The 71,472-nt window shown below is 49.1% G+C and overlaps 1 protein-coding gene and 1 non-coding gene across 2 annotated transcripts; both read right to left on the bottom strand.

Moving 5' to 3' along the window:
- Nucleotides 1-429: 429 nt before the first annotated feature.
- PTGIS (prostaglandin I2 synthase) lies at nt 430-46,925 on the bottom strand. The gene is made up of 10 exons (XM_065922155.1): nt 46,695-46,925; nt 37,303-37,426; nt 35,238-35,416; nt 32,318-32,461; nt 27,131-27,282; nt 17,403-17,584; nt 8,811-8,979; nt 7,681-7,862; nt 6,344-6,495; nt 430-3,733 (listed from the first exon to the last, which is right to left on the bottom strand). Exons 1-10 carry the CDS (start codon nt 46,766-46,768, stop codon nt 3,589-3,591), a joined length of 1,503 nt encoding a protein of 500 aa, XP_065778227.1. The 5' UTR covers nt 46,769-46,925; the 3' UTR covers nt 430-3,588.
- Nucleotides 14,480-14,552, bottom strand: TRNAE-CUC (transfer RNA glutamic acid (anticodon CUC)). Its single transcript has one exon. It is a non-coding gene; the product is annotated as a tRNA-Glu (tRNA).
- Nucleotides 46,926-71,472: the final 24,547 nt, after the last annotated feature.

Raw genomic sequence — 71,472 nt, forward strand, 5'->3', positions numbered from 1 at the left:
CTTTCTCTGCTTGCTTTACTTTGGATGGTGAGCCTCTTCCCCAAGGTCCTCTATGGACACCTGGTCCCTCCACCCTCAGGGGGACTGTTGATAGATTCTGAGCCTGGTCTCAGGAGGCAGGGAGCCTGTGATTGAATCCCGCCCAGGTCTACTACTTATTAACCGCGTGATCCCGAGCAGCCACTTCACTCTCTGCTCCTGTTTCCTCCTCTAAAATGGAGATGGTAATGTCTCTTGGTGGGAGGCTGGGGTGTGACTTGATTCTGTCCATGAAAGGCCGTATCCCAGAGCCAGGCACCCAGGTGCTCCATTCCCTTCCCAGGCGCCAACCTCGCCTCTCTGGACACTCGACTCTCAATCTGACTCCCAGTCAGAGGCAGTCCCACAAACAAGGATGGTCTGATGTATTTCACACAATATCATGTAAAAATAGAATTCTTTATTAAAACAGCAAGGTGGAACAATCGCTGCTACTCACGAAACACCGTCTTTAAAACAACAACAAAAAACATTCAGATTAACGTCGTTGGGCCAGAAGATTCAACTCCCAGGGCCGGTTTCTCCATCTGGGGAATGGGCAGGCGGGAGGTCCCCCGCTCACTGTGGGCGGGAAGCACCGGCGGGAGATGATCTGGGGTGGCCCTCACACTGGGCGTGAGGCACCCCCGTGGGGTGGGCACCTTACCCCTCTTCCTGTCCCCTTCACCCCGTGACTGCCGAGGACCAAGTCTCAGGGTGCTGCTGGCGTGGCCTTAACGCCGCTCAAACACTTGTCTGTTCCTTTCCATAACTCAGAAGGCACAGCTCAGGCTCTGGGCCTTGGTGACACCACACAGGGGACCCCTCCCCAGCAGATTTATGTTTCACCGTCACTTTCTATTTTTGGCAGCAAGAGATACATGTTGTCAGTTACCGGCAGAGGGAAAAAAGCTCCTTTTTTAAACAAATTTAAGTTTTAAAAAAGGAGACCACTTAAAGGAAATAAACTGGTAAACAACCATACAAAATACAGCAAAAAATAATAATCATGATGGTGGTACAGAAACACTCCGTTAGGTCAACGTCCGGGTATTTCTGACCTCAGTATTTTTAGAAGAAAGGAAAAAAAGAAAAAAGATGAAAACAAAGGTGGGTTCAAAGCACTTCCTCCCAAGCTGTACTTCAATATCTCCAATACCAGCTGGGGCTGCCTGGTGGGAGAATTGTCTCTTCCTAAAGATTGTGGCTTCCAGGTGGTGTCCCCTTTAAAGGAAACAGGCTCTCTTTTGAATATGGGTGAGAATCTAGTCTCAGCGACAAAGCAGCCCTAATGTGGAAGGGGATAATCAGAGGGCTTTTCCTGAGCACATCAGGGTGGAAGCCACGCGCCAGAGATCTTCCCGGAGCTATTTCTGCCGGCCTCCTTCCTTCCCCTCCAAGTCAGGATGAGGCAGTTGAGGGTTGCCATGGAAACCGGCTCCTCCTCCCTCAGGAGGCTGCCAGCTCCTATTTCCTGCAGAGTTAAGAAGCAGGCGGCAGCGGGGGTCACCCAGGCGTGAAGATGGGTTTCCCTGGGGATATCCTGCCTCCTGCCAATCACAAAGACTGTCTTGGAATCCTGGGGCCGCCTGGGGGCTAGGGGGCCAGGGAAGCCCCCAAGCCCCGGTGCCTCCCTGAGAAGAGACTGGACCCCAGAACATTCAGGGATCTCAGGTCTTCTCTTATCCCTCCAGCTGAAGCTACAGAGACCTACTTATGTGTGTATGCGTGTCTCCATCCACCCATGGGTGCCTCGGGATCTGTCTGTGGTCTGATGCCAAACAGAACTGCCCCTCCACCACACCTCTGAGCTCAAGGAGCACAGAGCTGCCCATCTAGCATTTGCTGCTGGGAGAGTAAGTCTATCTGTGAAATTCTACTAGCTTGTAAGCTGTGTGACCCTGGGCAGGTCACTTCACCTCTCTGAAGCCCATTTCCTCATCTATAAAGAGCGTGTAACCATCCTCTCTTCCCAGAGATGCCATCAAAATAGAAACTGTTCCTGTCACAGGCATTTAGAGGGTCTTCAATAAACAGGACCTAATATTAACAAGAATACTTATCATCCTAATAACGGCTTAGGCAATTTTTCTCTTTGATCTGTCTTTTTTGTTTTCTTCCCTAAATGCAAAGGCAAGTTTTCATCACTGATCTGTTTGATCAAAGGGTGGCGCACCCAGGATAGAAAGGACCGTTGGTCTGAGAAACAATCCACCGCCTCCTACAATACCACCTCTAAGAGTAGGAACAAGGTTCTCAAACTTCGGTGCCTTCGGGGGACAGGAGGTACTGTGAATGGAAAAGCAGACCAAGCAGAAATGCTGGTGACCCAGAGCGCATGGGCTTCAGCGGAGGGAGACCACTGCTATTCAGCTCTGGCTAATGGTGGCCCTCGGGAACACGGACCCAGTGTGGACAGATCTTTCACGTTTTCAAGAGAAGTTGGACATTTTCAATCAACTCTTCCAAAGATGCCAAGGTAACACTACCGTATTTTCTATAAATGTGGGCCAAACGAAACAGGCCTGCAATCTGGATGGGGCCCAGAGCTGGAGCTCCTGAGTTAGAATGGAGAAAATCAAGGTCTCCTCTTGTTTGGCTCCACCAGCCCCAGGAGTCCTGGCTGCTTGCTTTCACAGGGGCCACCCCGTCTGGGCTGTGTCCTGCTAATTCCCTGCCTGAGTCCCAGCACTGGGAGAGCCCATTCCATGTGGAACCCGGAACTCTTAACGCTGAGAAGCCTGCTCCTCGGAGCCTAGCATCCAGAGGCCGCCCCCAGCCCGCACCATGGAAGCTCCAGCCTCGGGAAACCCTCCTGCGTTTTCTCAAAGATCGGTGTGAACAGAGAGATGGGGGAGGTATCTAGTGAAGAGGGCACCCAGGAAAGCGGATATGCTAAAAGAGACTCTTTGGCTTTTAGGTAGTTTAATAACAGTTCAGGGACAGAGTTTATATCAATAGATGTACTGCTAGACCCTGAATGGCCTTTTTACGGCCAGCGTCTGCTTTGACTTGTTATAGCCTGGACCACACCCAGGGCATTGGATGGCGGTCCCTTAGGGGTTGGTGACAGAGCAGTGAGGAGGTCTCTTAGTCTGACCTGTCTGCTGCAGCTTTAGGTGGCGCAGTATAAAGAATTCGTCTGCCAATGCTAGCAACGCAAGAGATGCAGGTTCGGTCCCTGGGTTGGGAAGATCCCCTGGAGCAGGAAATGGCAACCCACTCCAGTATTCTTGCCTGGAACATTTCCATGGACAGAGGAGCCTGGCAAAGAGTCAGACATGACTGAATGACTGAGCACATACACCCGTAGCTTTAACAGATTTCATAAAGGTGGGAGGAGCTGGGAGCAGAAAGTCTCACGTTGGAACTTTGCCGCAGATAATCTGTGCAGCTCTTGGTGTCTTTTCTTCACTCTTCTCCCCACCCCCCGGCCCACCCCCAGGCACAGTCTTCTGAAGAACAGCAGGGAAGGGGTAATGCTGGCACTGTTGGATGTTCAAAGCCCGGCACCCAGGCTGAACGCAGGCATGGGAAGTTGGGTGATGGGGTAGGCTGGGCGTGTGGTGCTCATGGCCGGATGCGGTAACGGATGGGCACGTCTTGTTCTGGCTGCATCAGCCCGAAGCCGTACCTGCTGAGGTCAAACTCGGGGATGTCCACGTCCGGGGTGATCAGCTCCAGGTCAAAGTGCGTCAGCACAAGGAACACGAATCTAGGGAGAGATGGTGTCGGAGGTGTGAAGGGGGAAAAGGGGGCGTCCGTACAGAGTCAGGCAGGAAAGCAAGGGCTTCCTCCTGGTCTGACCCCAGCTCTCACTCTGGAAAAACTGGGAAAGGAGGGTGAGCGAGCAGAGCACAAAGGCCACACGCTTCCGAGTCCTGGCTGACAGGCTGTGGGCAGGAGTGACAATTCCAACGAAAGCATTTCAGAGCCAGTGCCCCGCTCTCCAGCTCTCTCGGCTGCCCGGGCTTCACATTGAGATGATGGAGCTGGAAGGTGGGAAGAACCTGGCCCCCAAGTCCCTGCATGGAGGGGAAGAGCACCCCCGAAAACCCACAGCTGACGTTGTGTGAGTGGGAACCACACCTGTACAAGCCTGGGGGTCCACTTGGGGGTCACCTGCCAGAGCAGCAAAACTGAGCTTCTCCTGGTTAATATGGACACGGACCCTTCTTGGTTCTTCCCACCATCCTCACCCCAGGCCCCAGCAAACTCCTGGAACCCCGACTGCCTGCCCTGGTCTGGGCTGCTGCTAAACCACAGCCGCCCTGGTGAGATCAGAAGCGGGCACCCCTCCTCCTGACAGCCGTGGGGACGCAGGGAGAGCAGGACGCACGGCAGACACGGCCGTCGCCTGGAACGCTATCCTGACAGGTACGCGGACCGTGTGACGATGCAATCAGTGGGCCCGTGAGAGGGGTGGTAGCCCACCCCCCGCAGTGTGAACTGGTTCCGCCAGCCGACCTTACCACCGCCTCTGTTAGTTAAGGTCAGCCTGATCCTCTCCTCCTCTGGGCCCTACCATCACCGCCTCCCACCGCCCCCTGGGCACCCAATGCTGGCACAACACACGGCAGGGAAGACCCTTTCATCTGACTAAATGAGTGAAAAAGAGGGAAGATGAGGACAGAGCAGTGTCAGCACTCTGGGCAGGGGAGCTGGGCGCTGACTTGGGCTCTGCCTCTTAAGGGCGTGTGACTCCTGTCGGGTTTCCTTCCCACTCTGGGCCTCAGTTTCCCCATCTGGTCAAAGGGGTGAGCTGTGTTCCTTCCAGCTCTGAAGCTGTAGAGTGGTAGAGGGTGAGTTTATACCATTGTGTTGGGGGATCTATACCCACACCCGGATTTGGAGCCTGGCACCTTCATTTACCAGGTTTCTGACCGTGAGGAATGCTTTGACCTGTACAGTCAGTTATCATGATGATGAACAGACAAAAGTAACCGATTAGCTAAACTTATTGAACTCAATGTGCCAGACACTTTGCTAAGCATTTCCTATCCATTATCTCTTTCATCTGTCCAAAAACTTTCTGGAGTAGGAACTACAGTCAGTTCTGCTGTAACACTTGTTTTGAACACGAGAATTCGCTTCAGTGCAATTTATCCATCAGGGTGCGAATGAAGCGTAACACAAATTTCACATCTGCCTGTGGTCACTTCATCCGCAAGAAACACTAAGAGAATGAAAAACTGCACCCAGCTGAATGAAGCTGAGCAGGAATCCACAAAACGCACACACCTAAACTCTGTCCCCCAGAGACCTCAGGACACCAGGTGGGTGAAGAGTCACACCATTCCCATCAGGCGTCCAACCTCAGATAACCGCCTCCCAGGCTTCAGTGTGACTCACAGCTCCATCCAATGTCCACTTCCATGGCAAATGTCAGGTCATGGCCAAAGTAAAGCACCGTATTTATTGTACCACTTAGGTGCTTCTATTTATTCCATTTAACATGTGTAAACCTGTGGTAGGGCCCTAAAGTAAATCCTAAAGAAAATCAACCCTGAATATTCACTGGAAGACTGGTGCTGAAGCTCCAATACTTTGGCCACCTGATGTGAAGAACTGACTCATTGGAAAAGACCCAGTTGCTGGGAAAGATTGAAGGCGGGAGGAGAAGGGGATGACAGAGGATGAGATGGTTGGATGGCATCAACGACTTGATGGACATGAGTTTGAGTAAGCTCGGGGAGTTGGAAATGAACAGGGAAGCCTGGTGTGCTGCAGTCCCTGGGGTGGCAAAGAGGCCACACAACTGAGCGACTGAACGACAAACAATAAACCTGTGCTGCCGTATTTTCCAGGACGCATTGTCTTTTTGTGTCACTGACGAGGTTTCTGAGTGCTGGGCCCCGGCCCTATCTCCACCACAGCCCTGTGGTTTTTATTGTGTGGTTTCCCGCAGCACAGGGATTTTCAAGAATGCACTGGAAGTTTTAGAGTGGAACCAATGGTAAATGATCTCCACTTTACTGCTGTGAAAACTGGGGCCAAAGGTTAATGGAATGTGCCCATTCACTAGCATAATGCCTGCCCATGAAAGTGGTAATAGTAGTAATTACAACAATAACCTGTATTAAAAGCCTACAATGAGCCAGGCAGTGGCTGAAGTGCCTAGAAAGGTCCCACTTACTCGTCCTGACACCCCTGGGGATGTAAGATGATCAGTACCCCTATTTTACAGGTGCGGAGACAGAGGCAGAGGTGGCCCAGCTCAACAGAAGGTGGATGTCATCCCCTGGTTTGTTATCTGAGGGGAAAGCGCATGGGGTCCAGGGAAGAGAATTTACGGGGCCCAGGGCCCCGCGTGCCCGGCACTCACTGTTTGATGCTGTTGATGGCGTAGCCCCTCCCCAGGCACTGGTTGTGCCCCGCTCCCCACGGCAGGCTGTAGTTCTTCAGTCGCTTCCCATCTTTGTAGAAGTCTTTCTTCTCTGATCCATCAGGGTTCAGGAATCGGTTGTATTTAAACACCTGAAACAGGAAGAAGGTCCCTTTCTGACTCCATCCCCAAAATAGGGAAGTATGGAGACAAATGTCTGAAGGTGTTTATCACAGTCTTGTTGATAAGAAAGAAGCAGTGGAAACAATGTAAAACTCAACTGGTGGGAACTGGTTAAAAATGATGGCAGCTAATGATAAGGTTGAGCTTGGTCTGTGTGTGCTGACATTGGAAAGAACTTTTAAGACGGGCTGTTGGGTGAAAAAGAAAGTGTCATAATATTGTTTGATTCCATGAATATATAAACACATACTTATTCACAAGAGTGTGAGCGTGTTGTGTGTCTGTAAAATGACATAAATATCTAAAGGACACACTCCCAACCACAGTTAGGCAACCCTGAGGAGCTGGAGAGGAAGGGGAATGAAGACAGATTTTTATTTGTAAATGTATATATGTCTATATTTCTGTCTTAAAGTATATATTATTTCACATATAAAACAATTTAAAATAAATGAAATTAAAATTATTTTTACAAAAGAGAATGCCAGTTTCCTCTGGTTACAGTGTAGAGTGGTAACATGAAGAGTGTATTTGAGCATAGGGCTTTTTGTACAGAGTAGGTGGAAGGACAGGTGACTGGACCAGTGGACAGACAGATGGGAGAGTGAGTTGATGACTGCTGCATGCATGGGTGGATGCATGGATGGATGGTGGATGGATGTATACATGGAAGGAGGGATGCAGGGATGGATGGATGGTGGATGCAAGCAGGGATGGAAGGATAGGTGGTGGGTGCATGCATGCACGCATGCACAGTACAGAACAGGGCACACAGTAAACATCCGCAACTGTTAGAAATCGTGAAAGTCTGCCACATTTTGAAATCTAGGGAGAAGGAAAAGCGTTGAGAAGCTAACATTATAAGATGCTAAAAATAGGAAAAATTGCTCAGCTGGCCCTTGCACAGTGCTTGGTGTGTGTGTACCAGGTGCCGTGAAGATCTTTCTTAACACAATCACATGTAATCTTCCTGACAACCTCATGCCAGTAGGTGCTATCAGGAGGTCCACTTCACAGGTGAGGAAACACACACAGAGCTGACAGTAACCTGGGCAAGGATCCGCGGCAAATAAAGAGCCCGACGGGCTGCCGCTGAGACTGGGCAGAACGTGAATCCACTCATTTCCCCCCACGACCCCTGGTACGCCTTTTACCTCCGGGTCTGTGTAGATCTCCGGGTCCTTCTGGGGACTCAGGAAGGGAAAGAGGAGGAGGCGGTCCCCACGTCGCAGGCTGAACTCCCGCCCATCCGCCATGGGCAAGGCCAGGTCGGCCACGACCTCGCGGGTGATGAAGGGCGCAGCAGTTAGCCTGAGGCTCTCACTCAGCACGCTGTCTGCAAGGGGCAGGTTCAAGGCGGGGGCGGTCAGCAGCGTCCCCCCCCCCCCCCCACTGAAATGCCACCCCCGGCCCTCAGCTGACAGTGGCAGGTGCGGAGACTGACAGGCGGTGCATGGTTCTCCCGCCACCCCAAAGCCAGGCCAGAACCGGTCGCGAGATGAGAGGCGTTTGCTGCAGAGACCTTGGACATGAAAGTCTGGGTCTGAGCCTAAAGAAGCTGCCCGGGAAGCTGGGAGCCAGGCAGGTATCTGACAGGGCAGGGGAGACTGCGGGCTCGGGCTGTGTCCGCCTGCCCCACAGACGTCCTCCTTCTGGAAACAGTTCCCTGTTTTCTTCCGGGGTCACCCCGCTACCCCCTCAGGGGTTGTGCTGCGCGTTCCACACCCAACACCTGGGATGCGCGCGACTGGCTAATCAGAGCAGCCCAACCCTCCGGGCCTCGTGATTGGCTCCGGATGGGCACGTGACCTGAAGAGAGCCAATGAGAGCCACTCCTGGAGTTTCGGATGGGAACGTGGCAGAGACGCACACCTTCCCTGGGCAGGCAGCCCGGCGCCACTGGCGGCCATCTTGCCAGCTCGAGACTGGAGTGGAAAATGGAGCTGAGGACGGAGACAGATTGAGACCTGAGGGTGTCGTTAAACCACCTGGATCTACCTGGGTCTGGAGCTAGTTCCTCTAGACTTTTTAGTTACCTGCCCCCCTTTTCTGCTTCAGCATTTAAGTTAGGTTTTCTGCCACCTGGAACCAAAAGCCTCTTAACTAGACCATGAGACTCAGGTAGTGAAGACCGGGCTGTGGAGACACCAGGTCTGTCAAGATAGGAGGCCCAGGGGGGCCTTAGGTCAGAGGAACTGATGGGAACCCATGATGGGGAGCAAGGGGTTTGGGGGGTGCCCATGACACCGAGGTCTTTGGGGTTCTCTTGGAGGGTCTGTCTCACCCAGCACAGGCATGCTGTCCAAAACTTTCTGTGGGAGGGTGGTCATCTGCGAAATGGGCTGCTCTGCTCCCAAGAGGACAGACTCAAGCTCTCCACGGACGGCGGCCAGGGCCTCGGGGTTCTTGAGGAGAAAGAGCAGGAGCCAGAAGGCAGCAGGACCCATGTTCCCCTGCAATGAGAAGAAGTCCCAGAGGGCAAAGCTGGGGTAAGAGTTGATTGGTCTGTGCCGTGGACACAGCCCTGGCCCAGGTACAGGGGTTGGGAAGCCTGGGTTCCCACCCCACCCCGCCTCACCCCCCACATGACTCACGTCTACCTTCAGCTCAGGACATGGCTCAAACATGTCGTGCGGCTTGGGCATAGCCCCGTGCCTACTTCAAGGCCGTTCTTGGCATCCCTGACCTTGAGCAAAATGACCGCACTGAGGTCACACAGGTCATCTCCGCAGCTAATCAGTGAACTATGCACAGTGATTTGAGTGGATCTCCATAGCTAACCAGACCACCTGACCTGCCTCCTGAGAAATCTGTATGCAGGTCAAGAAGCAACAGTTAGAACTGGACAGGGAACAACGACTGGTTCCACATTGGGAAAGGAGTACATCAAGGCTGTATATTGTCACCCTATGCAGAGTACATCATGAGAAACTTTGGACTGGATGAAGCACAAGCTGGAATCAAGACTGCCAGGAGAAATATCAATAACCTCAGATAGGCAGATGACACCACCCTTATGGCAGAAAAGGAAGAAAAACTAAAGAGCCTCTTGATGAAAGTGAAAGAGGAGAGCGAAAAAGTAGCTTAAAACTCAACTTTCAAAAAACTAAGATCATGGCATCCAGTCCTATCACTTCATGGCAAATAGATGGGGAAACAATGGAAACAGTGACAGACTTTATTTTGGGGGGTTCCAAAATCTCTGCAGATGGTGACTGCAGCCATGCTTGCTGGAAGATGCTTGCAGCATCTTTATGTTTTGGTTTTTTGCTGGCAAGGCATGTGGGATCTTAGCTTCCTGACCAGGGATCAAACCCATACCCCCTGCACTGGAAGGCGAAATCTTAACTTAAAAGATGCTTGCTCCCTGGAGGAAAAGCTGTGACCAACGTAGACAGCATATTAAAAAGCAGAAACATTACTTTGCTGACAAAGGTCCATCTAGTCCAAGCTATGGTTTTTCCAGTAGTCATGTATGGATATGAGAGTTGGACTATAAAGAAAGCCAAGCATGGAAGAATTGATGCTTTTGAACTATGGTGTTGGAGAAGACTCTTGAGAGTCCCTTGGACTGCAAGGAGATCCAACCAGTCCATCCTAAAGGAAATTAGTACTGAATATTCATTGGAAGGACTGATGCTGAAGCTGGAACTCCACTACTTTGGCCACCTGATGTGAAGAACGGACTCACTGGAAAAGACCCTGATGCTGGAAAAGACTGAAGGCAGGAGAAGGGGACAACAGAAGATCAGATGGTTGGATGGCGTCATTGACTCGATGGACATGAGTTTGAGCAAGCTCTGGGAGTTAGTGATGGACAAGGAGGCCTGGCGTGCTGCAGTCCATGGGGTCGCAAAGAGTCAGGCATGACTGAGTGACTGAAGAGAACTGAACTGAATCAGTGAAAATGTTGATAATAAGAACACAATGTATCAATTAAGATTTCTGTTGGGACTTCCCTGGCAGGCCAGCAGTTAAGATTTCGCCTTCCAGTGCAGGGGGTATGGGTTTGATTCCTGGTCAGGAAGCTAAGATCCCACATGCTTTGCCAGCAAAAAACCAAAACATAAAACAGAAGCAATATTGTAATAAATTCAAGAAAAGACTTTAAAAACAAAGCTTATTGTTAAATCTGAGGATGGATGCATCCTTAGCCCCAGTTCCCCATGCTTCTTAACATCCATGCCTCTTATCATGTGACTCTATACTTCCTTCCATTAAAGGGGTAGGATGTATTTCCTGATCCCATGGACTTGGGCTCAGCCGTGTGATGTGTTTTGGCTGATAGAGTGAGGCAGAACTGACTGAACACAGGCCTTAAAAGACCTTATGTATTTCCACTTGCCTGGTGAGCCACCTGATCCCAAGAGGAGGCCATGGAGCAGAGCTGAGCTGTCCAGTTGAGCCCAGTCTAGACCAGCTGACTCCTAGCAGCCCCACAGACCGGTGAGTTAAATAAACACTCATCAGGGTATGCCACTGAGTTTTTGTGGTCAGTTGTCATGTAACAATAGGGAACTACTACAATATCTGAATGTTTGCTTTCAAATATTTGAGTATCGTATGTGGATATAGCAAAGCAGCAATAACCAATGGTGATCATGAAAGCTATTTGTTTCCTGAACAAAAATTATGTAAAACTTCTCAGGAGTTAGGTAATTAGGAAAATGGATAAAAACTTTTTGCTCCAAGACTGCATCCTTGGCTGAGTAACACTCAGGTATTCAGCATGTGGCTAAATATGTATGGGGTACCCTTAAATGAACTCTAGACATGGCTGGAATACAAATTAGCCTTCATTTGGGAGGAAGATTTTCATCTACCATAAATGACTCTCCTATCCAATCTTCATAATGGAATATTAAGTAGTCATCAAATGTCATGTTTACCCAGCGATTCTATTACAGACACAGCTGCACATGGACAAAAGGACATTTGCACAAGGATATTTATCACAGCGCTGAAGTAACAGCAAAAGACTGGAGGCAACCTCAACATCTAGCAACAGGAGATCAGTGAGATCAACGATGACCCAGCCATAGGATGATGATACCAGAAGTGGTTAAAAAGGAACTGACTTCATTTAAATGTGTGTCTGGAGCCAAGATGCACCGAAGCAAGCTGCAGGATGGGGGCTCAGTGTGCGACCACTTGTATGTGTATTTGAAGAGGGATATGTACATATGAAGAGCACAGGCCGGCTCTGGAAAGAGACTCTAGAACCTGGCCGCTCAGGTTGCTTCTGGGACAGAAGCTGGGAGGGGCATCAGTGACAGTGGAACGGATTTTCTTTCTCTTTAGCTGCCGTGAATTCGGAGGTGCCAGGTTCCCTCGTCCAGCAGGCACCGGTATCACCCCTCCTTTAACTGAAAAGGAAATCTAAGCATGTCCAAGTCCTGCCCGCTGCCCAGCATATATTGGGGGCTCAATGATATTTGTTGAATAAATTATTTGTGGCCCTTTGGACTGGGGACCTCCAAGGAAGCCTGGATGGGGGCTGGCAGAGCCCTGGACCAGGACCAAGACCAGGCAGAATTGGGTTCAAATCCTGGCTGCCCACTCCCTATGACTGTACAAGCCCCACCCCTCTCTGGGTTTCAGAACCCCCCTCTTGGTAAAATGGCAGTAAAAACACGCTCACTTCTGGGGTGGCCACAAGGAGTATAAAGGACTCCCTCCTCCGGCTGAGCTCAGAAATGGTCTCTCCCTCTCCCTGGTCCCTCCCTCAGGTTGAGAACCCACGGGGGCCCTGGACCCTCAATGAGGTTTCCTCCAGCACCTCAGGTCCAGCTGAGACAAGCAAGGTCACTTGATGTCCTTCACTTGAACAGCCGGTGGAATGTAGGCGATAAATAATTCAGCTCTGGGTTAACTCAGTGCCAAGGTCCTTTTATCTCATCCAGATGGTCAGATGGGGGCCACCGCTCATTAATTACAAAGCAGGACCGGGAAAGGAGGCTGCTCAGTCAACTCCTTCAGGAGGAGGCTGCGGTGAGTTAGGGAGGTGACGAAGACTGCCGTCCACCCAGCTGCACAGAGGTGTGAGTGTGCGTGCGTCAGTGTGTGTCTGATCACACAACCTTGAGATCTTTAGACCACTACCCTGGCAGCTGAGTGTTCTCCCGTGGAGCCTTGCCTCAGCTCACCCAGGAGGACACTTCTGGTCTCATCTCATTCGCGCCCGCAGCAAAGTCCACCTTCCAGCAGCCTCCGGGCTCCGGGCTACCTTCTCTGTGAACGTCACCCGGGAGCTGACCTCCAGGGGGCGCTCCCGGGGGCCAGACCCGGTGCGCGGCCACTCACGCGCGCCACCTTGTGGCTTCCCCACCTCACTGTCCGTCAACAGGAGCGGGGTTGGCCTGCAGCCTGCCTGCGCCGCATCACTCCACAGCCCATTTTCCTTTGGAGAACCGTCTCCACTTCACTAGAAGTCTGTGTGGACTGTCTGGGGCTGAACAACCCCCCTCCAGACCTCAGTGTGGTCATAGGAGTCGGCCTGGTCCAGTCAGTCAGTCAGTGATGGACTCAGAGGGGACGGGTGACCTGAGTTGGGCCAGTGGGTACCAGACTTAGGATCTGCGCTAGAATTCAAGAGAGAAGCCCTCTGCCACCGGGAGGAGGGGCTGCCAGGAGCTGCCGGTGGCCCTTCCTACCGCCCCCGGGGCAAGTCCATCTGAGGCTCAAGAGAGCGCAGAGCTGAGGGCTGGGGGAGAGCACAGATAACATTTCTTTTCATTTTGGGGGGGATTAATTTTTTTTTTTTTTTCTAAGGGAATAAAAGAATGCATGCAAAGTTGGTCCTGGACTGGACCCTGGAAGAGAAAAGGGAAAAACTGGGGAGATCTGAACGAAGTACGGACTTTCAGTGACGAGTTAGCAGTGCTGACTGCTTAGTTTCCCCGCATGCGCTGTGGTTCTGTGAGAGGTTAACATTGGGGGAAGCTGGGGGAAGGGTATTCGGGAACTCTGTTCTATCTTTGCAACTCCTGTAACCTAAAATTATCTCAAAATCAAACTACCAAAGGGGGAAAACCCAATTCTGTGCACAGCTATCATTCTTATTTCCCTGACCTCCGCTTTTCAGATGGTGACAGTGAAGCGACCTGTTGAAGCTGGTCAGTGGGCAGAGCTGGGGTTCCGGCCGAGTCTGTGTGACTGACCTGAAACACCGCTTCTGCTTTTCATCCTCACAGCGCAGCGCCTCCATGATCGTGATCTCCCGTTGGCCGAGCATCTGCAGACCTCCTCTCTGGTCTCCCTGCCTCCACTTCCCGCCTACCACAGTCTGTTCTCAGCAACGTAGCCAGAATGACCCCCCTAAAGCAGAAGGCAGGCCATGTCCCTCCTCTGCTCAGAGCCTTTAAAGGGTTCCCACTTCAGAGGAGAAGCCAGAAGTCCTCCCCGCGGCCTGCAGGGCCCTCCTTAGTCTGGCGTCTACCACCTCCCTGCCGTGTCACCCTCGTCCCCACCTCAGGGCCTTTGCACTCACTGTCTTCCCTTCCCATCCTACACATCTACATGGCTCACGTCCCCACTGCCTTTGAGTTTCTGTTCAGATGCCACCTTCCTGGTGAGGCTTTCCTGGACCACTCAGAAAAGCAGCCCCTCTTCACTCCCTGTCCCTGCTTTATGCATAGAACTCATTCTCTGTAATAAATTAACATGCTTATCAATTGTCTTCTCTCACCAGAATGTCAGCTCCTTAAGGGCAGGGATCTTAGTTCTGCTCACTGCTCTATTCCCACCGTCTAGAATGGTGTCTGGCACATGGGTGGCTGCACACTAAATACTTCTTGAATTTTTTTAAATGACTTTTTAAAAATTGTGTTAATCTATCTGTGTGTTTATTTGACTGCACCAAGTCTTCACTCCGGCATGCAGGATCCTTAGCTCTGGCACGAGGGATCTTTGAGTTGCAGTAAGGAGCTCCTAGTTGCAGCACGTGGGATCTAGTTTCCTGACCAGGGATCGAACCTGGGCCCCCAGCACTGAGAGTGCAGAGTCCTAGCCACTGGACCACCAGGGAAGTCCCTTGAATATGGTTATTGAGCTCTGGTTATCAGCCAAGCACAGTTACCGGACTTCACCTGGATCACTGCCTTTCACCCTCCCCACAACGCCTTGAGGAAGGTCCTGCTGTCTCTGTTTTACAGAGGAGTAAACCGAGCTAGTAAAACCGAGATAGTAAAGTGTCTGCCTGCAACACGGGAGACCTGGGTTAGATCCCTGGGTCAGGAAGATCCCCCCTGGAGAAGGAAATGGCAACCCGCTCCAGTACTCTTGCCTGGAAAATTCCATGGATGGAGGAGCCCAGTGGGCACAGCCCATGGGGTCACAAAGAGTCGGATACAACTGAGCGACTTCACTTTTTCACTCTCTAAGCCGAGGCACCAAGAAATTAAGGGTCTGACTTTCCAGGGAGTGGCAGAGATTCAGGATCCAAGTTCAGGGAGGCTGGCACAGAGTCTGTGCCCCAAACTCCTGAGCTACCCAGTCTCTTGGCCCTGCTCTCAAGACTCAAGATCTCAAAGGGTCTTCCACCAGCCCGAATTGTGGACAGTGCCAACGACTCAACCTTAGAGGACATCCCGACCCCAACTCCTGCCTAGTTCTCCTGGCGCCGCCAGAGGCTGCTCCCCAGAGTTGCTGCCACTCAAGCCCCCAGGCCAGCATCCAGTTCCGCTGACAGAGGCCATTTCCAGAAGGGATTCTGGGGACAGTTTGGAGCTCCAAGTCACTGCCCATAAATATGTTATTAGACACTAACGGGGCCCCAACTACTGATTAAACCCACCCCCATCCCTTGCCAGCCTCTGCCTGCAAGAACATTTTATGGTTCTGAGAGGAAATTAAAAATAAGTCATAAGTCGATGGAAGAGGAATTACCCAGAAATGTCAGCCTGTGCAACCGCCCGTCACTGCCGAGGTGAGGCCAAGAGAAGGAGGGGCTCTGGGCTGCAGGGAGGGGGGAGCCAGGCCTGGAGATGCACTGTCCTCACTGCTTTCTCTCGCTGCCAGCGACATCCGGGCCATCACCAGCTCCACTGGCACTGCCTTCCCTTTGCTTCCAAAATCTATCTAGTTCTTCCTTTTCTCCGTGGCCACCACTGGTCCTGCCACCATTGTCTGCTCACCATGTCCCCGCTTCTCAGATCCTGTCCCTCCTCTGCTCAGAACCCTGCCAGGGCTCCCACTTCACCCAGAAAAAAAATCTCGTCTTTACTGAGTAGGACCCAAGGGCCTCCATGATCTCTGCCCTCAGTCCCACACCCCCCCTGCCCCCCACTCTGCTTTGGCTGCACTCAACTCCTCGCTGCTGCTCAAACACCTGGCATGATCCAACCCCAGGGCCTTTGCACATGCTGTTTCCACTTCCTGGAATATTCTATCCCCATACCCTCCCCAAGTCCCCAAATCTAGCTCTTTCTTATCATCCAGGGTTCAGCTCAGTCACCTCTTCCCAAGAGAGGCCACCCTGGTCGAATAGACCCCCGGGACCTATCTAGTCATGACTCTGTTTTATATCCTGCGTGTCAGCACCTAAAATCACCCTGCGTGTTTCCTTGATGTCTCCCCGGCCCTACTCCTGGCTAAAATATGAGCAACACGGAGTAGTGTCTTTGAGGTCCATGGTGAGTACTCAGTGGGATGTTTATTTTTCTTGAGCAAGTAATTTATTTTCAGAATCCCCAATGCAAACATAATACATTGAATAATGAAGCAAAATTATCTCAGGTCATTGTAAATAGGATTCAGTCAAGTTTGGCTTCAATCAAAATAGATTTTAGGTCTGTCTGGTTTTTTGTTTTCTTTCATTTTCTTTAATTAAAATCTTTTTATTGGAGTATAGTTGCTTTACAATGTTGTGTTAGTTTCTGGATGATAAGCAAAGTGAATTAACTATATGTACATAGATATATATCCCCTTTTTTTTAGGTATCCTTCCCAGTTAGATCAACTCAGAGCGGGGAATAGAGCTCCTGGAACTTCTACACGGGTCTTCAAGATAACTGATTTGCACACTTCAGTAATCTCAAGGTCATGAAAAACAATGAAAGGCACCAAAACTGTTCCATACTATAGAAAACTAAGAAAGAAAAAAAGAAAGAAAACTAAGAAGGCATAATGACTAAATGCAGTCTGTGATCCTGCGTTCAGTGCTGGACCAAGATGAGATTATTAAAACAACTGGCAAAACTGGAATGTGGACTGTATATTAGATAATGGTCCTGTATCTGGGTTAATTGTCCTGAATCTGATCACTGGGCTGTGGAGATGGAAGAGAATATTCTTGCTCCTAGGAGATGCACAATGAAGAAATTAGGGGCAAAGAATCATGATGCCTGAAACTAATTTGCAAATGATTCAATAAGATAATCAGAGTAGGAGAGAGAGAAAGCAAATGTGGTCAAAATGTTTAAAACTGGGGAATCAAAAAAAAACAAAACAAACAAACAAAACTGGGGAATCTAACATTGTGAATCAACTATACTCCAATAAAAATACATAAAATTGAGGAATTAAGGTGAACTATATATGAGTTCATGAAGCTTCTCTGTAAGTTTGACATTTTTCCAAATTAAAAATGTGTATATTGAATGAAAGGTCCTGTTCATGAGACACTTTGACAGTTGAGAGAGTGAGGGAACGGGGGCAGACAGCTGGGTGTGTGTGCACAGATCCACACGCACACTCCCAGTGGCCCATACGCACACGTGTGCAGGCACACACACAGGCCCATGCAGGCCCATGCACATGGATTCACAGACACGTGGCCGTAGTATGCCTCACAGTACACACGTGTGTGTGCCCACACACACACACACACACACGCACGCACATGCACAGCCTCACATCCACACCCGCTGGCACCCACCTGTGTGGCCCAGAGCTGCAGCACCAGGGCGCGGGCCTGCATCTCCTCCGACACGCCCATCTCCTCCAGGTGCAGCAGGTAACTCTCCAGCCATTTGCTCCGGTGGGCCCGGCTGGCCAGCCTGGCTGGGGCCAACAGCTTCCACAGGCGACCTTTGACCTTGCCCACCTGGTCCTTATCCCCTGCGGGGATGGAGCACAGAGGATGGGGTGGTTACAGCTCCACCTCCAGCCCAGGGCCATCCTGCCCTGCCCTCCCCCCTGAGGCCAAGGGTCTTCGGGTGTCACCCCAGGGGGTGGTGGGGAGTTCCTTCAGGAGGAAGCACCCCGGTGCTGAAACGCGGGCCTGGTCGGGAGGAGGTGCTCCGCCAGCATCTGTTAAATGAACGGGTTTCTTCACAGTGCCGGGGAGGGGACAGGAAACAGGGGCCACGTGCTCCTTTCCCGGGGCCTCTGATCTCACGTGTGTGTGGGGACCCCGAGGGCACAGCGTTGGCCAGGAGAAACGACCGAGCGGACCGCCAAGAGGGGGCAGATGGGTCTGCGCTTCAAACTCAACACCTGCAGGAAAGGCAGGTCCAGTCACGAGGGCAGAGGGCCCGGCAGGGCCTGGCGGGGGGCCCCGGGGCGCACTCAGCTCCACCCCCAGCCCCTCGGGCCTGACGGACAAGGCACAGCCAGGAGCCCGGGATTCCGGCAGGAGCTGAACCCAGATGTTCACACGGAATCCTCTCATGTGTTTTAAAGTTAGCATCTCAGTAAGTCATTTTCAATTACCACGCAGGTCACAAAAGCTTCTCTGAGGGTCCGCTTTGGAACCCGGATCACCAGTTCACAAACACCATTAAATAAACGACGGTGTGTTTACATTCTGGAAAACTGTGCAGCGGCCCACACAGACAGACCACTGAAGGCATAAAGTCAGTGCTTACTACTCATATATTTTGTTAATGCTACACGACGATGCTGCATTGACATATGTGCAAATATAAAATTTGTTTTTTTCTCTCCCCAAAATCACCCTTTGGAAAAGAAGGATTTTCCAAATCACTCGGATTGCTACAAAATTCCAAAGTACTAGCAACTGTCTCACTGACTTTTTTGAGCCACAAAGCAGTGTTTCAGGAAGACCCGTCTACCCAGTGGCTCTAAACCAGGCTTCATGTGACAGAATGTAAAAGGCAGGCAAAACTTATTTAAGCATATTAATTATGTTTTCACATAATATACTCCATATGCTTCTCTTCCACCTCTAGACACTTTTTCAGGTGACACACTTCTCAATTTTAAGCAATGAGGCCAACTGTTCGTCTGAAATACATGATTTTCCTGTTATGTATATTTGCTATGTGTTACGTGTATTTTCGGGGCTTCCCTGGTGGCTTAGTGGTAAAGATGCCAAGGCAGGAGACACGGGTTTTATCCCAGGTCCAGGAAGATCCCACAGGCCACGGAGCAACTAAGCCTGTGTGAGCCGCAAGGACTGAGCCCATGAGCCTAGAGCCTACGCTCTGGAACAAGGAAAGCCACCACGACACGAAGCCCTTACGCCACAACTAGAGAGTAGCTCCCCACCGTGCTGCAACTAGAGAAAAACACTTGTAGCAATGAAGACCTACCACAGCTCTTTAAAAAAAAGGAGTCATAATAAAATAAATAAATAAAGGATCCAGGAAAAAGTCTTCAGAAAAATAAGCAAAAAATAAACTATATTGGCAATTGGTAAAACCAGCTTAACATTTTTAGAGCCCACAGAATAGTGCAGGACGCACAAAATCTTACACAAGATTTCGTTACAGCTACTCTCTTAGGAAAAAGCAGTGCCCACACCAGTGTGTTTACCATGCATTTGTGGGCAAAAGAGAAAAGAAAGAATAACATCATGTCCACTTGTATTCGCATGAAGGAACTCGGGAAGGATCCACGAGAAACTAGTAACAGCAGCCAACTGTGGGCGCGGTGGGGCAGGGGGACAGGGTGGAAGGAAGGATGACAAGGACGGATGGGAGACATCTCACTGTTACCATTTTGTATTTTCAACGTTTGAATCACGTGAAACGAAATCTGGCACCAACCCCAGCCCCGTAAAGAATTTCCAGCGAAAGACCATAGATTCATGGGTGGATAGATTCAAAAAGTACATTCCATGTTTCAATCAGATGATATGGGAGTGAAGAAAGAGGTTCTGGAAAACTGAGTTTGGTGACTCCACCTGCCACCCCGCGGATGGAGATGACACAGGTGTCCAGTCGGAGCCTGAATAAGCCACTTCCTGAGAGGTGAGCGTGAGAAGCAAGAGACATTTCTAAACGGTTAGTTTGTACAACCTGTGAGCCTAACCACCGCTGGTCAACAAGATCGATAAGATGCTGTTTCATTTCCGGTCCTAATTATTTCCACGTTTAGGTTGACTAAAAAGACAAACAAACCAAACCAAAACAAAACAAAACCCTTCCTTCTGGGAAAACCAGGGCTTGCTCTGTTTGGATCTGAGTATAACTGGGGTGTACTGTATTTAACACGTGTACCTGGAGGAGGGCCAAGACTAACTGTCCAGAAAGCAAGCCGCAAGTCACATATGCTGACTGAGCACATGAAATGTGGCCACTCAGAATCGGGATGTCCCGTGAGTCAAAAGCACATACCAGATTTCAAGTCTTGGCGACAGACACAAAATGTAAAATATCGCAGTAGTTTTATATTAACTACATGCTAAAATGCTAATCATTTAGATATATTGGGTTAAAGAAAAATATTATTAAAGTTGATTTCACCTCTTTCTTTTTTACATTTAACTTTATGTATTTATTTTACTTTTATGGGATTTTTTTCCCTGGCTGCACCCTGCAGCATGTGAAATCTTGGTTCCCCAACCAGGGATCAAACCTGTGCCCCCTGCAGTGGAAGCCTGGAGTCTTAAACACTGGAATGCTGTGGAATTCCTCTTCATTTTTTAAAATAATGTGTCTACTAGAAAATGTAAAGTTACCTATGTGGCCAGCATTCTATTTCTATAGGATGACACTGTTTTAGCAATTGTTCGGTTGCTCAGTCCTGTCCGACTGTCCGTGACCCCATGAACCGCAGCAGTACAACACTCAATTGATAGCAATGGTTACCTTGGAGATAGATGCAGAGGGAGTGAGGTCAAAACAGTATACGCCTTCTTTGCAATATTTTATTTTTTCACAAGAGGCAGGGGAGCCCACTTAAGAGCCCAAGCTCTGGAGCAGAGTGCCTGACCTTGAGTAAGGCATCTCACCTCTGAACATCTCGGTTTTCTCACCTATAAATTAGGGTCACAGTACTCACCACACAGGGTTGTAGAGGGACTGAATGCATTCACATATAAAGCCTGAAGAGTGATGCCTGGCCCAGGCCTAATAAACATTAGCTATATTATTAAACAAAGCTGAATGAATGTTAGTAAATTATTAGTCCAAGAGGAATGTAGTCATGTATTATTTCCATAATTAAGAAGTAATAAATTGTGAAATAGGGTGGAGAAGGAGGTGGGAGGGGGGATCGGGATGGGGAATACATGTAACTCCATGGCTGATTCATGTCAGTGTATGACAAAACCCACTGCAATGTTGTGAAGTAATTAGCCTCCAGCTAATAAAAATGAATGAAAAAAATAAATAAATTGTGAAATAAAGATCACCTGGTTTGCAGCCATAGCGACCCAGGTTGAGATCCCAGTTCTGCCCCTTCCTAGGGGGACAATTTTGGGTAATCATTCTGTATTTCTGAGACTCAGTTCCCCATCTGAAAAATGGGGGCAACCTGGCTCAGAGGACCATTAGGAGGACTCAAAAAGATCACACGCAGAGCATACTGTGTACTGGCAGGGGTTTGGCAAATTGCACTTGCTATATCCTGCCATTCTGATAAGATATTATTTATCAGCCCCCATGTAATGACTCAAAGCTGTGAATCAGAACTACCAGGCTCAAATGATTGGTAACTTGGTCGGAAGCAGGAGAAACAGGTTCAATCCCAGACTTCCCATGCTGTGTGGGCTTGGCTGAGGCCCTGTCCATCTCTGAGCCTCAGTCGCATTTTTATTCTCAAATATTTCTTTATTTGCTGCACCAGGTCTTAGCTGCAGCACTTGGGATCCTCGCTCTCCATTGAGGCATGCCAGATCTTTAGTTGTGGCAGGTGAACTCCTAGTTGTGGCATGTGGGGTCTAGTTCCCTGACCCCCTGCACTGGGCGTTCAGAGTAGCCACTGAACCACCAGAGAAGTCCCTCAGTCTCCGCATTTGTAAAGCAAGAGGTCTAGGTTTGGAAACACCTCTGTCCCCTGGAGACCCAAGAGTACAGTTCAGAAAGGCCCCCAGTGGAGACAAATTTTTAAAGTCTTGTGTTTCACCTTTAAAATGCATTTGGTTTTTGCATTAGGCTCTGTAATTCTTTAATATAAGAATGCTTCCCCCCCCAAACAATATTCAAATAAAACAGCCAATAATCCAGTGAAATGATTATTCCAAAAAGAAGCGGTTTGCTTAGCTCAGGGCTCTATTTAACTCCCTACTGCCTCGCCAACTCTCTCCTGTATGAGAAGCACCAAATTTGATTGTCTAAGGGTCCCCAAAAGCTCAATCTTCTTTTAAAATGTTTATATTTCTAAAACCAGAGAAGGAATAATGCATGAAAATAGTAAACAACAACAATATAATAAAGGAAAAAGAAACTCTAAGACAGTGGTCCCCAAACTTTTTGGCACCAGGGACCGGTTTCAATTTTCCAGGGAACACAGTTTTCCACAGGTAACACGGCAATGAATATCCATGGATTTGTAGACACACGGGAGCACCTCTGTGGGTTAACGCCAAGAAGCGGAAGTACAGGATCAAAGCTGTGAGTATTCTATGCTGATAGGTTCTACCAAATTGCTTTTCCAAAGTAGCTGCATAGCTTCACATGCCCCATAGCAAGCTCTGGGGGCCCTTCTGCACCCCAGCCTCCCGTCCTAAGTTGAGAAACCGCCCCCCACATTGCCACCTGCTGCCCATACTGAGAAATGCAGCCTTCCTACACCCAGCCCAGAGCTGCTCCAGGGATAAAAGGGAGGGTCCCTCTGCATCTACCCAGACTCCCCCAGGCATCTGTATGGAAGGAAAAGCAACAGAGAAACTGCTCTTCCCTGGAGAAGCGATCAGTGCTGGGCTGTATCAGTGCTCCGTGCACCAGGTTTTGCAATCAAACAGACCAAGCTTCTCTCTTGCTGCTCTGCCACCTACCAGCTATGTGTCTATGAAAAATGACTTCACTTCTCTGAGCCTCAGTTTCTTCACTGAAAAAAGCGTTTAATAATACCAACTTTCATCGGAAGGACTGATGCTGAAGCGCCAATACTTTGGCTACCTGATGCGAAGAGTCGACTCATTGGAAAAGACCCTGATGCTGGGAAAGACTGAGGGCAGGAGGAGAAGGGGGTGACAGAGGATGAGATGGTTGGATGGCATCACTGACTCAATGGACATGAGTTTGAGTGAGCTCCAGGAGATGGTGAAGGACAGGGAAGCTTGGCGTGCTGCAGTCCCTGGGGTTGCAAAGAACTGGACACAGCTTAACAACCGCACAACAACACTGACTCTCCAGCACTGATGTCAGGATTCCATAAGATAAGGAGCTGTCTCAAACAAGACACTAAGAATCATGAACAAGCAACGCACAAAGAGGAAACACAAATGGCCGGTAACACTAAAAGATGCTTTTTCATCACAGGATGAAATGCCCATAAAGCCAGACGCCCTTTTTTGCCCATCAGATTAGTAAGGATTTAAAGACTCATAACTGCATGCTCACAAGGTTGTGGGAAAAAGCAAATTAAAACGACCGATTACCCACTTCTGCCCGTTAGACTGGCAAACCATTGGAAAGACTGATAAAATCTGGTGAGGAATGAGCAGACGCCTTCCCTTTGGGTAGGCGTATGAACTGCTCCATGGTTTTGTAAAAGATACGGCAACAGCTAATAAAAATTTTAATGTGTATGCCCTTTAACCTGGCAAACCCACTTCCAGGAAACTGTTAGAGAAAAATAAAATCACCAGATTGTAGAAGAGATAACAAGTACAATGAAGTACTGTAACAGTCACACACACAAAAAGGAAACAATTATAAATATCCATTGGAGGGGGATAGCTGTCAAAATAGTGACCTGAAAGAGCCAGAAAGATGTCTGGATTTTTTATGTTGATTTTCACATCCTTCTGCTTTGTTATACATATATACATATATATACACACATACATATATATATGTGTACATATATATATTATTCTTGAGTTAGTTTTATAGATTTTTCTGGGGTTTTCTGTGTATAGTATGAGATTACTTGCAAATATGGATAGTTTTATTTCTTCTTTACTCATTATTATATCGGTAATTGATTTCTCTTATCTAATTGCATTGGCTAATGCCTCTAGAAGATATTTGAATTAACAAGGGAGCTTGTGCAGCTATGTTGTTAGATTAGATCATAAATATAATCCTTTTTTGTAAATACACACAGTGACACTTTAGACATATATACGTGTCTCCATTGTTTAAATAGAGCATCCCTACAAACACTGAAGGGAAATATCAGTATGTTAACACTGATTTCCATAGGAAGATGGGTTTGGAAAAGTATTATTACTTTTTCCTGTCTACATCTATCACAAGAACGTGTTTCTTTTTAAAAAACTATTTATTTATTTGGCTGTGGCAGGTCTTCACCGTGGCATACGGGACGTTCGATCTTTGCTAGGGCGTGAGGGATATTTAGTTGCAGCTGTGAACTCTTTAGCAGCGGCATGTGGGATCTAGTTCCCTAACCAGGTATCAAACCCGGTCCCCTTGCATTGGGAGCACAGAGTCTCAGCCACTAGACCACCAGGGAAGTTCCTATGTTTCTTTCTTCTCTATGTATATATAATTTTAAAATTTACTGATTTTATTTTCATGATATTGTTATTTTTGCCTTCACGGAGGCGTCGTTGCTCTGCATGGGCGTTCTCTAGCTGCGACGAGGGCTGTTCTCTGTTGTGGTGCTCGAGCTTCTCACCGAGGCGCCTTCTCTTGCTGTGGAGCACCAGCTCGAGGCGGGCGGCTGCAGCTCAGGGCTCAGGGGGTGCAGCTCGCGGGCTCTGGGGCGAGGGCTCAGTAGTCGTGGTACACAGGCTTAGTTGCTCCAAGGCCTGTGGAATCGTCCCAGGCCAGGCATTGAACCCTGTATCACCTGCATTGGCAGGCGGATTCTTATCCACTGGGCCACCAGGGACGTCCCCTATGTTTTTTGACTTTTTTTAACAAACAATATAATGTGTTAAAGTTTGATTTTTTAAAATATTAATGTATAAATAAAGGAAATGGGGTCATGAGCTGTTGTAAGCATTGAATGACACAATGTTTAGCCTGGTATCTGGCACAAAGAAACGGCTCAACAAATAACGTTTTTTCTTATTACCTCAGCCAATGCTAACAGCCACCTTCTAGGAAGATCCTACTGTTCTCTCCATTTTGCAGATGGGATCACTGAGGCTCAGAGAAAATACATCAGAGCCAGTGAACCACCTCAAGCCACCTGAGCCCAGAGTCTGTCTTAACCACTGCCTTCAACTGCCCCTCGAGAGAGAAGACCCAGAGCAAAAAAAAAGAAGTAACTAGCCCTAAATCACCAGCAAGGGAGCAGCAAAGTATTGATGCAGATCCAGGTCTTGCTGCAAGTTTCTGAGACCAGGACACAGTGTTTCTCAGCCTTCCCGTGGCTGAGTTGTCAGAAACTTGTCAAAAACGCAGTGTCCCAGTCTCCCTGGAGAAAGTGTTAGTCACCCAGTTCTCTCTGACTCTTTGCAACCCCATGGACTGTAGCCTGTCAGGCTCCTCTGTCCATGGAATTCTCCAGGCAAGAACATTGGAGTGGATTGCCATGCCCTTCTCCAAGGGATCTTCCCGACCCAGGGATCGAACCTGGGTCTCCTGCATTGCTCTGCCTACAAAGGTCCGTCTAGTCAAAGCTATGGTTTTTCCAGTAGTCATGTATGGATGTGAGAGTTGGATGATAAAGAAGGCTGAGCATTGAAGAACTGATGCTTTCGAACTGTGGTGTTGAAGAAGACTCTTGAGCGTCCCTTGGACTGCAAGGAGATCCAACCAACCAAACCTAAAGGAAATCAGTCCTGAATGTTCATTGGAAGGACTGGTGCTGAAACTGAAGCTCCAATACTTTGGCCACCTGATGCTGACACATTGGAAAAGATCCTGATGCTGGGAAAGATTGAAGGTAGGAGGAGAAGGGGACGACAGAGGATGAGATGGTTGGATGGCATCACCGACTCAATGGACATAAGTTTGAGCAAGCTCCGGGAGATGGTGAAGGACAGGGAGGCCTGGCGTGCTGTAGTCCATGGGGTCCCAAAGAGTCGGACATGACTGAGTGACTAAACAACTCCTACATTGCTGGCAAATTCTTTACCCTCTGAGCCACCAGGGAAGCTCATTCAAATCAAAAGGACTGGGATGGCTCTTGGAGACTTATTAACAATGGCCCCAGAGGACTCATCTCCCTGAGGAAGTCTGAGTCACAGTGGCCAGGGGAGAATGCATCCCAGGGGTTCCTATAGACCTGGTTCCCTGAATCCAGTAGGAAGCTTTCTACCGATATTGATTCCCCTCTGTAGCCACGAAAACGAAGGTGGTGGGTTTTTATAAACCCACGTGGGAGGTTCGAGATGTGGAGCTCAGTGAAAACTCTGGAGCAGAACAATTCCTCCAGAGTGCTACACTGATGTTGAAAAAGCACAGGGCTAAACACTTAGGGAAATGATGGCATTTGTGCTCAGAAAGATACATAGAAGAACATGCACAACCACAAACTGGAAACCACCCAGGTGCCCCAACCAGGAATGTTCAACAAATTGTGATTATTACTCCAGTGAAATACTGCAGAGCAACAAAAAAGAAACCCTAGACATATACAACAATCTCCATGAATCTTACAGACATAAAGTTGAGTGAAAAAAATCAGACATCCAAGTGCACATATTCTATGATTCTTTTTATAGGAGGTTCAAGAACAGGTAAAAGTAGCTGAGGTGGAAGAAATCCATATAGTGGCTAACGCTAGGGGTGGATATTGACTGGGAAAGGGCATGGAACGTTTAGATTTCTCTCTCAGCTGTGCATTTAGGACTGTGTGCTTTCTTGTATATAAAATACACCTCAATAAAGAAAAAAGAATTCTGTGTGTGTGTTTAGAGAAAACTCTCCACGCTAGTAATAAAGGTCACCTCTGTGGAGGGGAAGGGAAGTGGTGGACTGGGATGAGGAGAAGGTGGAGAAATCTTTTATTATTCCCTCTAAATTATTCTATTTGGCTTAAATTTCTTATAATCAGTATAAACTACTTGTAAGAACTTCTAAAGGAAAAAAAAGAAATTTTAAAGCAAACTAAATGTTAAACCTAGAAAAGAAACAGACACACACAAAAGGTCCCCAAGCCCCACTCCAGAGGTGCTGTATCAGAATTTCCAACAGGAACCCCAGCTCCAGTCCAAGCTCTGCCTCCCCACCAGTGTGCTCTTGCATACCCCCTGTGACGGGGACCTCACTACCTCAAAAGGCATTAGAATATTTTCCTTCCCATGTCGTCTATGATCCTTCAGCTTGAGGGTGGACTCCCTCTCTGGGCTCCTCTGCCAGCCCCACAGCCCACCGAAGACCCCACGGTGCTTACCCGCTGACAGTGAGCCACGCGCCAGCTTGGGGAGCTGCAGGTCCAGCTGGCGGAAGGCGTGGAAGACCTCGGCTGAGTGGACGCGGTCCTGGACCTGGCTCTCCTGGGTGTGCGGGGGTGCCTCGACACCATACTGGGTCAGGTAGCCGGCTCTGGGGGCAGCAAGCGAGGGTCAGCAGGCCGTCTCTGAATGGTCCCAGCTGAGCCCTCCGGGCTGCCTACGAGCTTTTCTTCATTCATACCCCTGGGGAGCACCAGATTTTCCTACCCTGTGTCAGGGACGGTTCTGGGCCAGAGAGTCAGCAGAGAAGAAAACACGCAAAACCCTCACGACAGACAGGGAAGCGAGTGGAGGAGTTGTGGGCCAGCCAGGGCTCAGAGGGAGAGCCAACAGGGAGAGCCAGGGGAGGGGCGCTCCTTCCGGTCAAGCTGCAGGACGGGCAGAGGAGGGGTCCAGGGCGCAGGGAAGAGCCAACCTCTGCGCAAGGAAGGAGCGCAGATGCGCTGTTGGAAGCAGGTAAGCAGAGCAGGTGGAAGGGCGAGATGGGGGCCCCGGGTCAGGAAAAGAGGTTCCTGCCCCTGGAGAGGAAGTCAGGGCAGGCTTCTTGGAGGAGGCAGCATCTGAGCTGGAACCTGCAGCATAAGCAGGGGACGGAGTTCTGGCAGAAGGCACAGCCAAGGCAAAGGGCTGGAGCCAAGAGAGCATCCATGGTTGGGTCCGAGAACTGCCAGGAGCTGGGCTGGAGTGGCCTGGGAATCGCCAGAGCCCATCACACAGGCCTGGCCGTCAACATGGGAAGGCCGGCCTTGACCTCAAGGGACAGGGCCTGGTGGGGGAGTAGGGAGAAAGGATGAGACACAAGAGCAAGTGTAAGCCCTCGTGTGTGTGTGTGCACGTGCACACACACACACCATACACACACATACACATTCACACTGCCCGCAGGAATGCTCCCAGAGGAATCGTCTCTACCACCCATGTTTTCACTTTCAAAGCTCCAGGAGCCCAGCCCCACTGGCCTCAGTCCTGGGAGGGAAACCACAGGTTTTCACTTTTTCCACATGGGAGAGGGGCCAGGACTTCAGAGAGAGACACTGACGCAGCCTCCTGCAGTTCTGCCTAGTCCCTGGATCACCCAGGACAGGTATTCTCCCGGGGAGAAGATGGAAGCAGGGGTGAGGGGGGGTGGGGCTGAGAGACGCCTGTCTAGTCCCCACTTAACCCCTCATTTACATAGTGTAGATGCGCAGTAAGTCTTCAATAAACGTTCTATCAATGGATGGGTGGATGGGTGGGACAGAGGGGGGGAGGATGGGTGGATGGATAAATGAATGGGAGGATAGGTGGGTGGATGGATGGATAGGAGGGAGGATGGGTGGGTGGATGGATGAATGGAAGGATGGGAGGATGGATGGATGGATAGGAAGGAGGGAGGGAGAGTGGGTGGATGGATAGGTGGGTGGATGGATGGATGGGAGGATGGGTGGATGGGTGGATGGATGGATGGGAGAATGGGTGGATGGATGGATGGACAGGAAGGAGGGAGGGAGAGCAGGTGGATGGATGGATGGGAGGATGAGTGGATGAACAGATGGATAGCTAGAACTCAATCCCGAGAACACTGATCTTAGAAGAAAATACAGGGCCACCATGATTCTGAGCTCAGTTATCCGACCTGCTCTCCTACCTTTTCCCTGCATCCCACTTCCCTCCCCTCCTCCCATCTTGGCCTCCACGTCCCCCAGAGATGGCGAGTTCAAGACCTGCCCATCCCACTGGACTAAGAGGAAGCAACCCTTCCTTCAGAATGGCTGGAACGAGCTCTGACCTCCGGGCCCCACTGATGCCACTGCATCAGCCCGGAAGGAATTCCCTGCTCCTTCTCCTCCAAACGTGTAAGCCCTGGGTCCTCATCTCCAGACAAACGCCCTCAGTCCGCTTACGGCCGAAGACGTAAAGGTGCAGCCCACAGACGGAATTCAGTCCAGAAACGTGTTTAATTTGGTTAATCATGTTTTCCTAAGAACAAACTGAATGCATGTTTAAACAGTTGGGGAAATTCATGCAAAATCTTGGATGGCATCACCGACTCAATGGACATGAGTTTGGGTAAACTCCGGGAGTTGGTGATGGACAGGGAGGCCTGGCGTGCTGCAGTCCATGGGGTCGCAAAGAGTCAGACTCAACTGAGCGACTGAACTGAACACAAAACCTGGATTTCCCCCTCCATCTCGTCTTGAGAAAGGGGAGAGTCTGGCCACCGGCAGCCTGCAGTCCCGCCTGGCAGTCCCGGGCAGGAGTGGACTCACTGCCACCCCTCTCAGACGGGAACGAGCTGGCAGAGTCACACAGCCCTCCCCCGGCCCTGAGGCCTCTGAGACACGGCAGTTAAATACCTGTCACCATCTGTCATCCTGCTTGTACTGGTGTTGTTTTTATTTCTTTAAAGCAGAAAACTAGTTCCTTAGGTAAAATTTCTACCAAAAATAGGTAATGAAAAAAAAACCCTCCCAAAAAGGAAAGAAAGAAAAGAAAACCAGAAAGAACTACGAGGTTTCACACTGTGGACGTGACGCCCTTTCTAAGGCTCCTTCACTTTGAAATAGGAACAGCTGAAGACGGACAGGAAGTGATTACATGACCTGTAAACACATGCTTGGCCCATAGGTGGCGCTAGGAGTCAGACAGAAAAAGCTGGAACTCAGGCTGGGGAATAAGAGGTCTGGGAGCTTCACTCCCTCACTCACGTCCTTTGCCACCGCCTGGACTGTAGCCCCCCAGGCTCCTCGGTCCGTGGGATTTTTCAGGCAGGAATACTGGAGGGTTGCCAATTCCTCCTCCAGGGAATCTTCCCGACCCAGGGATCAAACCTGCGTCTCCTGCATTGCAGGTGAACTCTTTATCACTGAGGCCCCTGGGAAGCCCCGGGGGACATCCCAGTAAATGAGGGGTCAGGAAAGGCCTCCCTGAGGAGGTGACCCTTGAGACGAGACTTGGATGGAGGCGGGAGCCGTGCAGACATGTAGAGAGCAGCATTCTTGGGCAAGGGCCTTGAGGTGGGAGTGTGCCTGGCCTGTTCAGCAAGGAGGCTGGTGAGATGACCCCAGAGGAATCAAAGTCAGAACTCTGGATGGGACTGAGGGGCAGGGGCCCACATAGGATGGGTGGGATCCCGGGAGTTGGGCTCTGTGAAGAGGCGCCACCCCATCAGTGCCCCTGACGTCCAGCTCGCCCACTCCCTCTCCATTTCAGGGGCTGCAGATGGCGACGAAAAGGTCGGAGGCTGCTGCCAAGCCGGGAGGCAGGACCTGCAGCCAGGGCTCAGGCCTTGAAGACACGGGAATGCACTGACACCTGCCCCCAGTGCTGAGCCTGCTCTTACCATGGACCTAAACGGACCCAGCTGCAACCACGTGGCCCCTACCTCCCCCAGCGCCTCGGCTTCTCCTCTGACTTCCCTGCCCTCGCAAGCATACAGGATGGCAGGAACCAGGAGATCTGGGGGCGCCCCACTGTGATCTTGCTGGGGGGCTCCTCTCTGGACCTCAGTCTCCCCACCATATGATGACAGGGTGGACCGGACCAGCATCACCCAGACCAGTCACAGCCCTTGAAGGTGTCTGCACCAGCCCAGGGTGAAGTGAGAAAAAGTGAACCCAGCAAGGGTCGTGCTTGAGGGCGTAGGCTCTGCAGCCAGCCCTCCCAGGGTCCCAGCCGTGAGACTCTGGGCAAATGACTTAGGCTCTCCAGGCCTTAGTTTTCTCGTCCATCAAATGGGGTTTGTGAGGCACCTGCTTCATAGAGCTATTGTGCGGATTAAATGTATTAGCACCCATTGAGCCTACATGTACACACATGTGTCATAAATGTCCCAGGGTACTCATATGTGTCAGCAAGTGCCTGTCCTTTATTCTGAAACTGTGTTGCTGTAATTTTTTTGAGCAGTTGAAATGTCTTGCTTTTATGAAGTGCTGGTCATTAATGGTGCCACCAAAAATCAACGAGCTGTCCTGACTGAATCTCTTTCCCTCACTGCCTGTGGCCATGTTCCCCCATCTACCAGGCCATCAAGTCCTTCAGCAGGACCCATCAACCTCATCCCCCAGAGTGGAGTGAAAGTGAAAGTCGCTCAGTTGTGTCCAGCTCTTTGTGACCCCATGGACTATACAGTCCATAGCATTCTCCAGGCCAGGATACTGGAGTGTGTAGCCATTCCCTTCTCCAGGGGATCTTCCCAACCCAAGGATCGAGCCCAGGTCTCCCACATTGCAGGCGGATTCTTTACCAGCTGAGCCACCAGGGAAGCCCAAGAATACTGGAGTGGTTAGCCCATCCCTTCTCCAGGGGATCTTCTTGACCCAGGAATTGAACCGGGGTCTCCTGCGTTGCAGGCAGATCTTTTACCAGCTGAGATAGCAGGGAAGCCCAAAGCTGCCCCAATTCTCCCCACATCCCGGTCCCGAGCACCATCCTCTCTCACCTGGGCAACTACAACAGCCTTCTAACAGGTCCCCTTGCCTCTCTTTTGTCACCCACCCGACCCGTGGTCCAGTCTCCATCTGGCAGACAAAGAGAGCTTTTAAAACTCTAAGTCCGGGACTTCACTGGTGGTCCAGTGGTTAAGAACCCACCTTTCAATGCAGGGGACACAGGTTTGTTCCCTGGTTGGGGAACTAAGATCTGACATGCCATAGGGCTACTGAGCCTGCACATTATAATGAAGATCCTTCAGGAAGCAATGAGGGTCTCACATGCACCGCTAAGACCCAACACAGCCAGAGAAATAATAAATATTCAAAAAAAACAATTCAAAGTCCAATAGTGTCACATCCCCTGCTTACACACCCAAAGTCACTCATCTTACTTAGAATAAATTCCATGGCTTTGAGGTTCTGTGAGACCTGGTTTCTGCCAACTTCATCCTCACTGCCCTGCCCCATCTCCTCAGCTCATTAGGCTCCAGTCACACTGGCCCTCTTTGCCAAGCATCTGGGTGACCAGCAAGGCCCCTTTCCTGGCCTGCGTCTCCTTTATGGCCCATAGGCTGAGGACCAGGTGACCACTCCCAGGTACAAAATGTCATCTTGCAGCCTTGGCTTTGGAGCATCCCAAACTGCTTCTGCACTCATAAAGTCCTCTTGGTCCCCTTGGCCACTATTCACGGCGGTCCAGAGTGTTGGGCTTACCTGAGCAGGAAGCTGTAGGAGAACTCGAGGAGCCCCATCTCATGCCAGCCACTGCCCGCTTCCACAGTGTCACCCAGCAGAACAGTGCGGAGGTTGGTATACATGGCATCTGTGAGCGCCTGCAGTTCTTTGTGGAGGAGAGTCCTGGGGCAAGGAACAAAGGAGTGAGAGTGTGGCTTCCAAAAAAAATATATATATATATATATGCACACAAGCACCTCCATCCCCAGACCTCAGAGTCCCAGTGCTTCCGTTCCTCTTTGGATGATCAGCTTAAACAGAATGATATTATTATTTCTATCACTGTCAACAATGGCAACAGTTACTATTTATTGTGCCAAGTACAACGATCTCACTTCATCTTTTGACCACACTACGGATAGCAGTTACTATTATGATACCCATTTTACAGATGGGGAGACTGAGGGACAGAGAAGACAGTAACTTGTCCAAAGGTCACCCAGACAGTAAGTGACACAGCTGAGACTGAAACCCTGATTTGCCCAACTCCAGAGTCTGAATGCTTAACCATGATGCTCATCCCTGCTTAGATGAGGAACCCACAGACTTACAGAAGAGGCATAACTAAGAAACCAATCATTTCTCCTTGAGATTCAAAGTTAGGAAGAGCTGTTTGGATAAAGTGTCCCCAACCAAGGACTGCTGATAAGACATGACTCCAAGTGAAGGCTACATGCAGAGTAAGGGAATATGGCTGGTGATCTGGCCTCATTATTTAAGTACCTAGGATTCTACGGAGAGGACCAGTTCTGGGAGAATGTGTGGCTGAAGCTAGAAGCCTCTCTGTACTGAGCCTCCCAACATTCAACATTGAGCCATGACTGAGCATATGATTAGAAGCTGGGAAAGATGGGATCTTCTGTCTAAGTTTAAGGCCCTTCTGCAGCCTGCAAGAACCTAGACCACAAAGGGTACCACTGCGTCAAGTGACAAGTCCAGGTGGTGGAGCAGAGCCGATATTCAACAGGGCCACTTGGAGGCAACAACTAGAGTCACCATCAAGCGTCCTGGCTCTCTGTTGCCCCCTGCTGTTTGGAAATAGGATAGATCCCTTTAGATTGAGCAAGCCCCTGGTTTTTTTGAGAATTCAAGATGGGAAAACTTCCGGGGGGGGTTCTGTGAACTTCCAGATAATAAAAGCTTTTGGATGTTTCATTACTGCAAAAACAATAGACATGACCCACGTGAGACAATACGTTAAAGGGCTTAACACAGCGCTCGGCCCCTGGGAGCTGGCTCAGTGATCAACACTGATCACTCTGCTCCAAGCATGAGTCCTCAATGGGGGCTGTGGTCATCAACAGACGCAGCAGCCATGCCCAGAGGACCTCACGCCAGCTGGTGAGAAAAGCCCAGAAGCTCCTGGGAGCAGACGCTGGAGGAAACTGGATCTTCCCTGGGTCGGGGGACAGGATGCAGTGAACTAACTGCGGACTCTTGTTGCTAATGGGACTGTTGGAATAGCGGGATCCAGGGCACTCAGGCTCAGGAAGACTCCTAAAATCCGCTCCACAAAGCCAAGGTCAGACTGAGTCCTGCCTCTCATCAATATTCACCTTAGGATGCTGGCCTCTCCTCAGCTTTAGCAGTCCTGCAAAACCCAGACCCCTAGATGCTTTACCTGACTCCAGGGGGTGACTCTTTCTAAAGACGACTGTCAGGCCACATGCACTCTAGGTGCGGATGCAGTCTTATCTCAGTATCTCGTGGGGAGGAGAAAGGGCTATGGAGACTGCAGACCTGGGTTCAAACCCCAGCTCTGCCACTTGCTAGTAGTTGACCTTGGGTATGTCACGTCACTTCTCTGACCCTCAGTTTCCTCATCTGTAAAATATGGATTAAAAAATACCTACCCCTAAGGCTGTTGCACAGATATGAACACGGGCCTATCAAAACACCTGGCGTTTGGCAGGTGTCTTCAAAGGGAAGCCACCAGACTTCCCTGGTGGCTCAGATGGCAAAGCGTCTGCCTGCAATGCAGGAGATCTGGGTTCAATCCCTGGGTCAGGAAGATCCCCTGGAGAAGGAAATGGCAACCCACTCCAGTACTCTTGCCTGGAAAATCCCATGGACGGAGGAGCCTGGTGGGCTATAGTCCTTGGGGTTGTAAAGAGCCGGACACGACTGAGCGACTTCACTTTCACCTTCAAAGGGAAGTTGGTGTCATTCTGTGCCTGTGAACTAGGACGATGACCAGCATGTGAGTGAAGACAGTAGGTGTGCTCAGAGGTCCTTCTGTTGATGTGAACATCCTTTATGTTTCGGGACCTGCTGTGTGACCTCAGGCAAGTCACTTCTCTTCTCTGAGCCCCCGTGTCCTCATCTATAAAATGGGGCCGTAAGTTACCCTTCAGTGTTGCTAGGAAGACTCATGAGATCATATGACGCCCAGCACAGAGTATGGACTCAAAAACATCAATCACCCTACGACCTCCTTTTGACATATGTAGAAACAGAGGTTCAGAGAGGATGGGTGACTTGCCCAAAGTCACAAAGATAAGCAGTGGGAAAGCTCAGATTTGAATCCATGTCTGGCTGACACCAACCCCAGTCTTCTACTAAAAATCAGCCCTGCCTCTTGAAAAGGGAAGAATTCTTCTTCAATTCCCTGCATTTGTTTTTTGCTTTGTTTTTGTTTTCTTAAAGCAAAACATCTTTTTTTTCTTTTGGTCACACCACAAGGCATGGGGGATCTTCCCCAACCAGGGACTGAACCCATGTCCCCTACATTCTGGCAAGGAGTCTTAACCACTGGACCGCCAGGGACGTCCAAAACAAAATGTCTTTACTGGACACCTGTTGTGGAGACCAGTTCAGCCCACGCAGGACTTGAACCACACGGGTAGAAGCCGACTGCCCACCCTGGCCCACCCATCGGGTGCCGTCTGCGACCACTCACGGTTTCATCTTGGACTTTTCATCACCGGGGTTATAATGTGGAAGCTGCACGTCGAAAATCCTCTCCATGAGGAAGACGGCGTAGGCGTGGAAGTCCAGCTTGCTGCGGGGCTCCCACACCACCGCGTCGTAGGAGTGGGGATCCAGGAGGACCGTGACGTGCCTGCCGCCCACCAGCACCTGCGGAGCGGGCAGGCATGGGGTGAGGAGCGCAGCCCTGCGCAACACGGGGCCTCAGGGGTCGAGGCCTTCCCTGCGCCAGGCGCTGGCCCCACCAAGTACGTTACAGACAATGTCCCCTCATCGACCTGTCACGACCACCCTGGGAGGCAGAGACCATCATTTACCCACTTAGAGCTGACACGTGAGGCTGAGAGAGGGCACAAAGTGTGCCCAAGATGACACAGCTGTGAAGTGGCAGAGCTGGGACTGGGATTCAGCATTTTTTTGCACTCAAGTTTATGCTCTCAACTGCCTCACTTGTAAGCATCGGCCATGGTGGTCTTGGCTGTTGTATATTCAGCAGCCAGGAGACAGTCTGTCCACGGAAGGCAGCAGATGGACATCTATGCATCACAGGTGGATGGATGGAAAGATGGATGGATGGATGGATGTTGGTAGATAAATGCTGGTGGATACATTATAGGTCCATGTGGGTAAATGTCTGCATGGATGAATGGGTTAATGGATGGAAAGACAGAAGAATTGATGGATGGATGGATGAACTGGGTGGACGAATAAATGGAGGGATGGATAGATTAAAGAATGCTGGTGGATAAATGCTAGTGGGCACATTACGGGTGTGTGTGTGTGTGTGTGTGTGTGTGTGTGTGTGTGTGGATGGAAGGAAGGAAAGATCTTGTTGGGTAAATGCTAGTGGATGTGGAAGCACTATCTACTTCTTTGGGAGGCTGAATTCTGTATATCACACAATACTCAAGATGGGAAGGAAATAGCACTGGAGAACTGTGATCCTGTAGTCAACCAAGGTAAGGGTATTTCCCCTCAAATGTCAGTGGAGGGTGTCACACAACTGAAACTACCCACTGTCTTGGCCCTGTTTTCAAAATGCAGTCCAATTGTCATGCTAATCAAACTCTTACAAAATGCAGGCCCAAAACCCAAGAAAAAATACTACTGGAAGGATAGTTAGCTGGGTGGATAAGTGGAAGGACAGATCACTGAATAGACATTGGATGGAAAGATGGATGGATGGGTGGCTGCAAGTTGGTTGCAAACTAAACATATAATGAATGTTGGGTACACGGATGGCAGGATGCTAAGTGGACACTGGGTCAACAGGCTGAAAGGTGAATGTTGGATAGATGAAAGTTAGAAGGATACATGGAAGTGGATGAATCAGTGGTGACTGTTTGGATGTTGAAGTGATGGATGGAGAGACATATAAACAGATGTGTATGAAGTGGACAGACAGTGTATGTTGAAAGGATGGATAATCGAATATTGGCTGGTAGTGGCAGATGAATGGCAACATGGGCAGGTAAGCAGAAGAATGGAAAATGGTGGAAATTGAATCTGTGGATGAAGGGTGGATGGATGCTAGGTCCATGAGTGGAAGAATACTAGATAAATTTGGGTAGACAGATGAAGGATTGGATGATAAATAAATGAATAGACAGATAATGGATAGATATTTAGAAAGGTGGATAGAGGTTTGATGGAAATGGAATATACGAATGGATACTAGATAGACACTAAGATGGAAGAAAGCTCCTTAGATACTGGGCAGAGAGGCAGAAGGGTAAGATGTTAGACGGATGGGTGGATATGTGATAGATGAAAGTTGAATGAATGGATAGAGGTCAGTTAGATGAATGGATATGTATTTGATAGGTCGTGAATGCATAGCTGGGTGTTGGGAAGATGCTGGAGGGGTAATGAAGGGATGTGTGTTAGGTAAGTGTTGGACGTATGGTTGGATAGGCATATAGAAAGTTGGCTGGGCCACTGGACAGTTAGTGTGTGGGTGGATATTGAAGAAATCAGTAAACAGCAGGTTTACTAGGTCCAGTTGCTCATCCCCTTCCTTCCCAAGAGGCACTTACAGTAAAGATGTCACCATGCTTCTCCTTCATCCTAGTGAGGAAGCCAGCAGCATCTTTTCCAAACTCCAAGGCGTGGCCCAGCCAGGGGATACTGCCCAGGTCCAGGGGAGGCTCGCCAGGTCGCCTGCAGAAGTCACAGCACTTGTCACCATTGGATAAAGCCAGGAAGGAGATAAAGAGTGCGGAGCATGGGCTGAGACCTTGGGGAGCCTGGCGCGCCGCAGCCCAGGGGGTCACAAAGACTAGGACGTGACTTAGCGGCTGAACAACAGCAAGGCTTCCCTGAGGAGACATCTGATCAGAGACCTGAAGGCGGAGAGGGAGGGAGACACACGGATGCCAAAAGGAGAGCCCCCAGGCAGACAGCGCAAGTGCGACAGCCCTGAGGTTGGATCAGGCCTGGGGTGTTCAGAGAACAGTGAGGGGGCCGGCGTGGCTGGATTGGTAGAAACAAGAAATAGCAGAAGTTGAACCAGAGTGGTAACAGAGGCCAGACCACATGGGGTCTTGGAGGCAACTCTGGGGTCTTTTTCCCTGAGTGAGGTGGGAGCCAGGCGAGTTTGGAGCAGACGAGGGACAGGATTTGGCTCAGGTTTCTACAAGATTCCTTTTACTGCTGAGTAGGGAATGGACCACAGGGGGCTGAGAGCAGGAGCTGGGGGACCAGCTGATGTTGGTACGTATCAGGGGGTCCAATCAAGGTGGTCATCTCCCTGCAGGTGTGTAAGGATACAGAGCTTTCTGTTTGAGCCAGCAAGGACCAGGGTCCTGGCCATCTCACACTTCCTGTCATGCCCGCCAAGAGCAGATGAGGTTGGAGAGCATAGCAACGAACAAAACGAATAACCCAATTTAAAAACACATGGAGGAGTCTAAATAGACAGTTCTCCAAGGAAGATACACAAGTGGTCAGTAAGCGCACGAAAAAAACACCCCGCATCATGAATCACCGGGGAAACGCAAATCAAAACAACATGCAGTACCACTTCAAATCCACTAAGATGGCCATAATTATAAAAAAACAAAACGAAACAAAGGAAAATAAGGGCTGGCGAGAATGTGGAGAGATGGAACCCTCATACATTTCTGGAGGGAATGCACAATGGTGCAGCTGCTCCAGAAACTAAACTGGCAGTTTCTTGAAGAGTGACTGTATGACCCAGCAACAGATCCCAAAGAACTGAAAACACATGCTCATACATCAAGACACACACTATTGTTTCATAGTAACATTAATCATAACAGCCCCAAAGTGGAGCCAACCCAAATGTCCACTGACTAATGAATGGATAAACACAACCTGGTGTATTCATGCCGTGGAACATTATGCAGTCATGAAAAGGAGGGGAGTCCGGATTCCTGCCACAATGTGGAATCAGCTCGCAACCACCACGCTGAGCAAAAGAAGCCAGACACAAAAGGCCATGCAGTGTGTGAGTCTATTTCCATGGAATGTCCAGGAAAGGCAAACCAATGGAGAGGGAAGGTAGATTTGTGGTCTCCAGGGTCTGAGGGGAGAGGGGAATGGAGAAGGACAGCTCATGGGGACCAGGTTTCTTTTTGGAGAAATGAAAATACTCTGGAGTTAGATAGCGGTGATGGCTACACCACCAGTGACAGTACTAAAAACCTCTGCTAAAAACGATACTGAAAACATATGATTCGTTATATGTTTTGAAAGACTGAATTTTATAGTAGATGAACTGTATGTCATTAAAGAAAAAAGGAAGGTGCTGTGACACAGTCAGAGAGCTAGTTCACAGATGGTGGTCAGGGAGGGTCTCTCCAAGGAGGTGCCAGGTGACCAGAGACCTGGAGAAAGAGAGGGGTGAACTTTATAGGCAGAGGGGACAGCAAGTGCAAAGGCCCTGGGGTAGGAGCACCTATGGTGAGGCTCTCAAGGCAGCAGGAGCCCATGTGGCTGGCATGGAGAAGACTGTGGGGCTGAAAGGCTGGGGACAACCTGTGGACCAGAGAAGGGCCAGTGGCCAAGGAGAGAGTCTGGCTTTTATTTCAAGTGTGATGGGGACCCTCTGGAGGGTTTGAAATAGGATTTAGGAAGTAATGTGATTATGCTTTTAAAGGGTTGCAAGAGGGAACTCCCTGACTGTCCAGTGGTTAGGACTCTGCACGTTCACTGCATAGGACACGGGTTCAATCCCTGGTCGCGGAACTAAGATACTAAGACGATGCACACCACGCAACACACCCCACTCCCTGCGAAAAAGCTGCAAGAGCAAGAGGCAGGAGGAAGACGTGTCAGGAGACTAAGTCAACAGAGGTGGGAGTGGAGGCTGCGGGCCCTCACGAGCCAGGCCTCGCATCCGACTCCCCGGCTCCCAGGACAGGGGCTTTGGTGCCATGCCCAGCAGACCAGGGGGACCACCTTCCCTTCATCTTTTTCCCCATCCCGGTCTACCTTCCTCCACCATGGCCTCTTGCCTCCTTGGTCTGACTGTCCCCCAACATAACCCGAACGGGGAGACAGGTGGTGGATGGAGAGGCGGGCTAGACTGGAGGATTGGAGTCCGGGCAGTTTGGAAGCCCCAGCAGGGGTGAGGGTGCAGGGCAGCAGGAAGCACCTCCCCACCCACCGCCTCCTCTCCCCACCCCACCCTGCCCCTGAGCCCCGCACTGAGCAGACTCGCAAAGGTGCAGCTCTGGAAGGCCAAGGGGGTGCGGAGGAGAGGCCAGGACCCTTCTGTGCGCCCCTCATCTCTCTGGGAGCCAGCTTCTCCTGAAGGCTCCGCTTCTGGGATGGCAGAGCATGGGTGGGAGGAGCCCAGTGTGCACCAGCCCCGCCCAGCCCAGGTCAGGGCCCAGGACGGGACACGGGAGTGGAGACTTTTGCACCAGAGCGGGGGTGCGGAGGGGACGGGACAGGTCAGGGGCCTGACTTGAGCACCACACCTCCTGGCTTCCAACCAGCGGTGCTTCTTGCTAGCCATGAGACTTTGCTTCTCCCTGCCCACTTCCTCGTCTGTAAAATAGGAGTGTTGACACTACTGCCCACATCAGGCTGTGACGAAGATGAAGGGGGTTACAGAACAGTGCCTGGCCCCTGGCAACCGGAGGGCAGCTGAAGCGGGTCTGAGAAGCAGGACCAACATGACTCTTGGGTGCCATTTCTTGAGCATCGGCTATATGGCAGGTCCTATGCATTCTCCAAGGGGTCTTCCCTGGGGGCTCAGTGGTACAGAACCCGCCTGCCAGTGCAGGAGACGCAGGTTTCATCCCTGGGCTGGGAAGATCCCCTGAAGAAGGAAACGGCAGCCCGCTCCGGTGTTCTTGCCTGGAAAATCCCACGAATAGAGGGTCCTGGTGGGCTACAGTCCATGTGGTTACAAAACATTCAGATGCAACTGAATGACTAAACAACAACAGCATGAATTTTCCAAAGGTTTCCTTGCTTGGTAACAATGGCTGACGTCTGACGCGCCCTGAGGCTCACTGGTATTGAGAGAGTCAATTCCTAGGCAGGTTGATGAGAGGCTCTGAAGCAGTGGTACTACAATATGCAGATAATATTCTGCTCTGTGCTGAGACAGAGGAAGCTTGCTCACAAGCCTCAGAAGATTTCTTAAAATTTCTGGCAGGCTGCAGTTACAAGGCATCAAGAGAAAAGGCTCAGCTTTGTCAACAATCTGTTAGATATCTGGGCCTAATCATATCAAAAGGGACTAGGGCCATAGGCCCCGAAAGAATTAAACCTATACTCAATTATCCCCTACCTATGACTTTAAGACAATTGAGAGGGTTTTGGGGAATCACAGGCTACTGTCACGTTTGGATTCCAGGTTATGGGGAACTTGCCCGACCTTTATATAAACTTATAGCTGAGACTCAGCAGGCCCAAACCGACAAGCTGGTTTGGTCTCCAGATACTCAAAAGGCTTTTAAGGTTCTTCAGACTGCTTTCCTGCAAGCTCCAGCTTTGAGCTTGCCCACAGGGTCAGAATTTAATTTATTTGTCACTGAAAGAAAAGGTATGGCCTTGGGAGTTTGGACACAACCCCGGGGGCCTCACCAGCAACCTATTGCTTATCTAAGCAGATAATTAGATGTAATTTCACGTGTGTGACCACGCTAAGAGTAATTGGGGCAACGGCTTTATTAACACCTGAAGCTTTAAAAATAATCAATGGACGAAATCTTACTATATTGACTTCTCATAATGGGAGTGGAATCTTATATTCTAAGGTTAATACTTGGATGATAGATAGTAGGCTTCTTAAATATCAGTCATTGTTGTTAGAAGGACCAGTAACTAAGCTTAAAGTTTGTGGAAATTTAAATCCTGCCACTTTGCTTCCTGAGAAGGAAAATGAAACACCTGATCACGATTGTTCCCAATTCCTAACTTTATGCAGCTCGGGAAGATCTAATGGATACCCCATTAGACAATCCTGACATGGAAATATTTACTGATGGCAGTTCTTTTGTTTGGGAGGGGAAGCGTAAAGCAGGTTACGCCGTGGTGATGGCTGAACAAGTTTTAGAAGCAAAATCTCTCCCCTAGGGAACCAGCGCTCAGTTAGCGAGCGTAGCTTGTGGCTCTGACCCGAGCTCTAGAGTTAAGCAAAGGGCAGCGAGTAAATATCTACACTGATTCTAAGTATGCTTATTTGACTTTACATGCTCATGCTGCAATATGGAAAGAAAGTTTACAACTGGCAACAGGAGAACCTATTAAGCATTTCAGAGAGATCCAGAGACTTTTAACTGCTATATATTGTCCTAAAGAAGTAGCTGTTATGCATTGCAAAAGGCACAGCAGGGGCGGGAATAAAGAAGCTGAAGGTAATCAGCTGGCTGCTTGTCAAGCCAGAAAAGTGGCACTTTAGGAAACCCCTCACTGCAGATGCCTTCGATCTGGACAGGTGCTGTGAACAGGAAAAGCCACAATACACTGAGGAAGAATTAGAAAGTTATGAGAAAAGAGGAGCAAAGATGACTGATAAAGGATGCTTACAGTCCAAGGATGGATGATTAGTAATTCCTGGAATGCTCAATGGAAAGGTTTTCCTAGAGCCTTAGAATTAACTAATTATGTAACTCAGCTCTCAGCGTTTCAACAGGCGCTAACTGAACTCCAGGAGATGGCTCCTGACCCAGCCTCTGAGCCAAGCAAGCCTCTGTTTGAGCCGGGAACCGAGGTCCTGATAAAAACATTGGGATCTGGGGGCCAATCTCTCAGGCCTCTCAGGGAAGGCTCTTACCAGGTTATTCTTTCTTTCCCACCGCTGTCAAAGTGCCAGGAACTGATTCGTGGGTGCATCGCACTCGAGTTAAAAGGTGGTACCTTGATCAGAACTAAGTGACATCACTTTATGTCTTTACTTTCTATGCTCTGACTTTGTATTTTTCAGATGGGCGTGATAATCTATGTGAGCCTACTTCTGCTGACTCCAAAAGCCCTGAGTCTGCCATTTGACCCTCAAGACAACGCCTTCCTGTCCTGGGCTCATTCCGACGCTGCATTCCACAATCGGTCTAATTGCTAGGTGCTTTAATAAAACTTTATTACACAAAAGGTCTGAGCGATCAAGCCTCGTCTCTGGCCCCGGATTGAACTCTTCTCCTCTGGAAGTCAAGAATCTTCGTGGTTCAGCAACAACCTTCCAGTATCACTTGCGGAAGGAAGTATTCCTATCGAGCCCATTTTACAGCAGATGAAACTGAGGCCCAGAAAGGGCTAAGCCATTTGCCCGAGGGCCCACCGTGGAGGGTCCAGGTCTCTAATCCAGGCAGTCTTCATGCGACCCTAGCCCCAAGTGGCCACGTGGACCCCCACTTTTCCAGTGAGGAGACAGACACAGAGAGATTTCAGCGACCTGCCCAGATGCGGGAGGAGGTTTCCGCCCGACATCTTTTGGGGTGTGGGTGGCGCTTCCTTTCCATGCCTTTCACTCCGGCTTTGCCGGAGCTCCGCAGCGGGCCCACTGTTATTGCTGGCATCACTCATCTTTCCCCAGAGAAGTCCCGAGGAGGCGCAGACAAAGGCAGGAAGCTGGGGGCCCGGGCGTCTGACCCTTGAAGTGCCAGCAGCTCCTTCAGCCCATGGGCTTGGAATCCAACTTGGGCCCCAGTCACATTCCAGGGTGACTCAGCCAGAGGCCAGCAGGGCGGAGGAGGCTCTATTTTGGGGTCTGCGGTCTCTGGCCTCACCCACTGACACTCTCACTGATTTGAGGCACTGCCAGGCCCTGGGGGGCCTGACCCTCTCATCTGCAGCTTTGGCCCACTTGGAGGACCACTGCCTGCCCTTCCCGGTTCAGATACGGAAGCAGCTCTTCTGATCCTCCTGGGAGGCTTGATTCTCACCACAGGAGTTCCTCAACACCTGCTCATTCTTTGCTCAGAGACCCTGCCGCCAATCCCACATCCTGTCCTGTCCTTCTCTCCCCCTTGAAACTTAGAATCAGGGAGGAAGTCATGCCTGGATATCACCCACCTTTGGGCCCCTTGATGTATCCCATCCTTTCTATACAGAAGGTGGACACTTCTTGTAGACCTAGTACTGAGAACAGTGGGAATACTGGAGTGGGTTGCCATTTCCTTCTCTGTCTGGGACATAGTAGGCACTTAATGCATATGTCTCAGATGGATGAGTCAAGCACATAGCTGGTCCTCAATGAGCAGCACCTGCCTCCTGGACTTGAAAGAGGGTCCAGGGAGCTAGTGCAGGTCAGGCGCCTGACACACAGCCCACGTTCTGGATGGCCCAGAGCAGAGGCTGCTCATTTAGCTGAGCAGCGTGGGTGGGTGGATTGCCGGACTTCTCTGCTCAGGAGTCTCAACTCCTTCAGGGCCTCGGGGAGGACTTCATGGAGGACCAGAGAGGCAGTTTGCTGCCCAGTTGAGTTGGAACCTCCTGAGCTTCTACTTAAACTGCTTAACCCATTCCTTCCCCAGGACTCATTTGCAAGCTGCTGGCTCCTCACCAAGAGTTCCGCTAACCCTCTTCCACTTTTCCCTCTCATTGCCTCCAGGGTGTAGAAAAACCACATGGCTGGCTGGCTTTAGCTTGTTTCCCCATTTCTGCAATGGACACAGATTCATAGAATTGTTTCTCAGTATAATAAAAAAAAGAAAGAAACAGTAGCGCAAGCATAGCGATAAGTAGAAAAGTTGTGTCTTGGAGAGGCAATAGGGAGTGCTGGGGACTGTGGCAAGGCTTAGAGAGGGTTCTGCTGCTGAGTCCCAGGCAAGGGCCACGGGAGAAGCAGGAAATCTGGAACTCTGTGTGCGGCCTCTCTGAGTCTGTTTCCTCCTCTGTGAAACAGGGGTAACAAGAGTGCCCCCTTGCTGAGCTAGAAGAAGAAAATGAGACTGGGGGTCTTAATTGGGGTCCCTGTGGGGTCTTCCAAGGGTCCAAGCAACTGCCCCCCATGGTCTACATAATGCTCCCCACCAGCTGTCAGTGACCCTAACACCCAGCATAGAACTACACGTGAAAGTCGCTCAGTCGTGTCCGACTCTTTGCGGCCCCAGGGACTATACAGTCCGTGGAATTCTCCAGGCCAGAATCCTGGAGTGGTGGGAGCCTTTCCCTTCTCCAGGGGATCTTTCCAACCCAGGGATTGAACCCAGGTCTCCTGCACTGCAGGCGGATTCTTCACCAGCTGAGCCGCCAGGGAAGTCCATAGAACTACATGGACAGATGTCAAAACGAAAATCTAGAGGGAAACAGCAGAGGTACAGTCCGAAAACAACTCTTTACAGCATTTCCAAAAAGTCTGACAACTTAGGAAAAATAATTCATAATCCATAGGGAAACTTATCTGTGGTCTTTTTTTCTTTTTCATTTTTCCAGGCAAATGATTGAAAGTATGTTTTAAGTTTCACCTGGAAAGATGTCTAGAGGTTGAAGAAAACTACGGTGAGATCATCGTTTGGAAATTCAACCAACATACTGTTCAAAACTAAAAGGTTTCCGGAAATTTTCTGCAAGCTTCAGACATACTGATTTAAACACACACACTTTCACTGCCCTGAGTTATCTACGGGCAAATGTCTACGTGGATGAGGAAAGCAGGGAGGCTGAAGGGATATGACAACCAGAGGCACCGAGGTACTCTGGATGAGATCCTGGCACAGAAAGAAGACATTAATGGAAAAACAGACGAAGTTCAAATAAAGCTTGGAGTCTGGCTAATCGTAACAGACCAGGATTGGTTTTTTTAGCTTTAATGATTGTACCACGATAACATACGCCATTAACAATAGCTGGAATTTGGTGAAGGGTATCTGGGAACTCTTTGTACAACTTTCCTGTAATATAAAACCAATGTAAAATAAAAGGCGTACTTTTAAAATGATCTGGAAGGTTCCTCCCAAATTAATCAACAGGAGAGGCACCAAATTGTTGGGAGGATAGTTAGAAGGGCTTCAGTCTTACCTATAATGGGATAAATGATTAAGTCAAATGTAATTCCTTGTTCAATTCAAATTAATCTTTTAAACATTTTTTAAAGAGAAAGACTTACTGCCGTATCCTGCATTTAAATTTTACTTTTCTCCTAAGTGGCAGATTGTCAAAGGAGCAGGAGAATCCTGCTTGGATTCTGAGACACTTGGTTCTGCTACTCTGCCCAGGCTATAGACCTCAGCAGGAGGGAGCCCCCTTTCCCAGAGTGAGATTCTCAGGCATTGGGAAACTCGGAGACTACTCAGCCCCTTCCCCTGGGTGGAGGAATCCTGCGGAAGGTGGTTCCAGGCCCGGTAAGAGCGCATCCTTCAGGGCCGCCGCCTTCCTGGCCTCAACCCTGCCATCTGTTGTAACGGGGTGAGGAACAGGCTGCCCGCAGGCTGCTGAGAACAGGGCTGGGGGCTGATGCGGAGCTGGCCAGGACGCAGCCAGAGGGTCAAGGGCAGGAGACGGCTTCTTCCCCCGGGAGGCACACGGAGCGTGTCCACACACCCACTCTGCACCCCGGTTCTCACTCAAACCCCTTCTCGGGTACTGGCGCTGAGCTCTGGGCCAGGCCTGAGCTTCCTGCGGTCCAGCCCTGTTAGTGTGTGCGGTGGGTCATCAGCCCTCTGGGACCCCTGTCCCCGCACCTTCCCGCGCGCATCTCCCCAACTTTGGGGCCGGCCCCCTCCCCGGGGCGGGAGGTGAGCGCAGAAGTCCCCTTGCCCGGCACCCGGACCCCCACCTCCAGGCTCGCCTGGGGGATGGAAGGGACGGCGGGAAGGTGACCCCCTCCCGCCCGGGGAACTGGAGCGGGGGTGGGGGGCTCCGAGACGGGCCTGAGCGGGCTCGGCGACCCCCTGGCTGCAGCCGGGGGGCGCGCGCCCGAGCGGAGACGCCCCTTTGTCTAGCCCGGGGCCGCGCGGGCCGGCCGGGTCGTGGGGGGAGCCGGGACCCGGCCGGCTTGGGCGGCACTCACCGCGTGCGCCGGCGGGTCAGCAGCAGCAGCAACAGCAGCGCGGCCAGGAGGCCGAAGACCACGGCCCAGGACATGGCAGGGCTGGCGTCCAGGCTGAGGCGGCGGAGCGCGGGAGGCTGGCGCGGGGGCCTCGGGGGCCAAAGGGGCCCCTTCCCGGGGCCGACCCCGCCCCCAGCCCAGGCCCCGCCCACCGGGGGCGGGGCCCGCGAGAGTTCCAGGGTCCCCAGGGCGGGTGGGGTCGCTCCCGGGCTCGGGGCCAGGCGGCGGGCTCCCACCCGCTGGCCCGGGAGAGGGGGCTTGGGCGGAGGAGCTGCGGAAAGTGCGGCCGCCGGAGCGGGGAGATGCGAGCTGGAAGGGAAGGCGGACGACGGGAGGGGTGATGCGGGGGGGGGGGGGGTAACTACAGGGAGGGAGGGACCCTGCGGGGGGTTGTTGAGCAGGACTGGGGGACCCGGAGAAGAGGAAGGAAAGGAGTTTGGGGGGACGGAGGGGTGGCGCGGATAGACAGGCAAGTGCTACGATGAGGGGTCCCGTGGTGGGACAGGAGAGACAGAAGTGTGAGGGGCAGGAGGGGGCCTTTCCTCCTCCCTCCACCCAAGTATCCGCCACCACGGAGGACTCTCCCTGCCCTCCCCTCGCCGCCCATCCCATCCCCACCCCGGAAGGGCTAGAGACCATTAGTTAGTTTTCTATTCTGTTGGTCCAAGTGCAGTGGGGTCGGGCTGGATGATACCGCCCCTATATTGCCTTCAGTAATACTTTGGCCACTTGATTGCAAAGAACTGACTCACTGGAAGAGACCCTGATGCCGGGAAAGATTGAAGGCGGGAGGAGAAGGGGACCACAGAGGATGAGATGGCTGGGTGGCATCACCGACTCAATGGATACGAGTTTGAGTAAGCTCGAGGAGTTGGTGATGGACAAGGAGGGCTGGCGTGCTGCAGTCCATGGGGTCACAGAGAGTCCGACACGAGTGAGTGACTGAATTGAATTGAACTGAACTACGGTGGAGGGGACCCAAGAGCTGAGGGCATCTGGCCCTGAGTCCCCCATTCACAATCGTTGTAATGGACAAGCCAGTGAGCCTGAGTCCACCACCTGCCCCTGGAGCACGGCACACACTCAGAATACGGAGGCCATTGTCACCATTACCTGGTGCTCAGAGTGCTGGCCGGGCTTCCCAAGTGGCCCGGTGGTGAAGAATCCGCCTGCCAGTGCAGGAGACGCGGGTTCGATCCCTGGGTCAGGAAGATCCCCTGGAGGAGTAAATGGTAACCCCCTCCAGCATTCTTGCCTGGGAAACCCCATGGACAGAAGAGCCTGGTGGGCTGCAGTCCATGAGGTCACAGAGAATGGGATACAACGGAGCACACACAAGAGACCACCCCTGGGCGCTCGTGAGAACCTGGGCTCCCAGTGGACTGCCCGGCCCTCAGTTCAGCACTCCCTACACACCGCCCACCCCCATTTACACCTGGGAAACCTCGGCTTCCCTGGGGGCTCAGACGGTAAAGAGTCTGCCTGCCGTGCAGGAGACCCGGGTTTAATCCCTGGGTTGGGAAGATCCCCTGGAGAAGGGAATGGCCACCCACTCCAGTGTTCTTGTCTGGAAAATTCCATGAACAGAGGAGCCTGGTGGGCCACAGTCCATGGGGTCACAAAGAGTTGGACACGACGGAGCGACTGACACTAACCTCTCTTAAGCCACGTCCGTATCTGGGGACAGAGAGGTCAGAGTTGTACTTGACCTTGACGAGTTGCTGTGAAGAATCCATGAGAGCCTGCCAGTAAAGGGAACTGCAAACTGGGGGTGCTTACACGTGTGAGCTTTCCGAGGCCGTGGGGCAGAGCGTGGAGGAGGGACCCAGGAGGTCTGGCTCCAACCCTGTGTCTGCCCCTCACTGCTGGGTGTTTCCTTTCATCTTACTGACAGCCCCTTGGAGGAATTGTTACTCTTCCCTGGCCTCCTGGCTTCTGCCCTCATCTCTCTGCAATTCATTCTCCTTACAGTAGTCAGAAGGACTCTTCTAGAACCTCAGTCAATCCTCTACTGAAGCCTGCTCAGAACCTCCTCGGCTCCACGTCGCTCAGCGCTCAGGGTCCTGAAAGGACTCTGACCTGCCCCCGCCCGCTGTCACCTCCCTGCCCTCCTCTCCTGGCTCTGCTCCAAGCACACCCACCCCCTGCCCAGCCACGAGTGTGCCAGACTCACTCCCACCTCAGGGCCTTTGCACTCGCTACTCCCTCTGCCACAACACTCCTCTCAGATCTGCGCACAGCCGGCTCTTTCCACTGCACCCCTCACCCCTCCGTCTCTGCTCAGTTGTCACCTCCTCAGAGAGGCCCTCCCTGTCTGCCTCTCTGGTCTCGAGCAGCCCCATCCACCCTGCCTGTTGCCTTGAACCGGTTTGTTTTTCTTGACAGTGCTTAACATTTCCTGCTATCTTATTAAAGATTCATTTATTTGCCTGTTTAATGTCAGCTGTCAAGGCAGTTGGATGACCCTCGTGTGGCCTCCAGCAGATTTAGAACATCAAGAGTCAAAAGGAGTTTCTTGAGCCACTCGTTTATTTATCCAGCTTACCCGCCGGCGAAGCCAATAATCCCAAAAAGGCCATGGAACGGGCCCTGGAGGGTTTTCTCCAAATTTGGGGAGCCCCACGGGGCGGCCTTCTGACAACGGGGTTCACAGCTCATCTGGGCAAGTGCTAAACAAGGTGACCCCAGGTGGTCTGCGCTTCATCCTCGCGCTGAGGTGGCTTCGTGGGTGAAATGGGGATGAGGTGAGGAGGAGGCGACCTCATCCAGGTGGCGCACCTGCTAGATGCCGGTCCCTCGGAGAGCATTAGTGGGAGCCGGTTGCCATTAGCACGTATTCCAGCCCAGCCTCTCACCATACGAGATCAAGGCTTGGTCTTGGTTTTCTGGTCTGAAAAACGGGAAGGGCAGTTCCTTCCTCATAAGACTATTGTAAGGGCTGAGTTAAATGATGAGGGAATGAAATCCCTCAGCACAGGGGCCTGGTACACAGTAGGCGCTCAATAAATGTTATCTCCGTAGTCCCACACCCTGGAGTGCAAACCACCATCGACTCAGCCCAAATCCCTCCCCCAGCAATAAGAAGTCCTTCCCCTCTCAGCCCAGAGACACCCTCCACCCCCGCCAGAAGGAGGTCAGCGGCTCACGTACCAAAGAGAAAAGAACATTTGGGGGCTTCTCCCTCGCGAGTGGAATCTAGTGAAGTCTGATTTTGCTCAGGAATCAAACAGGTGTTTAGGGAGATGGCCCCACTCCCGTTTCCACGGAGTGAACCAGTGTCGGCCTGAGGCAGCCAGGAACATCCCTGTTAGACAGAGACTCGGTCAAGGGTGGCCATGTGGGCACCATCCGAACATTTGTTGGAGGCTTCCGGGAATTCTTTCCTCCTTACTCGCCTCCTTATCTTTGGGGGGCCACTGTGTAAGGCATTTGTGATGGGGACATTTCCTGGGAAGGCCAGGAAAATGATAGAACCCCAAACCAGAGCTGCCGAAGAACCGTTCCTGGAACCACTCACCTCCAGACTTCTTATTTAATGAGATAATCAAATGCCTGTGTTGCTGAGGACACCATGAGTCAGATTTTCTCTTACTTGCAGCCAAAACCTTCCCCAACTAAGACGAGCTCCAGTCATGGCTGTGCTGAGGACTACATGAGGTCATCGGGAGTCCAAAGCACCTTGACCCCGGAGAGCATTCAAACATGTCACTTCTCCTCGTTAGTTTTGCCTTTTCTTTTTTTAAACACCTCAGCCTTTCTATGCTTATCAGGCTACTAGAGGATTCAGCTCTCCAGTTATGGCATATTGCAGGAACAGGCAGGCTCTGAAAAGTAGTAGAAAAATCCCAAACTCTTCTGACCCGTGAGGACTGACAGGGCTCTGCAGAGGGCAGGGCTGATGTGGCCTCAAGAATAAAGAGGAGGGAAGATGGCCCTAAGGGTGACCCCTCACCCCATGAAGAAGGGCTTGAGGACCAGGTTCAAACCTCAACTTTGCCCACTCACTTGCTGTATGGAACCTAAGCAAGGACTTCCCTGGTAGTCCAGCGATAAAGAATCTATTCACCAACACAGGGGACACAGGTTTGATCCCTGGTCCGGGAAGTTCCCACATGCAGCAGGGTAACCGAGTCCGTGAGCCACAACTGCTGAAGCCTGCGTGCCCTCGAACTTGCGCTCCACAACAACGGAAGCCACCACAATGAGAAAAGTCTGCACACTGCAACTAGAGAGTAGCCCCCACTGTCACAACATCATTGCTGTGTGTGGCAATAAAGACTCCACACAGCCATAAATAAGTATTACAAAAAAAAAAAAAAAAACCTAAGCAAGTCACTTCATCTCTCTGAGCCTCAACCACCTCATCTGTGCAATGGGCGTGTTGCTGGTAGTGGTGATCGCAGGCAGACATCCAGTGGAAAGTGAAGCATCTAAGCCTTCACCTGAAAAGTGAAGCCCGTGTGTCAGGTGGACCTCAGGAAATGATTCCTTCCCTCCAACTCCACCAGAGGCTGCCACCCAGTGACAAGCATCCTGGACTTTCCCCTGTGGGCGTCTCGGTATGTCCAGATGTCCGCTGTCCACTAGAGTGGAGACATTTGGACAAATCCCCAAGCCCGCCTGACCTCCACTCTCTTATCTGACTGCTGTCGGGTCATAAGGATAATGTCAAGTACCAACTCCTTCAGAAAACGAGGGGGCTTCGCCTGGGAAAGGGCAGCCCTTCCTCTCTTCCCTCTTCCTCTCTTCCAGGTTCACGTCTGCATCCTAGAGGTCACAAACCAAACAGTCGGCGACACACACAGGATGACCAACTCAGCCTGGCTTGCCCAGACTTCCCTGGTTTTCGTCCTGAAAGTCCCCCATCCCAGGAAATCCCTCGGTCCTGGACAAGCACGAAAGCTGGTCACACGATCAGCCCACATCTGTAGTGTGTGAGTGGGTGAGGCTGGCTGGAGATCGCTTCCGCGATTGACAGCCCTCCTAGACCCCGAGGAGAGTCATCGGCAAGTCCCACAGCTAATTAACTACCCCAGGCCACCCTGTGGTGGTCTCTAATTCTGACCCTTTCCCTCGCTTGGAATTAGACACGCACGCCCTCTGCCACACGTCTGCAGCGCCTCCCATTATGGACAGAGAATATCCCCGTCACTCAGCCATGATGGGGTGCCAGCTCCGAGTAGAGACACCAGAGGAGGGGGACTTCCGTGCTTGTCCTTCGTTAAAGCTTGGCGCTTCCACTGCAGGGGCCGTGGGTTTGATTTCTGGTCAGGGAACTAAGATCCCACATGCCACACCATGCGGCCAGTAGATAAATAAAATTAATTTACTTTATATTAAAAAAAACCTTAAATGTGTGTACCTTAAAAAAAAAACATACAAAGGAACCAGGTATCCCCATGTGACTTTCTTGGTTTCTGCCATTGGCCACGATACCTGGAACAAGACTGAACTCAGCCTGCAGCCTAAAGCAGGACTCCACAGCTGATCTGTAGAGCTGTGAGTGAGGAAAATGAGAATTTGCTATTAAAAGTCATGGAGGTTTTGAGGGTTTTGTTAGGCAGCAAAAACTGACTGTTCTAGGCTTTATCTCTTAACATCTTGGAGTCCATTTGGTTAGATGTTCTTTGTACCAGTTTGACACAGAATAGGCTACTTTCCATACTTTTCATACTTGGCTTTCTCATCTGTACAAGGGGATAACGGCAGGGCCTCCCTCCCATGGAGGTTGGAAGGACTCAAGAAGGTCATGGGTCCAATTCATACATAGGCCCTAAATAAAAGGGGTTTTATTAGAGAAGTATAATTCTTTCAGCACTCACTTGCTGACCATATATTTACCAGCATTCTGTTAGCCTCTCTGTCAAGAATTTTACAGGAGGAAACAGAGAAGGCCAACCTCCCCCATTTTTTCCATTTTCCAACAGGAGTAGAAAAGGATCAGAGGCAGAGGGATGGAGGAAATGACCTCTTTTCTAACATCCATGCCATGGGGCTGAATTGTCTGTATGGTGGGGGCATGTCTGTGGATTAGGACACCTGAGGGTCTCTAATGAACAAGGATTTCAACTGTAATAAGGCCACCCTCCAGCAGCCTTCCCCGAGGAGAGCCAGGATTATGTAGGGAATGTAATCGGCAAAAAGCCCAGAGGTGGAGGACAGCTACCCGGATGGAAGCAGGACTGAGCTGGGCGGGCTTCTGTTCCCCTTTCCCAGGCAAATTCCACTTGGGCTCATCTCGGGGTCAGAGATGACGCTCAGGGGGTGTCCTGCCGCGTTCCAGGCTATTTGCTGGGGGAGGGGAGGGATGGGGCTGGGGTCTGGGGCAGCTGGGCTGCAGCAAGCATGCGCTCCTTTGATTCCCCAGGAAAAGGGGCCAAGGCGGCCCGCGGCTCCCAACCAGCTGCCTTGGCACTTTGGAGTGGAAAAAATGAGGCCGCCAGACTTCAGTCTCCTCAACTCCCTGCTGCCCTGCCTGAGCGCCAGCCCGACCCAGAAGATAAGGAGAAAAAAGACCCGTGTTGGTCGGATCCCCAGAAGGACCTCAGGTGCTGCCCCTCCTGCCACCTGCAGCGCCCTGAGAGCCTCCGGACCTCTGTTTTCTCATGTTAAAAAGGGGACAGCGGTCAAAACTACTCTGTTTATGTCTCAGAGGAGCTGAAAGGACCCAATAAGAGGTGGGAGTAGGAAAATGGTTGCAGAAGCGAACATATTCCCCTCCTCCTTCTAGAAACTATACCAAGGTATCAAAGAGAAGGAAAAGGAAAAAATCCCACAAACTCCATTTTTAGGAAAACCATGTTCCCAGGCAGCTCAAACGGTAAAGAATATGCCCACAATGTGGGAGACCCAAGTTTGATCCCTGGGTCGGGACGATCCCCTGGAGAAGGGAATGCAACCCACTCCAGTATTCTTGCCTGGAGAAGCCCACGGACAGAGGAGCCTGGAGGGCTACAGTTTATGGCTCGCAAAGGATCAGACACGTCTGAGTGGCTAAGACACGCAGAAGAGAGTTATAACTCATGGCTTCAGACTATGTGTGACATTTCCAAAAGTGGCTTTGAAATGAGACGGCAAATCTCAGAAAGTATCAGCAAAGACGTACTTTCTGGCGAAGAGTGTTTATCTTGAGATGAAAAACTGGATTCTTTATTTATAAAACTGAAGGTAGAACCAGGGTGAATAGTGGAAGCTCTCTTGGACCTGATTTGATTCTGAGAAACAGAGATGATGTAACAAAGAATTAGAGAAAGGAGACATGCCGGGGTCCAGCCTCGACAGGATCCAGGGGATACCCTCAGGATGAACGGCGTCGGTGAGAGAAAGAGAGACGTGAGACCAGCCTTGATAGGGCCAAGTCTGTGTTTTACTTTTTGACAACCGGTCTTATACCCTTTCACGGAACGTTTTCAAGGTACAAGATGCTTACTCATGATTACACAGGATTAGCATTACATCATTTTGATTTTTAGGAAAAGCAGGATTTTTTTGCTTTCTAATTCTATAGTAATTGTTAGCACATGATCTTCTGGCCTTGAGGCTATTAACATTTCATGCAGGTCAGGTGATTGTAAACCTATTTTCTGTTTTTATGGTGACCTTAACTGAAAGGTAACAGGGTCATAGGGAAATAGTACAGAGTAGAATTATATTCTTGTTAATACAAAAATTAATCTTTTTGCAAAAGTTGTCAGTTGCGTTTATCTAAGAAGTTTACCCCATACAGACTCTGCGGCTTCAGTGAGGCAGCTTCTGCCTAGTATTCTTGGCTGACAATAAACAACCATCTCATTGTTACCACACTAGGGCTAAGTTTTTATTTCTCTAGATCTTTAACTATATTAACAATGGTTTTTATAACACAACCTTAGCACATTAAAGGCAAAAATACAGCAAGCAAAACACAGCAAGCAAATCACAACCCAATAACCACCTATAGAATAATTTTCTTATGTTTTCTAATAGGACTCCTTTACCCCTTAAAAGGGCTCTATATCTATTAGGGCTTTTATATAATCAGGTTCTTTATGCTATTTTATGATTAGGATATTATAAGCAATCATGCATATTAGTACCAAGCGCATAAATGCATTTGGCTAACAAAACTACCAGCAAAGGAGTTTGAATTAAAATACTCTTTTCACCCTGGATAATCTCATAAAATACCACCACCTGGGAAACTATTTGATTAAAGTTCTAAATTGTTTCTTATTTGGGAAGAGATCAGGGAAGGCCTTCCTGCCTGTGTCAGAGAAATTAGGGAGTAGTCCATTGAGGCAGGCATCAGAAAGACAGATATCATCTTTAAGGTGAGAGCCGGGGGCAGCTTTTTGAAATCTCTGAAAACCTGATCTGCCTTGCCTGTCAGGCTTTCTCCTCGTGACCTTTTCATGGGTGGGATCTCGTGAGCTGGCCTTTTTGAAAAACCCCTGAAAACCTGATTCACCTTGCCCGTCAGGTTTTTTCCCTTATGGCCTTGTTAGGGGTAGGGTTTCATGAGCTGACTTTTTTGAAACCCCTGAAAACCTGATTCGCCTTGCCCGTCAGGTTTTCTCCCCTATGGCCTTTTTAGGGGTAGGGTCTCATGTGTTGGCTCCCAGCAGAGACATATTTTCAGGGAGCAGTGTGTCTCTTTGACAGAGAGGAGATAATCTTTTATTATGAAGTCCAAGAAAGTACCCTCCTTCTTCCCATAGAGACAGTCAGTAAATACCCGACCCAGGAAAACCAAACCCTTTCAGTGACATGTTAAAAAAAAGACAAGTGTAAAAGCCTTGATACCATGATATTATAATAAACTATGCAGAAAAGAGCATAAAAATCGATCACAAATGAAAAATGTTAGCACAGAGAAGATGAAAATTATACCCAAATAATTTTGGCATGAATTAAAAAATTAAATGAGCAATTACCTCTATGAAGGAAAACAATAAAACAGATATAATTGGACGACTCAGGAAGAAGCTGGCAGGCAAAAGGAGGTAATGAATGTGAGCTGGCAGAGCTCAAGAGAGAAACAGAAGGGAGAAAACTACGGAAATGAAGACAAACTTTGCAGAAAATACTTTGAGGGACATGGATGACAGAGGGGAGAAAAGGGAAAAATGAAAAAGAAGGAAAAAATGTAGTAGAAAGACTAGAAAGGAAACGCTAGGTAAGGGAGAGCCAATGTGTGCATAATTGGAGACTTCAGTGGAGAAACACAAAATAAGTGAACAGGACAAATATGTAAATCTGATTCAAGAAAATTTGACATAAAAGAAGCCTCACATCTGCTCACTGAAAGGTGACATTATGTGTCAGGGAAAATGACCCAGAATAGCCGACACTAAACCGCAGGCTAGTAAAGTTATTTTACATTAAAGATAAAGAAAGAATCCTTTAGACAACCAGGCAAACAAAACCAGATGGTCTCATTTATAATATCAGGGAGCCGGAGTGTGGAATTCAATGCTGATACATCAAGTGATTATAGTACAAGGGTATTTAACAGCACAAAAGTAAGCAGTAAAAAAGATCGACTGAAATTAGAAAATGGAGGGAAAGAGAAGGGAGGATAAGAAAATGTAATTTTATGAGAAGGAACTAATAGACACTGTCTTAAAAAAATAAAGGACTAAAGATATATGCAAAAAGTTAAACAATAGACAAAAACAAAAACAGGCAAAAACTTTCCTAAATGTTGGAAGAACTACCTACAAAAACCAAAGCAAATTTTTACAAAGCAGACATCATAGTGGAATACTTTTAACTACTCTCCCTCCCCCCACACAAAAAAACCCAAAATAGAAGAATTCTGACTAACTGTACCACTATAGCAATTAATGGGGTTCTCTGGTAGTCCAGTGGTTAAAACCCTGTACCTCCAATGCAGGGGGCGAGGGTTTGATCCCTGGTTGGGGAACTAAGATCCTACACAGACCCTAATGCCGGGAAGGCAGGAGGGCAGGAGGAGAAGTGGGCAGCAGATGGTTGGATGGCATCACCAGCTCAATGGACGTGAGTTTGTGCAAACTCTGGGAGATGGTGAAGGACAGAGAAGCCTGGCGTGCTGCAGACTATAGGGTCACGATGAGCTGGACACGACTCAGCCGCCGGACAATAACGACATAGCGATAAATACAAATGCGCTTAGTTGTGGAAAGAAAGAACATTTTCGGATTGAATCACAAAACAGAACCTGATTTGATGTTGTATACAAGACAGTCACGAAAATAAGTGACTGAGAAAGATCAAACATGACGCAGGAGAGGTAGAATATATTGAACAAATGCAAACAAAACGGAGGGAGAGATTGCAGTCTTCTATGAGATGAAATTAGAGGAGGAAAGTAGTAAACAAGATGAAGCAGAGCTCTGTCTAGTGCTAAGGGTTCAACTGTCGTTAAAGGTAAGAAGATGTGAGCAACTATGTACCAAATAACCCTAAAGTTAGTCATTTAAGAATTTAAGGCACTTCTCTCAGCCTTTGACAGGCCAAGAAGACAGAAAATAAACACAGAGAAGGCAAAAATAATGAACATGTATTAGATTACAAAGACAGCTTCAATAATTTTTGTAAGTGAAATAGTACAAATGATACTCTCAGGTCACAACTCAATAAAGTTAGAAAAAAGTAATACACTGATTTAAGAGCTGAAAGAAAGCTGAGCGCTGAAGAATTGATGCTTTTGAACTGTGGTGTTGGAGAAGACTCGAGAGTCCCTTTTACTGAAAGGAGATCAAACAATCCATCCTAAAGGAAATCAGTACTGAATATTCATTGGAAGGAGTGATGCTGAAGCTGAAGCTCCAATAATTTGGCCGCCTGATTCGAAGAACTGACTCATTGGGAAAGACCCTAATGCTGGGAAAGATTGAAGGTGGGAGGAGAAGGGGATGACAGAGATGAGATGGTTGGATGGCATCACCGACTCAATGGACATGGGTTTGGTAGACTTCGGGAGTTGGTGATGGGCAGGGACGCCTGGCGTGCTGCAGTCCATGGGGTCGCAAAGAGTCAGACACGACTGAGTAATTGAACTGATTCACCTTGAAATGTTTTAAACTATCTCTTATCTGTTTAATGAAAGAGGAAATAAACCCAATTTTGAAGAATTATCAAAACAATGATGACAGAAGTTCTATACATCAAAACCTGGGAGATTCATCTAAAGCAATATTCAGCCATAAATATTCTTATTAGCCTTGGCTCAGAGGGTAAAGAATCTGCCTGCAGTGCAGGAGACCCGGGTTCAATCCCTGGGTTGGGAAGATCCCCTGGAGAAGGGAATGGCAACCCATCCCAGTATTTTTGCCTGGATAATTCCATGGACAGAGGAGCCTGGCAGACTACCATCCATGGAGTCACAAAGAGTTGGACGTGACTGAGTGACTAACACTTTCATTTTATCACTAAAAAAAGAAAATGAAGAAGCTGAATTAAGCATTTGACTCAAAAAAGTTTTATGAAAAGGAATGACTGAACAAAACAAATGGAAGGAAAATGAAAGTAACTAATATGAATAAAACAGAAATCATGGAGATGCAAAATAGAGAAAAAAAAAAAGGAAAATAAATAAATCCCCAAAGCTAGCTCTTTTGATGATGGCGGGGAATGTAGGCAACAACAATAAAACAGATAAACCATTAGTTCACATGATCCAGGGAAAATGAACAAAGTGTAAGTATGTGGAATAAGACATGATAACGAGAGAATTAACCACAGTGGGGGATAAAAGAGAAAAAAGGATCACAAGAGTCTATTTTGTTTACCTCTATATAATTAAATTTGAAAATATGGATGAAAGGGATAATTTATCAGGAAAATACAATTTACTACTTGGCTTCAGAACAAACACAGAAAACAGACAGAGTTCCATAGGCTTGCTTCTCCAACTTTAACAGGCTCACAAAGCCCCTGAAGTTCTTTTTTAATTTTAAATTCTCAGTGCTGCTGTTTTACTCTTTGGCATGCAGGATTTTAGTTCCCTGACCAGGGATTGAACCCGTGCCGCCTGCAGTGGAAGTGTGGAGTCTTAACTACTGGGCCAACAGGAAAGTCCCTCACCAAAGTTCTTATTCACGTTCAGACTCTGGTTCTGGGATTTTGCCTGAGATCCTGAACTCTATAAAGTCCTGAAATGCTCTTGCTACATTTGATAAGTGTCAAGGCCATAGAAGAAATAGAGAAGGCTGACAAAAATCTGCCCACAGAAAAACCTATGTTATGAATTGTGCAGTCAAATTCTATGAAACTTTTAAAGACTAGATCATTCTGAAATGGAGCAGGACCCTGCGGTCCTTGGCCACTTCACCGTGGCCTCTGCCTATCTTTTGCCGGTGGAAAACTTGAGTCAAAGAACAAGTTTAATGAAGGAAATGAGAACATACAAAAACAAAGGAAAACAGTGAAAGGAAATCAAATGATAATGATGTAGTCATTAAGCACAGTCAGGGATCTTTAGTTCCTTCTCAAGGACTATAGCTAATGTTCTGAGCCATATCCTGTGAGCCGTGTTATAGATACTGAAACCCCAGGTGGGGGAACTTAACCACACGATGACCAGACTGGACCCGGGACACGAGCCGCCACAATTCCAAGCACTGGCCGCAAAGAAATGGGAGCAAGTGGACCCTGGAGCTGAAGATTAACTGGACCTAAAACAGACAAGATGACGCTGGTCAGACCACCGTTGACCAATTTGAAGATGACAGTCAGAGATCTCTGTGCTGTTTCTGCATGTAGCCCCCACCACCACCATTTCTGTCTATAAAAGTTCTTGCTCCTCTGGTTGCCAGTAGGGGAGAGTCGGCATTTGGACAGACATCCGCCACCCTACTCCCCAACCCCAAGTCACCGGCATCTGATATAAAGCAAACTTTCCTTTCCACCAACCTGGCTTGTTTATGGGCTTTTGAGCAGCAAGCAGTTGGACCCAGCACACTCTTTAGGTAACAGTTCTTTTTTTTTTTTTGGTAACAGTTCTAAGGCAGTAAAATTGTTTGAGGGCAAGGCAAAGAAAGAAAACTTTACAATTATTTTTATGAGGCAGATATCATGTTGATAACAAGAACTGCACAGAGTAACAAATTTCACTTGTGGGTAATAATGCAAAAATTCTATTTTTTCAAGTTTTCCATTGAAGTATAGTTGATTTACAGCGTTGTACCAACCTCTGCTGTACAGAAAAATGCCTTAGTTATACACAGGTAGGCATTCTGCTTTTATATTCTTTTTATTAAGGTTTATCACAGGATATTGAACATAGCTCCCTGTAATGCAAAAATTCTAAAGAAAATTTTAGTAAACAGAACCATAAGCACAGTAAAAAAGAAAAATACATCATGACCAAGTGGGTTTTATTCTAGGAATGCAAAGCTAGTTCAGTATTAGAAAATCTATTAATGTGATTCATGAGGCAAAAGGTCATATGGTTTTTCTTAGGACTCAAAGGGCATTTGGGAAAGTTCGACATCCATTCTTTATAAAAAACTCACATACGTATTCAATAAAAATTCATGGATACTCAGTAAACTAGAAATGGATATTTACCTCTTAACATGGTAAAATATATTGAAATACATCATGCTTATTGGAAAAATCCTTGGGGCATTTCCACTAGAGGACCAAGACAAGAATGTCCATTTTCACTGCTGTAGTTCAACCTGGAACTGCATATTTAAGATAGTTTTGGAAGTGCTAATCAGTACAGATGTGTGCTGTCCTAAGTCACTTCAATCGTGTCCGACTCTTTGTGACCTCCATACCATAGCCTGCCAGGCTTCTCTGTCCATGGGGTTTTCCAGGCAAGAATACTGGAGTGGGTTGCCATTTCCTCCTCCAGTGTAACCACCTGGGGTAGTTAAAAAACATTTCAAGTATCTAACCCAGGGATGGTTATTTAGCCTTTGAAAAACTGGTCAGTCCACAAATCCCGAAGTGGCTATCAAAAGCCTTTCAAATATCAGCTCTTCCTAGCAGACATTAGCACTAACGAGTTTGGGAACAAACATAAAGGAGATGTAAGTGGAGTTCAAGGTATGTGTCTTAGCTAAAAATATTGTAAAACTCCTCCACACTGGGGTGAAAAGGGTTTAGGAATCTAGCTGGGCCAGTAACCTGTTCTCATGGCATTCTTGGTATAGGACTAAAATTCAGTCCTTGTTCCAGGCACTAAGTCATCAGCTGATTCTACCACCTGATTCCATCCAATCTGAAGGTTAGCTGAATCTTCTCACCCACCATCACATCTCAATTGAGTGTTTCTGCCAGTTGGAAGACTGTGGGTTCCAGTCCCATCAGTACAAATGGATGACATAAAATTGTCAGTGTTACACATAATGAAATGACTCTGTGTGTAGGAGACACAAGATAATTCAGGAAGGTGTTCAGATACAAAATTAATGTGTATAAATCAGTAGCTTTCCTATATTCCAGCAACCATCAGTTGGAAGATATACCAAAAGGAAAGTTCCCATCTACAATAATAAAATTAAGGTTGAATGTCATTGCTGTTGTTCAGTTATGTCTGACTCTTTGTGACCCCATGGACAGCAGCTGCTCAAACTCATGTCCACTGAGTTGATGATGCCATCCAACCATCTCATCCCTCTGTCATCCCCTTCTCTCTTTCGCCTTCAATCTTTTCCAGCATCAGGGTCCTTTCCAAAGAGGTGGCTAAAGTATTGGAGCTTCACACCAGACCTTCCAGTGAATATTCAGGGTTGATTTCCTTTAATTGAGTGGTTTGATCTCCTTGCTGTCCAAGGGACTCTCAAGAGTCTTCTCCAACACCACAATTCGAAAACATCAATTCTTCAGTGCTCAGCCTTCTTTATGGTCCAGCTCTCATAACTGTACATGACTACTGGAAAAACCAAACCTAGGAATAAAATTAAACAAAAGATGAGTAAGACCTACCCAAAGAAAACCTGAATTCACTATGGAATAACCCAAAACATACTTGACAAGTGGAAAGGTACACCATGAGTTCAGATAGCAAGTTTCATCATGCAAACAATGTCTGTTATCCCTAAATTGATTTATAAATCCTTGTTATTATAATAAAAGTACCATCAGCCTTTTAACCAGAGAAACTAATTTTAAGACTAATCCTATGAAAAATTAAGCAAATGAAAATATCCAAGAAATCTCTGGAAGAGAGGGGACCAGCATTATCAGAATGTTAAACCATGTCATAAAATCTCAGTAATTCAGACACTGTGGTACTAGGCTGTCTTGGTAGATTAATGGAACAAAACTGAAAGCCCAGAACTAGATCGAATCCTTTCAGGAATTTAGGATGTGATAAAGTTAATGTGGCAGGTTGTATTATCTTGGTTTTCTTTTTGTGACTGTTGTTCCGTTTATTGCCACGCTAAGCAGCATGTGGGATCTTAGTTGTATTTTCTAAAAATACTTGGAAATGATAGTACCAGATCGACTCTAGGAAACTGAGAAGTGGGAGCAGGGGCTTGGGGAGCAGGAATGAAAGGCTGTAGGACGCCAGTATTTCTTTCTGCTTAGCACTGGTTCCCCCTAAATTTCCGGTTCTCCCATGAGAGAGTCTGACTGGCTAGTTTGGGTCATGTGCCCACCCACTGCTCTGGATGGACAGTCAAACAAGGTGTGAAATGTCGAGTCCCCACAGGAGGCCCAGAACGCGGGGTGGGAAGGTTGGAAGTTGGGCAGGGATGGCCACATGCCCGTTTCACAGATGAGGAGAGGGAAGCCCGGCCACAGGCAGAGATTGGCAGGGCCACGGAGCCCAGGGACAGTGGATTCTGGGACCCGACCGGAGGCCCCAGCTGCCTTTCCCCTCCTGGGGCTCCAGGCTGGCAGGGGAACAAGAGGGCCTTGTGATCCTGGCAGGGATGAATGGCTGGCTCCTGAGGACACGCCCTGAGCCAGATGAGGCCTCCGCGGTTCAGGAAACCACCTCACACTGAGCTGCATTCAGGAGCTGAGATCTCCTCTTTCGGCTCCTCTTACAGTGGACAGACCAGACCCCCCTTCACATGTGGCCCAGCCGTTGAACTCCAGCCCTAAGGTTTTTAGAAGAAGCCTGGGGGGAAAGCCTATTTTTCCAATATGTAAAGCACTGCATGCACCAAATAAAACATGTCTGGTTTGGAGGCAGCACAAGGATGGCTAGTTTGTAAGTCCTGGAATGCTCCTTTCTGCACACCAACATTAAAGCCCTATTTACATAGATACTACTAGGCTTGAGCTAGGCTTGCAGACTTCCTCACTTTGAATTCAGACATGCGAAGAAAAATCAAGTGCAGCCATTACGAGTGAGGGATATTCTGGAGCTGGAGAATCTGGGTTCAAATCCCCAGCTCTGCCACATACTGTGTGGCCTCAGGCAAGTCATTTAGCCTCTCTGGGCCCCAGCTCCCCTTGGAGGGGGTGGGGACACAGGTAAACAGTGGCTTTGTTGTTGCTGGTGTCCAGTCACTAAGCTGTGTCCGACTCTTTGTGACCCCACGCAGCACGCCAGGCTTCCCTGTCCTTCAGTATCTCCCGGAGTTTGCTCAAATTCATGTCCATTGAGTCGGTGATGCCATCCAAGCTTCTCATCCTCTGTCGCCCCCTTCTCCTTTTGCCTTCAATCTTTCCCAGCATCACGTATGGTAAAGACCACAAAAGGCTCTGCTTCTGTCCTTGGTCCTCGGTCCGATCTGTCATGAGCTTCATGTGGTTAAAAAAAAAAAAAAAGCAGAACCTTAAGCCAGGCTAATCATTTAAACTGTTTAGGGGAGACCAGCTTCACTTGGGTGTTTCAGGGACAAGCATGGCTGTTCAGTTCCCTTTCGTCCCCTGTTCCTCTCCAAGTTGGCTCCTTATCCAAGGAGGAACATCAGGTTCAGAAGCGCCAGTGAGTGAGTGTCCTCTCTGCACCAGCCGCAGCAGGTGTGTGAGCTCAAGGAGTGCTCGTAACCACCCCTGGGCAGGAGGAATTGCGACTCCTTGCACCAGTGTTGGGGAGCTTGACGGCAACGCAAGTGTATGAGACTCCACAACGTCAGACTCCAAAGCCTGGCTTTTCTCTGCTCCTATCAACTCTGTACCCACTCCCAGTGTTGGACAAGATTCAGAAGCTTCTCTGTTTTAAGTGGCCCATGTCACTTGCTCCCTAAAGGAAAAACTTTTTCTACCCCATCCACAAGATGTGTTCAGTATGAGCGCCATTTGTCTACGTTTTTCATTGCAAATGATAGGAACTCAACTCAAATTGACTTGAGACAAAAAACAAACAAACAAAAACAACAGTAATTTATTGGCTCAAACATGGAACCTCCAGGATTGCAACCCTGGCTTCGGGGAGCTGGGGGGTGGGGGCGATGAAAGGGACAGCTTCAGGTACAGCAGGATCCAGGAACCCCAAGAATGTCAGGATTCATTTCACTCCATCTTTCAGATCGCTTTCCTCTGTGCTGGCCTCACCGATAGACAGTCTGTTCCTGGGTTGCATTGGGATGGCTTTTAGCAGTCCTCACATGCTGCGGGCTCAGCAACCGCAGTGGGAGGAGAGCCTCTGTCAATAATCGTAGTGAAAGCCTGAGGCTGATTCAGGTCGGCCTTATTTAAGTCAGATGCAAATCCCTTCACTAATCCCTGCAGCCATATGGGAAGCTCATGGGGGCCAGGCTGGATCTCCTGCCAGCTTCTGGAGGTGGAGTTGGAGACGGGAGTAGTTTCACTACAATAATGAGTAATTAGTGGCTGCTTTTGAGTCCTTTGCAATGTGAATTTATTCCACATGTTCTGGCCTTGAGACTTGCTCTGACTGATGGAATGCTGGGAAGTGATGCTGTACCTGTTCCCAGCATTGACCTCAAGAATCTTTGCAGTCTCTGCTCTTTCTTGGAACCCTGCATAACCACTGTGAGAACCAGCCTGGAGGATGAGAAACCAGAGAAAAGAGAGTCCAGTCCCCCACAGAGGCTGTCCTAGACCAACAGCCAGCTAGCTGACCTCCCGAAATGTGAGCCTGCCCAGCCAAGCTCAGCAGACCTGCTTAGCCAACCTGAAGCTGACCCCAGATGCATGAGACGAGCTGAAGCCAAAACTGCGCCGTGGTTCCATCCACTGTGGGAAACGATAAATACGTTTTGTTTATACATTTATTTTTGGCTGCCTTGAGTCTCCGTTGTGGCACACGTCTCTTCTTGGCGTCACGCGGAGTCTTTCTGTTGCACGCTTGGACTGTCTAGTCATGGCACGTGGGCTCAGTAGTCGTGCGTGGGTTTCGTGTTCTGTGGCATGTGGGATCTTAGCCACGCAACCAGGGATCGAACCCGCATCCCCTGCATTGCAAGGCAGATTCTTAACCACTGCACCACCAGGGGAGTCCCAATACTTATCATTTTAAGCCACTGAGATTCAGGACAATTTGTGTACCAAAAACTGACAGATACAGGGGTCAGTCCACCGGAACCATGTGGATAGAGTGGAGGAGGGGTGCTTGCTAAGATGAGACATGTGTTCTCTTATCAGAAGGGCAGGAAGAATCTTGGGCAATCTATTATTTCTTACTCTGCAATTATCATCCCCATTTTGCAAGTAAGGAAACTGAAGCTCAGAGAGTTTCTTCAACTGGTAAATGAGAGAGAAATCAATTTGCCCCTCAGCCTGGTCCACCAAGTTTCCCAGAACAAGTACAAAAATTGAGTGATGAACCTGGATTCAGTGGGACATGGACACAAATGTGATCATGCATCTGAGATGAATTAATCATGGCAGTTGAATACTGACTTTAGTTGAGTTTCCTGGCAGCCAAGGTAAAAAGGGAAATGTATTGAGTTGCTTCAGTCTCTTTACTTAATATTTAATGAAGAAGGAAGTGGGGGAGGAGGAGAAAAGAAAAAAAGGAAAAAGAACTGTATCCAAGGTTGAAAAGAACTATATCCAAGGAAAGAAAAAACAAAAACAAAACTATATCCAAGACTGTCTGAAGACAAATGTTTTTCTAGCCTTGACTTCAAGATGGCAGTAAGGGCTTCTTATATAAGGAATCTAACAGGGGGAAAAAATGGTTTTTATGGTAGATGCTACTCATTTCATTCTCCATGAACGTTAAAGGCAGCCTGTGAACTCGCAGGCATTTCTGAGAGGAACTCAGATAATGAGGTCCTTTCTCTTTTTCTTTCTTTCTTTCCTCTCTCCTCCCTCCTGTCTTCCTTCCTTTCTTTCTAACAACATAGAAAATTATTTCTGTCTCAAGTGTAACAATTTAGAGACCACTGATCCCGGGATGACTCAGCTGTTCTTCCCATGCAGCTTCAATCTCTGGGTGCAGGGTGGCTGCTGCCATTCCTTTACCCGCTGCCACATTACTGCAACCTCTGCCTCAGTCTTCAGGGCGTCTCCTCTTCTGCATGTCCATCTATGCTTCCTCTGCCTTCCTCTAATAATGACACATGTGCTGGCCCTTACAGCCCTCCTGAATAGTCCAGGATAATATTGAATCGTCCAGAATATAATTGATGAATATCATCTCCAAAGCCTTAATTTGGGCTTTCCTGGTGGCTCAGTAGTAAAGAATCTATCTGCCAGTACCGGAGACGTGGATTCGATCCCTGGTCTGGGAAGATCCCACATGCTGTGGAGCAACCAAACCCCTGTGCCTCAAGTACTGACGCCGTGGGCCTGGAGCTGGTGATGCCCGTGCGCCTGGAGCCGGTGATGCCCATGCGCCTGGAGCAGGTGCTCTGCAACAAGAGGAGCTACTGCAGTGAGTCCGCGCTGTAACTAGAGAGGAGCCCCTGCTCGCCACAACTAGAGAAAAGCCCACACAGCAACAAAGACCCAGCACAGCCCAAAATAAGTAAGAAATACTTTTTAAAAGCCTTAATTTAATCACACCTGCAGACCTTACCATATTATGCAACATTCACAGGAATTTATGACCTGATATCTTAGCGACCCACCATCTAGCCCACTGCACTAGTTGTGGGAGCCCAGACAAGTGTCTTAACTTCCCCGTGTGTCATTTCTCTTACTGTGAAATGATAGGAGCCACCTCCGGAGGCTATTATGAGGATCAGATAAATTAATTACATAAATTAATCACATAAAGATTACCTCAAAGGGTAACCAGCACATGGTAGGTTTTAATATGATCAAGACATTTCTGCTACGATGCAACTCCTCAGGAGGACAGTGGTCATCTTGGTCCTGTTCACCACTGTCTTCCTAGCACCCACCACACAGGAGGGACTTACACACAGTAGGTGCTCAGGAAATGTTTAATGCATGCATGCCGCAGGCTGACTGTGCAGCTTTAGGGAAGTTGTTTTCCCTCTCTGGGGCTTGGTTTCCTCCTGCCTCCGTGAAGAACAGTTTTTGGGGAAAGTACATTCTCTGTCTAGAAGGGCATGTCCCTGTCAGGGGTAGAGGTTTGGGGGTGGAGGCAGGGGACAGCTGCAGCTGCTTTCTTTCTGAGTCACAAGATTTCTCAACTTAAGGTCAAGTGTTTAAATATCATGAGCAAGTCAATTGGAGATAACGTGGAGAAACACTGATTTGGCCAAAGCAGCAGCCAAAGCGCTGGGTCTGGACTTCTCTGGAACTTTTCAGCAACATGACTTGGAACTTAGCACCTGCCAGGAAAATGGGCTGCTGACTCACGACCAGGAGGGACGTCGCAGATGCCTGACTTTCAAACCTGCTTTAACTGTCCCTGTTCACAGAGCTGATATCTACTCAAATCCTCATGGTCCGAGTGGAGAAACAGACCCAAAAAAGAAAGAAGACCTTGTCCAGAGTTATGCTGCCCGATGAGGTTACGATCCTCAGCCCAGCACCTGTAGGAGCCAACCAGGAAAGAGGGAGGAAAGCCTGCAGGCAGGGGTGTGGCATGTGTAAATGCCCCGGGGTGAGAGGCGGGACACAGACTCAGAGACTCAGGCAGAAAGGGGGCTACATCACATACCCAGGACTTTGGACTCAATTCTGAGGAGAAAGGGAAGCCACTGATGCTTTTAGGAAGAGGACCAGCTAGATCTGAGAGTCTGTTTCCAAGTGTGGTTCCCAGACCGTCAGCATAAGAACAACAGTGGGGATGAGGAGAAGTCAAGACAGATTCCTGGGGAGGGATAAGCTGGGAGGTTGGGATTGAGGTGTACATACTATTGTATGTAAGAGAGATAACTAATAAGGACCGACTGCATAGCACAAGGAACTCAATACTCTGTAATGACCGGCATGTGAAAAGAATCTAAAAAGAGTGTGCATATGTATATGGATAACTGATTCATTTTACTGAAATGAACTAACACAACATTGTAAATCAACTGTACTCCTATAAAAATTATTTTTAAAAAAACAGCAAAGAAATGTTAACCACTCGTGAATGCTTCAGGATATAAAAGGCAGTACAGTTTTAAATACACACGTTGGGAAAAGTACAGGAATTATGAATCAATGAAACTTCGTTTTCTGTAAAATGGCACTTCAGTGCAACCATAATTAATAAATGCTCCTATAAGCAAAAAAAAAAAAAAAAAAAAAGCCCCACAGACTCTTGGGGTCCCACATAGACAGGCTCTTCATTTTAACAGACCCTCTTCTGATGTGATTCTAAGGCACACCCGCTGTTCTAGTGATTCCAGAGATGCTGGGTAACATTCTTGTTTACAGGTCTGGGCTCAGCCAGACCTGGCTACAAATCCCAGCTCTGCCACTCACTTCCTGTGTGACTTTAGGACACTTACTGCACCTCTCTGAGCCTCAGTTTCCCCTTCTCTAAAATGAAGACAATCTTAGTCTTTGCCTCTCAGAGTTCCTCTAAAGACCAAGTAAGGTAATGTACATAAAGGGCTCAACACAGGTTGAAAATGTAGAACCTTAAAAAAAAAAAAAAGAAAGAAAATGTAGAACCTTCATAGTGCTCAAAAATCACTGGTAGTTAGGGACTCGCCACGGCGGTGATGGGGAGGACGGGTTGGAGGGGAGCAGGCGTGGAGGCCCGTCTAGTCAAAGCTACAGTTATTCCAGTAGTCATGTGTGGATGTGAGAGCTGGACTATAAAGAAAACTGAGTGCTGAAGAATTGATGCTTTTGAACTGTGGTGTTGGAGAAGACTCTTGAGAGTTCCTTGGACTGCAAGGAGATCCAACCAGTCCATCCTAAAGGAGATCAGTCCTGAGTGTTCTTTGAAGGGTTGGGGCTGAAGCTGAAGCTCCAATAGTTTGGCCACCTGATGTGAAGAGCTGGCTCATTGGAAAAGACCCTGATGCTGGGAAAGACCGAAGGCAGGAGAAGGGGATGGCAGAAGATGAGATGGTTGGATGGCATCACCGGCTCAATGGACATGAGTTTGAGTAAACTCCGGGAGTTGATGATGGACAGGGAGGCCTGGCGTGCTGCAGTCCATGGGGTTGCAGCACAACCGAATGACACAACCGAATGATTCAACTGAACAGAGCTGAAGTGTGGAGGCAGGGAGACCAGTGAGGAGGCGGCCCTAGGATCCACTTAAGGTTGGGATGTGGAAACAGGACAGGCGGGGTTCTCCCTACGGAGAACTTTGTGGTGCCTTCAGGTAAGCTGCACGGCGAAAGGCACCCCCGACATCCTTCTAGGAGATGGTCCGGGGCGGGAGAGAAGAGGGGAAGTAAACAGGAGAGGAACAGCAGCTGCACCTGCAGTCCTGACACCTGTGTGGGCTACTCCGGGAGCTGCATCCTCGCAACGACCCTACGATGCGGGGTCACTTTATCCTCAGGGATTCTCAGTCTCGGTACTATTGACATTGTGCGTGTGTTGCTCGCTCAGTCGTCTCCGACTCTTTGTGTCCCCGTGGACTGCAGCCCGCCAGGCTCCTCTGTCCATGGGATTTCCCAGGCGAGACTACTGGAGTGGGTTGCCATTCTCTTCTCCAGGGATCTTCTCAACCCAGGGACCAAACACAGGTCCCCTGCACCGCAGGTAGATTCTTTACCATCTGAGCCACGGGAAGCTCATACCAGGTAATTCTTTGCTGTGTGGGACCAGGCTGTACCGTGGGATATTCTAGCAGCATCCCTGGCTAGATGGCCAAAGTGCTCTTTGCTAGTGGTGACAACCGAAAATGTCTCCAGAATTTGCCAAATGTTCCCAGAGGACAGAATCACCCCAGTCAAGTCCCAGTGTGTAATCCTCATTGTACAGGGAAAAGAGCCCCAGAGCCAAGCCGTCTTGCCCACAGTCACGCAGCTAAGCAGCAGCAGGATTCAAATTCAGGTCTGGCTCAGAGATCCGATGTTAACCTCTGCTATGAAGGAGGTCAACTCTTTGCAGTGGCAGACCCAGGCTGCCTCCATGAGAAGGGCTTGGGGGTGAAAGATTGTTGCTGAACCAGGAAAGACACCTCATTAAGGCTATCTGTAGAATTTTAATCCATTGTCCTGTGTCTCTTAAGTTAATCTGCGCGATGTCTTTTGATAATGTCATAAGCCTTTTCAACATTTCCTGGGGGATTGGGGTCTCCAAGAACAGTGTAAGTGATGTTATATTCCTAGAGCTTTTGACACCCCCTGAGTTACAGCAGCTTTAAAGGCAGAGCCATTGACACTCTCCATGGCAGCCCAAACCTGGGGATAATTTCATGGATTAAAATCTTTATAACCTCCTTAGCCGGTTCACTACAACAGGAAAAAGCCTCAATCCATCCAAAAAAAGTATCCACCCAAACCTGTAAGCAAGAATATCCATTAGCTTTTGGCATATGAGTAAAATCAATTTCCCAGCCCTCTCCAATATATTTTCCACTTCGTTGTAATCCAGATTTTGCTAGCTTTTCAGCTTTGGGTTATTTTTCTGACAAACTTCACATCTTTTGATAATGCTCTTTAAAGTTTTCATGACATTTTTACCTTCAAACGAATGAGAAACCATCTGGTAAGTACTCACACCTAAATGAAAACTCTGGTGTAAACCCGTAAGGATTTTCCACTGAGCATTTTCAGGAATTATTAATCATCCATCCTTGGACTGTAACCATCCTTTATCAGTCATCTTTGCTCCTCTTTTCTCATATCTTTCTAAATCTTCCTCAGTGTATTGTGGTTTTTCTTGTTCCACAGGACCTGTCCTGTTCAAAGGCATCTGCAGTAAAGAGGTTTCATAAAGTTCCCAGCCGCTTTTCTGGTTTGACAGTCAGCCAGCTGATTACCTTGGGTTCTTTACTGGCATCCCTGCTGTGTCCTTTGTAATGCATAGCAGTTACTTCTTTAGGACAATATATAGCAGCTAAAAGTCTCTGGATCTCTCTGAAATGCTTAATAGGTTCTTCTGTTGCTGTTTTCAACTTTCCTTCCATGTTGCAGCATGAGCTGCTGCTGCTAAGTCGCATCAGTCGTGTCTGACTCTGTGTGACCCCACAACGGCAGCCCACCAGGCTCCTCCGTCCCTGGGATTCTCCAGGCAAGAATACCGGAGTGGGCATGTAAAGTCAAATAAGCATACTTAGAATCAGTGTAGATATTTACTCACTGCCCTTTGCTTAACTCTAGAGCTCGGGTCAGAGCCACAAGCTCCGCTAACTGAGCACTGGTTCCCTAGGGGAGAGATTTTGCTTCTAAAACTTGTTCAGCCATCACCACGTTGTAACCTGCTTTACGCTTCCCCTCCCAAACAAAAGAACTGCCATCAGTAAATATTTCCATGTCAGGATTGTCTAATGGGGTATCCATTAGATCTTCCCGAGCTGCATAAAGTTAGGAATTGGGAACAATTGTGATCAGGTGTTTCATTTTCCTTCTCAGGAAGC

This window comes from Muntiacus reevesi, chromosome 2 (assembly GCF_963930625.1).
Source record: "Muntiacus reevesi chromosome 2, mMunRee1.1, whole genome shotgun sequence".
Classification (NCBI taxonomy): domain Eukaryota; kingdom Metazoa; phylum Chordata; class Mammalia; order Artiodactyla; family Cervidae; genus Muntiacus; species Muntiacus reevesi.

Excerpts from the sequence above, each read along its gene's own strand:
- PTGIS (XM_065922155.1), bottom strand. The coding sequence starts at position 46,768 with ATGTCCTGGGCCGTGGTCTTCGGCCTCCTGGCCGCGCTGCTGTTGCTG. Across the intron at positions 8,980-17,402 it reads TGCAGCTCTGGGCCACACAG|GGGAACATGGGTCCTGCTGC; the intron begins GTGGGTGCCAGC and ends TTCTCATTGCAG. Across the intron at positions 3,734-6,343 it reads GCCATCAACAGCATCAAACA|ATTCGTGTTCCTTGTGCTGA; the intron begins GTGAGTGCCGGG and ends ATCTCTCCCTAG.